The sequence below is a fragment of the Podarcis liolepis genome (assembly GCF_965112155.1).
Source record: "Podarcis liolepis genome assembly, chromosome: 1".
Lineage (NCBI taxonomy): Eukaryota > Metazoa > Chordata > Lepidosauria > Squamata > Lacertidae > Podarcis > Podarcis liolepis.
In genome coordinates, this window is record NC_139554.1 from 133,782,706 (window position 1) to 133,854,794 (window position 72,089).

A 72,089-nucleotide genomic window follows, 5' to 3' on the forward strand; every position below is an offset into this window, starting at 1 on the left:
CAACTCCAGGCACGCCTGGAAGAAGCGGATCATTTGGATCCCTTCCAGTCGGGATTCAGGCCTCATCATGGGACTGAAACTGCCTTGGTCTCACTGGTTGATGATCTCCGGCGGGCTAGGGATAAAGGTGAGAGCTGTTTCCTAGTTCTGCTGAATCTCTCAGCGGTGTTTGATACCATCGACCATAACATCCTTTTGGACCGTCTTGAGGGGCTGGGAGCTGGGGGCACTGTTATACAGTGGTTCCGCTCCTTCCTCCTGGGCCGGGTTCAGAAAGTGGTGGGGGGGGATGAGTGTTCAGACCCCTGGGCTCTCACTTGTGGGGTGCCTCAGAGTTCTGTCCTCTCCCCCATGCTTTTCAACATCTACATGCAGCCGCTGGGAGAGATCATCAGGGGGTTTGGGTTGGGTGTTCATCAATATGCGGATGATACCCAGCTCTACCTCTCTTTTAAATCAGAACCAGTGAAGACAGTGAAGGTCCTGTGTGAGTGTCTGGAGGCGGTTGGAGGATGGATGGCGGCTAACAGATTGAGGTTGAATCCTGACAAGACAGAAGTACTGTTTTTGGGGGACAGGAGGCGGGCAGGTGTGGAGGATTCCCTGGTCCTGAATGGGGTAACTGTGCCCCTGAAGGACCAGGTGTGCAGCCTGTGAGTCATTTTGGACTCACAGCTGTCCATGGAGGCACAGGTCAAATCTGTGTCCAGGGCAGCTGTTTACCAGCTCCATCTGGTACGTAGGCTGAGACCCTATCTGCCTGCGGACTGTCTCACCAGAGTGGTGCATGCTCTGGTTATCTCCCGCTTGGACTACTGCAATGCACTCTACGTGGGGCTACCTTTGAAGGTGACTCGGAAACTACAACTAATCCAGAATGCGGCAGCTAGACTGGTGACTGGGAGCGGCCACCGAGACCACATAACACTGGTCTACATTGGCTCCCAGTATGTTTCCAAGCACAATTCAAAGTGTTGGTGCTGACCTTTAAAGCCCTAAACGGCCTCGGTCCAGTATACCTGAAGGAGCATCTCCACCCCCATTGTTATGCCTGGACGCTGAGGTCCAGCGCCGAGGGCCTTCTGGCGGTTCCCTCATTGCGAGAAGCAAAGCTACAGGGAACCAGGCAGAGGGCCTTCTCGGTAGTGGCGCCCGCCCTGGGGAACAGAAGACATCTTAAGGCAGCCCTGTTCAGGGAAGTTTTTAACGTGTGATATTTTACTGTATTTTTGGTTTCTATGGAAGCCGCCCAGAGTGGCTGGGGAGGCCCAGCCAGATGGGCGGGGTATAAATAATAAATTATTATTATTATTATTAAATAGAAATCATTGCAAATGATTGCCAGGTACTTGAAGTTATACATTATCATCATTATTTAGCATTACCTGACATTTTCAGAAGGGAAAATTAAAATGCTTCGGTTTTCCAAAAGCAGTTTATATGCTTCTTCATCAAACGTAGACATACCAAGCTAAATGTTGTTCAGTCACAAAAACAATAGCAAATTTGAATTCCTCACCTCCAAAAATCACATTTTAAAGACCACTCGCTAAAGAAATGTGCAAAAACCAAGTTTCACTCCTTAAAATTGCATGCCCGGCCACCTGTTCATCTTTATACCTTTCCTGCCTATAGTGTCTCTTAGAATCAAGAGCTGTTTTGATGTAGTTACAGATAGGTAGCCGTGTTGGTCTGCCATAGTCAAAACAAAAAAATTCCTTCCAGTAGCACCTTAAAGACCAACTAAGTTAGTTCTTGGTATGAGCTTTCGTGTGCAAGCACACTTCTTCAGAAGTGTATCAGAAGTGCACACTTCTTCAGAAGTGTATCTGAAGAAGTGTGCTTGCACACGAAAGCTCATACCAAGAACTAACTTAGTTGGTCTTTAAGGTGCTACTGGAAGGATTTTTTTTGTTTTGTTTTGATGTAGTTACTAGACACTTCTGCTACTGAGAACTTAATTAGTGTTCAGTGTTCCTATGTAAATAAATGGAGGAAGGGACAAGAGAACCCCCATAGTATCCGACTGTCGTAACTAGAAATTACCATGAAATTTACCACAGCTTCTTAAGATCTCTCCATTTTTAACCATCATTATTTCAACAAACCCCAAATCATTATTAAGAGTGTAGCAGTCAGTTGCATCACACTCTATTCCCACTCCTACCAGCAGTGCACTGTTAAATCATAACAAACTTTTTCCATATTCTTGTGAAAATACATCTTCCTGTTGCATAAAATATTGTTAAATAGCTCTGGGCACAAGCCAGAAAATGCTTGCCAAGACTGAGTTTATGTGAAAGCAATGGAATGGAACGTATTTGTGACTAAGATTGCAGTGCAACCCTATCACAGGTACCTAGGAGAAAGTTACACTGAACTCAGTAGGACTAACTTTTGGGTAAACAGTATAAAATTGCAGTGCATCTTCTTTCATTGCAACTTATTAGTGACTAATTTTTGGTTTGTGTCTAAAGTGATTGGTATTTAAACAGCCAGTTGTTGTTTTTTATATATCCAAATAAATTATCAGGGACTGGGCAGAGGAGGAATGGGGGAGACCACCTCCCCAGCCTGACCCTTCCAGAGAAGAGGTAGACAGTTCAGAATTACAACAGGGGTTTGAGGGAGGTCACAGGTCAGAGGCAGAGGAGAGGAAGCTGGGAAATAATGGGAGAGGAGGAGGAGGAAGCACCGGGGGGGGTGTGACAGCTGACGGACTCAGTGTCTTTAGAAAGCATTCCAGACCCCCCTCCCAGAACCTGGCGGGCCTTGAAAGTAGGAGAGCAAAGAGCTCAAAGGCAGAGGGCACATTTCACTTCTTCACTTCACCCGTAGTGATGACTCATGAAGAAGTGGGAGAGATTCACTAGGGACAATGTCATTATTCTGAAAGGCTGCATTCCCAAGCCTCTTTCTGTGAATACTGAATAAAAGCAGATGGTAAGGATTTTTCCTTGTCTTGTCTGTTTCTGGCAACCTGCCATGGGGGTTGGCTCCTCTGCCGCCTGACAGAAATCTACTGTTCTGCTCCAGATGAAAAACATATTCTTTATTGCACAACTCTAGTTTCAGCATTGAGTACAGTGAGCCCACAACTCACGCAGGGCTTATGATCCAAAGTGTGCCTAAAGCCAAAATCGTGTATAGTCAAAGCACACTGGATTCAATGGCGGATGGGATTGCCAAAGTCCCTTTTTCAGAAACCCTCCACCCTGATTTACACCCCCTTTTTCCTTTCTTTTTTTGCCACACACATAAAGCTGAATATGCACAAGTTAAATGTGTGTAAGTTGAAGGCTTACTGTATCACATTAATTGCTTGCAGAATTGAAGCATTAGATGACAAAACTCCAGAGCTATTCAGATTTGAAATTGTTTCCCAGTTATGACACCACTTTGAATGTTGCCATATTTGTTAAGCTTTTTGAAGCACTAGCCAGTTCAGGTTAGGAAAGGGCACTATTCTCTCTCTCTCCCCCCCTCCCCACGTACATGCATTGTTGTTGTTTAGTCGTTTAGTCGTGTCCGACTCTTCGTGACCCCCTGGACCAGAGCACGCCAGGCACTCCTGTCTTCCCCTGCCTCCTGCAGTTTAGTCAAACTCATGCTGGTAGCTTCGAGAACACTATCCAACCATCTCATCCTCTGTCATCTCCTTCTCCTTGTGCCCTCCATCTTTCCCAGCATCAGGGTCTTTTCCAGGGAGTCTTCTCTTCTCATGAGAAGGCCAAAGTATTGGAGCCTCAGCTTCAGGATCTGTCCTTCCAGTGAGCACTCAGGGCTGATTTCCTTAAGAATGGAGAGGTTTGATCTTCCTGCAGTCCATGGGACTCTCAAGAGTCTCCTCCAGCACCATAATTCAAAAGCATCCATTCGTCGGCGATCAGCCTTATGCTCCAGCTTTCACTTCCATACATCACTACTGGGAAAACCATAGCTTTTACTATATGTACATGCATACATACACAATGTACTTAAAGGGAGAGGTTCATAGAAGAACCAATTATTAAATCTTGAAGTGCTGAGAATGGATTTCCAAGCAAATGAAAAAGGAATGCTATGGAAACCCCACTTTTATGATTCTTGTTTAGTTTTATAATTGAAAACACATGGCTGGCCATCTGGCTATCCAAGAATCAAAGGATTTGCACTTAACAGTAATTTACTTGCCCTGAGACTTGTATGATCCCTACATGTGTTTTCTCCTCATCTTTAATATGTGTGGTCTTCACATGCAAAATGCAACAACTGAAACACTATCCAGACAGTTTACGGTGGCTGATTACAGAGCAGAACCAAGCGGCAATTTCCTCGTGAGGTATTTGGAAAATTCTCAGTGCCGGGTTTTATTTTCTGTTTGGATTTCTCATCCCCTCAGATAAATATTGGAACCGGCTTTGAGTAAATAATACCTTGGCACTGGTAATACAATTCACTACAGCCATTTAAGACCTGCTATTCTGTGATGACAACACTTCAGAGCAGAAAGTGGTAAATCAGGAAGTAACTTATTGAATCCTGCTCCCCCCCCCCAATATACAGTCATAAAAGAAGTCTTATAGCAATTAAAGGAAACATGAGGTCGTTCTCCCCTCATGTGATTACAATTGCAGGAGGAGAGAGTGGGGCTGCCCCCCACAAACTGGCGCAGGGCAGAAAGATCCGAAGCAGGGAGTCTCAGGAGCCCTGCCGGTTGGAGGGGATTGGCTACAGGGCTGAGAATGCTGCACAACTAGAGCTCTGCAATGCTGTCAGGATCCTACCTGTGCAAGAGGCCGCCCATTTCTGCCTTTCCACGTCAACACGTGGATGAGGGTGACAGGCCAGCGAAGACACAAACGTTGGGTGAGACCACTGAGCCCGGCCCCTTTCCTCCCTCTTGGGGTAACAGTCACGTTTCACTCTTCTGTTGTAAGGACATGGCTTCTCTCATAAATCGGTTAACTGCCATAACCATTTAGGCTGTGTTTGGCTAGATGGGTTAGAAGCTGTGGAAGCCTGTCCTACTGTTCTTTTGTAATACTTTTTGGTAAAGGATCACTGTTTTCTCCAGATAAATGGTGCATTGATAATGCACTTTAAATTGGATGACCGGCATGTAAGCACATTCAGGTAACATTGACCTGGCCATCATTGTACAGGCTTTGTTCTTGAGGATTCTGTACTCCACTTGCCATCCATCAGGAAGACTCAGCCTTCTGGAGTCTGTCTTAGTGGTAGTGCCCACACCACTGAACTGACTGGTCCTTTTTAATTTTATGATAGGTTAAAACATTTTATTTTTTATTTCAACAGTCTCAGACTTCTTGTCTGATCGTTCTGGGTTTGCAGCACATGACACATTGCATTGTATGTGCTCTTTTGTGGATTTCTTTGGGGGAGATTGGCTTTAATTCTTTTTTTGAAGCTGCTTTTTGCCATCATTTTACAACAATAAATTTGGGGAACAAATGGAATAAATAAACACAAGCTTTCAAAAACTGCCACCCCCCTGCTGGGCTACTCATATTTAATGCCCTCTTTTATCCCATGAACATAACATTGCTAACACTTTACAACTTAATAATAGTAATATCATTCTTATGAGTGCAGATGAGGAATACGAGAAGAATTATTCTTAAATGCCCCCAAGGCATGTCTTTGAGAAGGCCATATATTTGTACAAACAAGAGTGAACAAATAAAACTGCTTCACTCAGTTCTTTGGGGAAACATTTGGTTCCTGCAAGTTTCATTTTATTACTGGCACTTCTTATTCTTTCACTTTATCAAAGGACAGAAATGTATTTTTGCTCACCAGGGCCATTGGGAGCGCTCCTTGATACATCCTTTGAGTTATTTACTTACCATCGTGGAGAACTTCATGAAATGCACTAGTTCATTTCCTCAAGGTCCCTCAGGGGATGGATGCTACATGTTCAGTCCGTAATGTAAACAGGTATTTAATTACACATTTTATACAATAAAATCTCTACATCTCAAATTCACAGGTCAAGACACAAGTAGGACATTCAATCCAAAAACTTCACAGTGGAGGAGGGCAGATAGCAGGCTTATACAAACAAAGGCTGCAATCTTGCATGTGTATCTAAGTGCAGGAATCCAGCAAAAAATTACACTCCTATACAGATTTACATAAAAGTAAATCCCTCTGAAATCAGTGAGACGTTTGGAGAGAAGCGTGAGATTATCAGAGCAAGCCCATGCATATTTATTCAGAAGTGCCACAGTGTTGAATGGGACTTACTCCCTAGTAAATTCCTTTGGGATTGCAGCCTAAAGTGATTATTTGAACAAGAAATACATTCAGATGATAACCCATAGAGCTCTTAAGTTGTAGGAGTTGCTCAAAAACAAAATCTGCTGTGAAAATTTAATTTTCAAAACATATGTCACAATTTGTCAATCATTTTACGTTTCAGTGGGGTGGGTGCAGAGAGGACTTCATTACAGGAGGCAAGTTTCAATGCAAGAGGCAGCTCATTTGGGGAACACATTCTGTTATTACTTTTCCTAAATCCTAAGATACTAGATGAGGTCTGAAACTTGGGGTGGTTGGCAACCCTCCCTTCAAGAAGAAGAAGAAGAAGAAGAGGAGGAGGAGTTTGGATTTGATATCCCGCCTTTCACTCCCCTTCAGGAGTCTCAAAGCGGCTTACAGTCTCCTTTCCCTTCCTGCCCCACAACAAACACTCTGTGAGGTGAGTGGGGCTGAGAGACTTCAAAGAAGTGTGACTAGCCCAAGGTCACCCAGCAGCTGCATGTGGAGGAGCGGAGACGCGAACCCGGTTCACCAGATTACGAGTCTACCGATCTTAACCACTACACCACACTGGCTCTCCTACCACACTGGCTGCCTACCACACTGGTGACATTACCTTTTCTAGCAAAACATAAAATATATATTGCTCTGAATTCCACAAATCAGTTATCCTTCATTGTGAAGGACCATGCCCTGGGAGTGTAAGAGTGGCCTCAGAAGGCACTGCTGACCCCCCAGAGTTTTGCTGGCTAGGTGCCTGAGCCCCCTACCCATTTGGGTAAACCACAGCAGGCCTAAGACATTTTGGCACCAGAGGCAAACCACAAAATGGTGTCACCCTCTCCGCAAGGGGAGAAGAGGAGAGTGATGATCTACAACAATAACAAGGGGGAAATAAAAATCTACATCGGGACCCGCTGCCCTGTGGATCCTGCTGCCCGAGGCAGTTGCCTCACTATGCCTCATGGGTGGGCTGGCCCTAGACTGAACAAAAGGAAGGGGCTCCCTGTGGGATGTAAACACAGGAGCAGTCAATGACAACATTCCTAGAGTGTACATGTTAGAACATGGGGAGGGATGTCTGTCCAGCAAGCAGGTAAACTTCCTGGGGACGGACTTCCTCCGCATGTGACCAGAGGTGGGTGTGGCCTCACCTGTGCAGGTAAATGACAAAAGCACAGGGCAGGCAGCCATCTCTCTCTCTCTGCCATTTTCCTTCGATGAGGAAGCATGTAAAGATGCCCTCTTGGCTCTCAGCCAAGAGAGGAGATAAGGTCTACCTTGCTACAAGATAGATTCTGAATGTATGTAACCTTTTAAAGCCTGTCTGCCTTCTGGGATCATGTTGTGAACAGAACGTGAGTAAACTCTTTTATACTTTTATAAAGACTGTGTTGTGTCTTGTATTTTAAGAGGGAACAAAGGGGAAATTACCAGAGTAATTATTATAGAGGTTCTAGCGAACCTGTGCACACGTTACCGTTGCGAACTAAAAGGGGAATGTCTATAAACTCTGCTGATATTTTGGGAACTTGTTAGCACAAGTTGGATAAGGATATAATTAGTCAATATATCCTCTCCTGCACCCCAGAACATTCCCACACTCCCTGACCTACAACATGTGTTTCCAGAGTTTCCAGTGCTGAGGTCTCTTAGATCCAAAGTGTATGTAGGGAGGAGATTCTTGTAACTGGCCCACTGGCTTGAAGTGGGAGCCCAATGGCAGTCTAACCTCCTTACATGAGGAAGGGTGCCTTCTGTTTCTGTTTTTGAGCTGCTTTCCTTGCTTTCTCATTCTCTCCTTTCTGTTGTCTGCTGCACACTCTGTCCCTTATCCGTCCAGGCCTGGTTTCTCCCCTCCCTACTTCTCCATGAGAAGGACCTCAAGATCCTCTTTGGTGGGGGCTTGGGAGGTTATATAGTGGCACTGAGGCACTTCTGGCCAGCCAGTCATAGCCTCCTAGCCATAGGAAGGGCAACAGCTCCTCTGTGATAGTCTTCTTTCTGCCTTTTATGTTTTATTTCTTCTGCTTAAGGTGGCCGTAGCGAACGCAGTTGGCGCTGTGGGTTAAACCACAGAGCCTAGGACTTGCCGATCAGAAAGTTGGTGGTTCGAGTCCCTGCAACGGGGTGAGCTCCTGTTGCTTGGTCCCTGCTCCTGCCAACCTAGCAGTTAGAAAGCACGTCAAAGTGCAAGTAGATAAATAGGTACCGCTCCAGCGGGAAGGTAAACGGCGTTTCCGTGTGCTGCTCTGGTTCGCCAGAAGCGGCTAGTCATGCTGGCCACATGACCCAGAAGCTGTACGTCGGCTCCCTCGGCCAATAAAGCGAGATGAGTGCCACAACCCCAGAGTTGGCCACGACTGGACCTAATGTTCAGGGGTCCCTTTACCTTTAAGGTGGCCGTATGTCCTACTTTATAGAGGACAATCCTCTGTTTGAAGGAGTCTGCTCCAAGTCTGGTTTAAAGATAAAGAACAACTGGAAGGGAGAGCAGAGGCTGCCTATCAACACATAAATCTGCATGCAAATTTTACACACATCTAAGTTTTCCAGAGCAGCAACAAAGTAATTAAATTGATGGGAGGGAAGGATGGGACAAAGGATTTGGCAGCATATGATGGAAAGAGAGGGAGGAAAGGAGAAGGGATTTGATTTCTTCTTTGGCTTGGATTAAAATCTGAGATGAGAAAGAACTTTTGGGATTCTGATACTATAATATTTGTCACAAGCAACAGGAGCCACCAAGATTCATATTTACAGGCTAGGAAATATGAAACTTGAGGACATCATTTAGAAAACTCCTGTTTCTCCCCGTCATCTTCGCCACTTCGAGGTATTCAATCATAAGAGCCTGCCACTCTATGATGACAGGGAAAGTAAGAGGGCTCTCAAACCAGAAAGTATACAAAAAATGGAAAATATTCAAAGATTACCTAAAAACATATTGTTCAAATAACAATCTCCTTGCAGAACTAAACTGATCTTTGTAAAATACAATGTGTAAATGTTAATTTAATAGAGTACATGAAAACAAATCAGGGTAATAGGAGGCTGTGCGTTAAACGTAAATAACAATAAAAGTACAATAAGAAGAACTGGAAGTCTTTCATTTAGAAATTCAATGCATGATTGTATAATAATGCAAATTCTTTTTGTGTGTGTGTTTTCTTTCTTTCTTTTTCTTTTTTTGTCTTAATCTTTTCTTTTTTATCTCAAGGTATGTATATATATTTGTATTTTAATTCAATAAAGATGTTTAAAAAAGAAAAGAAAAACTCCCGTTTCTCAAAATCTGTTTTTGTCCAGCAAAATCTTTAAAAAAATTGTATTATGTTACAAATTTTGTGTTCTTACATTGTAACCCACTCTGTGATTCTTGGATGAAGGGCGATATATACAGTAAATCAAATGAATGAATGAATGAATGAATGAATAACCTAAATTCTGATTTCTACATTTCGGTGTCACACAGAACAGCTCATTCTGTCAGTTTCCGCATTAAAGAAAAGAAAGTCGGATCTACAAATGCTTGCAGACAAGAGCTCAGATCCCTTCTAAGGGTCATAATCTCCAAGGCTGCGTGACATATGAAATTTGGCAGGTGATAGTATCACAAGTACCATATATTTGCTGAGAAAAGCCTCCAGTGGTGAAACACTGCATGCAGGGAAAGAGGCGTTTGCCTGAGCAGGAGGAATGCGTAGGGAGAAGGAATCTGTGGAATGCGAACCTCTGTTGCTGCAACTCGTTTTTCTTGACTTAAGTGAAGAAGTGAAAGGTAGATAAGCAAAGCAGTGTGAAACTAAGGCTGTAATCCAGTGATGCTTACATTATTTTGCTACCCCTCTGGAAATGGTTGCTTCAAAGTAAGCCCCATTGAGCAAAGGGGGCTTCTGAGCAAGGAAGCATGCATGGGAATAGACTCTTCACTGTCTTTTGGGTCGTTCTTGAACTATATATCCTTCTGGACTGGACTGTGAGGTGGAAGAAGAATTACCTGTTGATGACTTCTAAACTGAATTTATACACGTTTCCTCAGAAGAAGGTCCACTTTGGTTTCCTTACTTTCAGGTCAGTGTGCACAGAATTGCAGCTTTAGGGCTGGGCTGGTTTTTAGGGGCCCAGTTTTCTAGCTTTGTGTGCAACACTACATCCATTCAAACATGCTGCTTCTCAGATTGTATACGCCAACTACCGTATTTTTTACTCCATAAGACTCACTTTTTCCCTCCTAAAAAGTAAGGGGAAATGTGTGTGCGTCTTATGGAGCGAATGCAGGCTGCGCAGCTATCCCAGAAGCCAGGACAGCAACAGGGATTGCTGCTTTCACTGCACAGCGATCCCTCTTGCTGTTCTGGCTTCTGCGATTCAGAATATTTTTTTTCTTGTTTTCCTCCTCCAAAAACTAGGTGCGTCTTGTGGTCTGGTGCGTCTTATAGAGTGAAAAAGACGGTATATATTTGAGAAAATGTATTTGACTGTGCCAGCCTTTGCCAGCCTAATGCCCTGCAGATGTTTTGGAGGACAACTTGGCTGGGTCTGGCGGGGTTGTCATCTAAAACACCTGGAAGCACCAGATTGGCCAGGCTGGCTTATTCCTTTTCTCTAACCCATTGATTATTTCCATATGCATATTGGAGGCAAGGGAAAGGACCTCCAGCCCATCTAGCTATCATAAACGTGCATACTTACAGCAGGCTTTCTCCTTTCGCAAAAGTGATATTTACACAGTGTGGGGAAGAACTAGACGTGGCCATCCATTTTCTCTCCCCAAAGGGAGCATTCAGCTGAGCTAGCAGCTCTTTGTCACAAATCATGGCGCCCCTTGGGATGGGAAATAATGCTTTTATTGCATTCAAAACTTGAAGATCAGCTTGTAAACTCTCAGCACCCCCCCCCCAGCATATTCTGGGCATGCCCTAAAGCTGCAATTCTATGCACGTTTACCTGAGAATAAGTGCACAGGGTCAATTTGCACACCTGTTTAACTCCATTATAGACGACTTTCATTTTCATGTCTTTGATTTGCATTTCTATAAGGCTGATTCCAGATGAAAGGCCCTGTCTGCTGCGACAAATCTGCTTTCCTCTATTGTGCTACAGGCATTGTTGTAATACACTCATTTTTATATTATAAGAATGCATTCAACCACTGCCATACCCTCTAACATTCCTTAGATGAAAATAGGAACATTTCTCACTCCCCTACAACTGACCCTCCTCGACCCCCATTTTGCTGTCCCCCTCCCCTCCCCCTGAGCATTTCCTATCAGAAGAAGAGCGAGTGGGACACAGCATCCTGAGAAAACCCCTTAATCCTGATCTTATTTTACAAAACCAAAAAACCCCACACCAATAAATAAATTTGAGAAAGGTCAAGATTAGACACGGACACACATAGCATTCTTTTTTAAAAAAACACGCTCCACTCTGCTGTGCCGTTCTTCCCACCCAGGGTGGCCCTGCCCTCTGCCTGCCCCTCAGAGACCACCGTCTCGTGTCACGTGGGGCCCGGCCCCGGTGGCCACAGCCTCTCCTCATCCTCCTCCTCCCCCTCTCTCCAGTAGTCTCCAGTGGTTGCTACAAGCTGCCCAAGGGAGGAGGCTGGCAGCGGTGGCCCTGGAGAGGCAACGGGATGTTCCCTCACAGCTGAAGCCACCGTCACTTGGGACAAGTGCTTGCTCATCCTCCTCCCCGAGCTTGGTGGCAGTGGCACTGACAAGGGAAATTGGGGCATTCTGGGATCAAATTGGAAACCTGGATGGCTTTCATAATTCCAGGGCTGGGGCTGGAAAATTGGGGCACTTGGAGGGTAAGGCTCTATTTCCCTGTAACATCTAAATCAGGAGAGGCCTGGGCTTGGTGGTGGGCTGGAGGAACTCCAGTAAACTGCCTCTGAATCCTGACAAGATGGAGGCACTGTGCCTAGGTGGTTCCCAAGTCCAGATGGGTCTGTTGCCTTTTGGGATAGGGTGATACGTCCCCTAAAGGAGCAGGTTAACAGTCTGCGGTTACTCCTGGGCCCATCATCTGAGGTGACCTCTGGTGGCCAGAAGGCCTTTGTAACAGCTTTGGCTGGTTATAGAGTTACAGCATTTCTGGGTCAGGATAGGCTGGTCACTATCACCCATGAGCTGGTACAGCTTGCATACCTGTATGAGCCCTTGAGGCTGCCCTAGAAGTGGCAGCTAGTGCAGAATGTGGGAGCTGGACTGCTCAGTGGGGCAGAAGGTCACCATCATATTTTCCTGCTACTGAAAGAATTGCATTGGTTGCCAATCAACGAGCTGCATTTGGTATACACAGCTTGAGACCAGGATACTTAAAATATCATCTCCTTCCCTACATACCCAACTGATGACCACGGTGTTCTGCAGGAGGGAACATCCTGCAGATACTCCTCTATCAGCAGGTCCCTTCTGCAGGAATGGGACTTCCGTGTGTTGGAATCAGGCCTTTAGGACGGAGGAACCTACCCTTGGGAAGTCCCTCCCGTTGCTTACCAGACAGGCACCTTCTTTTCAGTGCGTGCTAAAGATGTTCCTCTTTTAACAAGACTTCTAAAATCTTTATCTCAGTTGGTATCTGTCTTGGAGTGGAATTGATTTTATATATGTGCTGTTGTTGTTTTCAAGTGTTTTTTAGGTGTGTGTGTAATTTTGCTTTTATATATGCAATTGTTTTAGCTGTTTTTATATACTGTAAATAACCGCTGTGTATGTAAACTGCTTCATATCTTCCATTGCTTTGGGAAACAATGCCTGCATGAACAAAAGAATAAATAACTTCAAATTAAAAAATATATCGGCGAGTCATTCAAAATGGCAAGGGAGAAAAATACGATGCCTTATATTGATGTCAATAGATCATCCAATAAGTGCCTGTGATATGACTTCTGATATGGGGAAGGGGAGGTATGTCACACTCACCATTCCTAGGAGCAAGAATTGCTGCTTTTTAGGAACTTTTGTTGAGCACATGGAAGCTGCTTTCTGCTGAGGTCTTTCCCAGCTTTGCTAACTGGAGATGCAAAGTCCTCAGTTTGAACTTGGAGAAAGCATGCGCTTCCACAGTGACCTGGGATCCCTCCCTGGTTTTGTTACACATCAATGATGAATCCCCTACTCTGGAAACACATTCTGGGGCCATGTTACCTGACTGGTTCAGCCACAGATCAACAGTTATTCTGTCTCAAATGCAGTATCTGGTTAAGGCATAAATAACATTTCCTGAACTTTCCTTGCACACTTTTGTCTCTTATGCTTAGTGTCATGACCCAGGTAACTCACATGCAAGAGGGTCTGATATCAATTCACATGTGTATCCCAGGCCAGTGCTTGGAAACAATGCCTGTATTAGAATTAGTTTACCTGCCAACAAAATCTGATTACATGCTGTTCCTGTTTCTTGCCTTCCTTTCATCAAGCTGCTAAATCACAACGATGGAAATAGATTCATCACTGTCCTGGTATTAATTTTCCACATGAGCAACCGCTGCAGTTGTCACAGAGCTGCTACTGATCACCAATTGCAGGGGAGGTGTCCGAGTGACAACCTATCAACACTTCGGCCACCACACAGAAAGATTTGCATGATGCCCACAAGGAGTCAAGGCCACCTATTTAGATGCTTCCAGGTTCGTCTAAATTAAATCCCTTCTTTATAAACAATTTATTTATGCTTCTGGGACTTGATTAAATCTTTCATACTTTGACTTACATCTTTGCCTGAAAGGTTCTATTTATCTTTCCATTTTCTTTTGTAGTTACCTTCCAATTAAAAGAAAAGAAAACCAAACCAACCACTGGGAAATCCAGGCTCTCTTACTCCAATACCACTGTTTATGATTTCCAGTCATCAAACTTCTTCTATTACTGAAGTCTCACCCCCCACCCCCACCCCGTAAAGAGGAAAGCTTTGATATTTGCAGAAAATACGAACTTTACTTTAAAAATGCATGTGTTGAATTTTTCTGTGCGCTGTACAATTGCACATTGAAAAATCAATTCAGTTATTGCAATTTTAGATGTAGAAGGAAGCTGTAACTCTGGCACAGAATATAGAAAAGAGCAAACAGTGTGTCTGTTCTGTTCTATTCTATTCTTCACACATGCACACACACACACACAAACAAACAGAATAATAATAATAAATAATAAAGTTGTGCAAAACTCTAGGAGTCCTCACCCCGCAACACACACAGCTTAATTCCATGCTAGCTTTTTAAAGGGGGACATTTATTTCATTTTTGGACAATGCTTTGGTATGATGCTGGCTCCAAGGGTAAAGAATTCTGTGGGCCAGGGGTGAAGACTGCCACATTATGAATGAATCCATACAACCCTCCCTTGCCTCCACGAATTGTTTCAAAAGACACTCAAAATCCTGTTTGCTGAAAGCCTAGTGGCATCATGACGCCCTGAAAGCAGTTTTCATGCGGATCTGTGACAGTGGCAATAAAAACCACTTTCTAATTGAGGGAAATGTTTATCCACCTATCATATTCTGACTGCTCTGTTCTTGTCCTCAGGTGAGGTAGTGAGGAAGCTGCCCAGGTCTCTGCTTTGAAGATAATCAGAGCACATAAAGGATACAGCAGTCTCTTAGATAAAAGGAGTCAAAGCCATTTTGGTAGCTAGCCTCTTTTTTATTACTACAGCTAGAATAAGGGTTTAAATATTCTCAGTGACAAGACCAAAGAATGAAACTTGGCACAAGCATTTGTTTAGGCGTTTAAAGTAATATTAGAAGGGGCCTTCAGGGCCTCAAAGGCTTAACGCAGATTTTCAATCAAATGTAGTGAGAGAATTACAATAAAGATGGATAATACCAGGATCTTTGCCAATACCACAGTCAGACACAGAAGGAAATTGAAGAATGCTGATAACACGGCTGTGGAATGAGCCTCGAGCTGTTGTGTTCATGGATAAAGGATTGTGGTTGTTGCTCGCTAGAGATTCTTCTGGGACGAGGCTGCCCTGCCTGTCATGTTCAGGCACCGGCAACCGGCGTATACAGGGCTCCAGTAGCTCCAAGATATACACACTCTGTGTTGATGATGAAACGGAGGATAATCAGTGCAGGATTGCAGGCCTCCCCCCCACTGCATGCAACCTCCACACATTGGTTGGCATTTCTGCACAAAGCAAAGAAATGTGCAAAGTCCATGTGCAAAAGTCTTTCTGCAACGATCGGCTGCTGTGTGTGTGTGTTTCTGCAGGGGGCAGATTGCACATTCAGCTCATACATGCCTAAACTTTAGCAGAAGAACCAAGTGGCAAGTGGATGTTATGAGCAAGTCAGTGATCCTATTTCTCTCCCTCCATGACTTTTTTTAATCCTCATAAACATGGAGGAATTGAGTGACAAATTCAAACTTCTGGGAACCCTGGGAGGAAGTGATCGTGTCCTCGTAGGTTTCCTGACACAAGGGCAAGGGAGCACTGAGTGTAGTTGAATGTACGGTCTTTGGATGCTTCAGTTGAGATTCCTGCATTCCTGAAGGGCCTCTTCCAACTATGGTTCTATGATCCTTTGGTATGTCGTCTGTATAGGTCTAAAGCCTGCAAGGATGACAGTTTGCAAAGAGACTTGCTGGTTCATTGAGCATGAACTCACAGCTAACTGTTATTTTTAAAGGTGCATCTTAAAGAAGAATAAATCACTCGATGGGGAATTAAACTTTTTCCAAATCCACTTTTGATGCTGTTAAAATCCGTTGCTTGTCTCCAGTGCCCACTAACTGGAACTGAATCCCTGGTCTTTGCCAATTCAGTATTGCCATTTAATAAATTACCCGTTATAATGTAGCAATTTCCTTTAATTACTGGTTACAGTAATTTCTTAATTAGATATCTGATAGTAGCTTATGATTAATTCAGAATTGGCTATCAGGACTAGCATTCGATTTCTGCAGTGGGGGAAACAAATCAGGAGAGGTGGAGATTAATCACATCTATTAAATTTGAGGTTTGAAAACTGCCACCCGCACATTAGATGCTGTCTTTAAAGCAGAAGAAATACAATTTCCTCCAGGTGAGCACAAAACAGTATCTCTTTAAAACACGAAGACACCTGTCTGGGTCTCCTCTTCTCTGGCTCTGGGGTTGCCTGTCCTGGTCAAAAGCCACAGGCTGTGTGTTTTCATAGGCACCCCGATAGTGCATCTTCTGCAAGGCCTTGCAGCTGGACTGTGTGTCTCTACTGTGCAGGTGTGGTGGTGGGTGTTGGGATACTGCCAGGGAGATATAGTCCATCATGGCCCCCAAGCCGGCTGGAGGACGATCCATCGATCCCTGTAGTCACGCAGCTTCTAGCGACACGAGTTTCCTGGAAATACCTTGCCACATTCCAGGGCTCATGCACACTCTTTATCAGCAGATAAAGCACACAGCAGAAGATGCACAGCAGGAGAGCATATTTACAGACTTTATTCAGCGTTGATCAGAACAAAGAAAAACATGACTGTCTGTGTCAGTCTTCTCCGACCGAGAGAGAGAAATCGAAAGCAACAGCAAAACATAAACATCCTGTGAACAGGACATGCGCAGACTCTGTGACTCACAAAGCCTGCTCCCTTTTAAGGTGGAACGGAAATATCCTAACATCGGGTACCCTGTTGGACTTTAACTGGGGAGGAAGTGCCATGTTAGTACAGGCTTGAAACTGCCAAGCCCAATATGCCAATACGGTGGTGCATCAAGCGATCTCTATCTCTGCCAATGCAGCAATGATGGAATTGCTCACATAATGGCAGAGAAGAGCTCCTGCTCCTCTCGCCATCTGCATGGGCAGCGGTGCCCACACTGTGCCAAGCTCCTTCCAGCCTTGTTCCCTCCCCTCTCAGTAAATAGGAGGCAGGAGAACAAAGCAGCCTCACCTGCTAGGCCTGCTGGCCCCTCCCACTGCCTGCTATGGACAGGGCCATTACGAAAGACGTCCTGGGTGTCCTCACGCCACCCAACCTCAAGGACCCATTTCCTGTTGCTCCTGGCAACGCACACGGAGCTCCGAGGCATCGCCACGCAGCCACCTCCTTGCTTTTCCCTGGGAAAAGGTTTTCCTTTTCTTGTGAAAATAGCAAAAGGATATAGGAAACATGCATTTAAACGTGATAGCTCTCAAATGGTCTTATCTTAATGTGAAGCATTTCCAACACGTTACCTCATCTCAATATGAAGTGCATGTAACTTGCCATACGTAAATGTTGTTTCTCACATTCCTGACATTGCAAGAGAGAGGCTCTCTGCTTCCTCACTCTGCACCCTAAAGCCACTAATATGCAAGTTATTTCTTCTCTTCTTACTCTCCGCAACCACCAATCTCACATCATTATCCTCTCGCTTTACATGAGACACTTGTGCAGCTCACTCCAATTCACCATTACGTGATCTGGCAATGGCCCCAGTGGGGGCAATGGGGACAAGGAGCACTGCAGGGGAGAAGAGGCATGAAGGATCACTTCATGTAGTTGTGCCACCCACTGCCCCCACCCCCAGGGAAGCCTGAAAAGGTAGATTTATCCATCAGAGTCATTATCCGCAGTGCAGATAATCCCACAATGCCTAGATAAAATAATACTTGCCCACACTGGGCAAATATCCCAGAGGCGGTGGAATCTGTGGAAGCTCAACAAGCTCAGTTAATTGCAAGAGACGGAAGAACTTCCAGGCTGCAGCTGATTTGGGAAATGGAAGGGGCCAAATACCCCAGCAAAGGCCACACATTTCTCCCCCAACATAAGGAACTTCAGATGTGCATATCAAATTAAAGATGCTTATCTGTGCTTATCCAAATACATGGACCTTATTTGATAATCTTGATCGTTCTGCATAGCAGAGATATTTTCATTTATATTTCATTTATATTTTTGACTAGCAGGAAGTGCCAGTACCAAAGAAATACTGTATGGACCATGCAATTTGTGAGTTTATTAGGGCACGTACGCAACACACACACACACACAGACCAACCCAGGGCTCTCTCCTGACCCAGGGAACACCTGACCCAGCCCCAAAGGATTGTGGGGGGAGGTAACCTCCCCAAGTCTGACTCCCCCCCCCCCGACAAAGGCTAGTGCCATTGTAGCTCTGCCCTTTCATATACCAAGAAACAAGGGCTTCCCAAATGCTGCCTGCAGAACAGTAATTTGATTATTTAATTTCTATGCTGCTTAATATATTTAAAGTACAGTGGTGCCTCGCAAGACGAAATTAATCCATTCCGTGAGTCTCTTCGTCTAGCGGTTTTTTCGTCTTGCGAAGCAACCCTATTAGCGGCTTAGCGGATTAGCGCTATTAGCGGTTTAGCGGCTATTAAAGGCTTAGCGGATTAGCGGCTAAAAGGCTATTAACGGCTATTAAAGGCTTAGCGGATTAGCGGCTAAAAGGCTATCAGCGGTTTAGCGGCTTAGAAAAATGGGGGGGGGGGAGCGAAAAAAAATCGGAACACTTGCAAGACGTTTTCATCTTGCAAAGCAAGCCCATAGGGAAAATCGTCTTGCGAAGCAGCTCAAAAACAGAAAACCCTTTCGTCTAGTGGGTTTTCCGTCTTGCAAGGCATTCGTCTTGCGGGGCACCACTGTATGGAAAACGGAAGCAACAATGGAGAACTAAAACAAAAACATTACAGAAATGCACAGTAACATATAAAAATGTTACAATAATAAGAGGTAAGAAATAAATAAAGGTAAAGGACCCCTGGAAGGTTACGTCCAGTCAAAGGTGACTATGGGGTTGCAGCACTCATCTCGCTTCAGGCCGAGGGATGAGTGTGTTCGTCTACAGACAGCTTTCTGGGTCCTGTGGCCAGCATGACAAAACTGCTTTTGGTGCAAGGGAACACTGTGACCGATTCCAGAGCGCACAGAAAGTATTGGTAAAAAATATGACAGAATATAAATATGAGCTACAACTAGCAACACAACTGACAATTGAAAAAAGGTTAAATACTTGGGGCTTTGGTTGACAGCTAAGAGTATAAATATCTTTAAGGATAATTATGTAAGAACCTGGAAAGAAATAAAGAAAAATATGGATGTTTGGGGAAGGATGAATTTATCACTATGGGGAAGAATTCAGGTAATGAATGCCAAGAATGCTATTTTTATTTCAAACAATACCATAGCCAGAGGAGCGGGACACATCAAACAATGGCAAAAAGATGTTTCTAGATTTATCTGGCAGGGGGGAAACCCAAGGATTAAGTATAAATTATTAACAGGTGTTAAAGAAAGAGGCTGATTTTCACTGCCGGATTTGAAATTACAGTGCTACCTCAGAAGTCGAACGGAATCAGTTATGGAAGTCTGTTCAACTTCCAAAACATTCAGAAACCAAGGCCAATCGGAAGCCAACTGGAAGCCATGGAGGCCGCATTGGATGTTCAGGTTCCAAAGAACGTTTGCAAACCAGAACACTCACTTCCGGGTTTGCAACATTCAGGAGCCAAAACGTTCGACTTGCAAGGAGTTTGGGATCCAAGGTACGACTGTATATTATGAAGCGTCCTGCCTCTGCTGGCTGCGGGGATGGATAACTTTTTAAAAATACAGATATTCTAGACCTTGAGGGTTACGATAACAAGTTTGGATGTCATGCATATTTTTGGTTTGAGAAGACCAAAGTGCACAAATGGTTTTTAAATCATTTGGTGAGAAAATCAATTTATGGTGTATGGGGAAATATAAAAACCTGTTAGAACAGAAGTCACTATGGTGGCTTTCCCCATCGGAAGCGATATCCTTGAAAAAGATCATGGCCACTGCGCCCATCACCTCCTGGTAAATAGAAGGGGGAGAAATGGAGGCAGTGAGAGATTTTACTTTCTTGGGCTCCATGATCACTGCAGATGGTGACAGGAGTCACGAAATTGAAAGATGCCTGCTTCTTGGGAGAAAAGCAATGAGAAACCTAGACAGCATCTTAAAAAGACCCCGATGTTGGGAAAGATGGAGGGCACAAGGAGAAGGGGACGACAGAGGACGAGATGGTTGGACAGTGTTCGCGAAGCTACCAGCATGAGTTTGACCAAACTGCGGGAGGCAGTGGAAGACAGGAGTGCCTGGCGTGCTCTGGTCCAGGGGGTCACAAAGAGTCGGACACAACTAAACGACTAAACTACAACAAAAAAAGTGAATGGGCAACCTATAAAGAGTTATTATTGGAAGTGGAACAGCAATTAAAGTTGAAAAGATTTGAGGATAGATGACATTTAGTAACAAATTGGTTGAAATATCACCAATTAAATGATGTGTTTAAAATTGATAAGAAAAATAGATTTGGTAAGGAAATTTCAAGGTTTGAAAAAGATTTATTGGAAAATAATGTGAACTTGCTTTCTAAAATGTATAAGTTGTTGCTAGAGTGGCACACTAAGGATGAAGAAGTTAAATCAGTAATGATACAATAGGCACAAGATATTGGGCATAATATTCAATTTTCATCTTGGGAAAGGTTGTGGAAGGAGAACCTAAAATTTACAGCATGCTGTGCGCTGAAGGAGAATTATATGAAAATAACCATAAAAGGGTGGAGGGAATCCTAAATGATTATGATGATGTTTATTGTTTGAATTTCAATTTGCAATGTAAAACTCAATTTAAAAGATTTATTAAAAACACACACACAGAAATTACCCTTCATTATGGGGGGGGGGGGGAGAGGTCCCCCACTTTTACATCATGACCTTCCAGACTCTGCCTCTGGTGTTTCCTGGGCTTTGAGGTCCTTTCCTTGAGCTGTCCACCCATCTCCTGCATCCTGATTCCACAAAGGTGAAGGTAAAAGTTATCTTATGAATAAAAAAGAAAAAGTCCAGTTGAAGAGGATGTTGAAATATAATTTTGTAAAGAAACCAGAAGCCTTCCTTTTAGGAATGACAAGAAATGAAATAAACAGAAAGGATTTTAAACTCTTTCAGTATGCAACTACTGCAGCGAGAATATTAATGGCCCAAAAATGGAAGCAGGAAGAACTACCGACTCTGGAAGAATGGAGAATGAAGTTAATGGACTATGCAGAACTGGACAAACTAACTGGAAAAATAAGATATCAACAGGATCACAAGTTCATTGAGGACTGGGGAAAATTCTCTGAGTATTTGAAAAGTGTATGTGATGAGCAAACAACGCTAGTGGGTTTTAAAGAAGCTTTGTGAAAGAACAAGGAATATTGCAAGAATGCAAATATGTTCGTAAAGGTAATTTAAAAGGCGATACTAATTTTGGGAATGCCTAGATAATAAATTTAAATACGGATGATTGTCAGAGAAGCTGAGGGAAGTCCAAAAGAGAAAAATATGTTAATTGAGAATTGTTAATTGGAGATATTTGTGTAAAACTTAATAAAAAATTATTCAAAAAAAGAAAAGAAAAGGTGATAATAGATGCAAAATTGTACATGATAAACCAATTATCAGCTGGAAAAAAAGTCCTTCTAAAAGGAAAAAAAGGAAAAAGGGAAATGCGGTTCTGTTGAATGGCCTGGGTTATTGGAATGTTAAATGTGCAGTATATATCTGAATGAAAGGGAAAATGGTGGCAGGCAGGAAACATGGATTATTTAATTTTCAGAGTAAAGGCAGGTGTGAGCTATTGACGTGATAAATTCAGGAAAGAGAAAGCAATACTCCAAATCCAGTGGCAATAAGCGAATCTCTAAAAATACAAGGGACTGATCAATTTATTTAAGCTGAGTTAGAGCTTTCTTTTGGAAAGAGAACTGACCAGATGTCTCTTTATTGCCACATACAATGCGCCACTCACAGTGCAACAATCCATCAGGGGCCTTGAACTGGCACTACAAAACCGTCTCTGGCACGTTTTTACAGAAAGACCCATATTCTCACAACTTTTGTGCATCTTTGCACTTGACAAATAGCTGTTTGACTCCGGTTTTGTTCTGATTCACTATTCTGTCAAGCACAGGGCCCCTATTCAAGTGGCCAGCAATGGCGGCCTACAACTTGCTGTTTTCTTTTCTTTTCTTTTCTTTTCTTTTCTTTTCTTTTCTTTTCTTTTCTTTTCTTTTCTTTTCTTTTCTTTTCTTTTCTTTCTTTGTTTCCCCCTTGACAGACACTTGTGTACTTCTTCTATCATGTAGCTGGGCATCTGGAAAAAAAAAAACCGTTTTCAATGATTTTACAACAAAAAAAAATCACACAGCATGTTAAAAAGAGGTCTGAGTGACTCTGGTAGGATGTGAGAAGAAACTGTTCATGTCACGAAGTTCTCAGGCTCTATCCCTCCCCTTTCCTCATATACTTAATGTTGACAGTTAAAACTGGGATTAAATAATCAATATGATTGCGTTTGTTTATGTGTTTAAGTTATACTGAATATTTTAGTACTAAAATTTGGATGCAAATCTTTTCATTGTTTGCATACTTTGATTTTACTTCAGAATTATTGCAAATGAATTTACTTTTCTTGGTTCCTACAAGAATCACACACTAAAAACTGTTTCCCAAACTGACACTTGGTACTGGGTTTTGTGGAGAACTTGTTTCCCCCACTGAAATGCGAAAACCAAATTTTGGTAACCTGAATATTCATTTTACTTTGGATTTTCAGACTCATTCTTTGAAGCCTGAAAATGTTCTTAAAATGAAGATTTTTGAGAATCTCCAAAATAAAATTGACTGAAACTTTTGAAGCAATTAAGTGTTCAGTATTACTGCTTTACCTGATAAAGCAAAAAGTAGTGGCGCTGAAATTATGGCTGGCTGGCTGTCCTATGACATCCTGGGGTTTCCACGGTGATATGCTTAAGTCACTCCTTCCATCAATGAGATTCCTTGATTTTCCATTACCTTATTATATCAGGTCAAGTTTTCGGAATGGTTTTATGTGGAAGCCAAAGGAGTAGTGGTGAACCAAACAGTAGAAAAAACAAAGTTATTATTTTCCAACTCTTTATTTACCCCTTATGCTGCAATTCTTATGTTTGCCTATTACTACTGCTATTGTTATTTCAGCAAAATAATTGTATGAGTGGAATGACTTTTGTTTGCGCAACAGAACTTCCCCTCCTCTCTGCCCCCCTGCACCCTAAATCTTGGGTGCAGGTTCCCTCAACCCTTTGGAGCGGATTTGGGGACAGGGCAGGACCTGTGGGGCAGCGGGTGGGGCAGGGGGAGTCCTGTTGTGGAAGTGGAAGTTGTTCTGTCCGCACAGTTATTTAGCTGAATATTGCCTTTTGTCTTAAATCAATTCTATGTTAATTTCATTGAATAACCCCTAATTCTATTATCACAGTACATAACAAAATAAGAAATTTGATTCACATTTACAACTTTTAATCTACCTGTGATTCAAGCAGACTTTTACTACCAGTAGGCCCAGAACTCCAGTCAAATATACAAAAACCTACCACAAATAATTCCTGCTACTAAAACACCCTAACCTAAAATATATGAAGGCCAGAGAATAATGAGGTTGATAACCCACGGGAGGAGAAACCAGGGCAAGCCCAATATATTTCAGTGCCTGAGGTAAACCACAAAATGGTGGCTCCTTCCTCGCCAGGAAAGAAGGAGGTAATGAAGACCTACATTAGGAACAATGAGGAAATATGTGTAAATCATTTACAAATATAAGCTGCAAGAGAGATAAACCATAGATATTAAGAAGCCTGAAAGCAGGAGGGATGGAGGTCAGTAGGGAGATGAAAAGAGGGGAAAATTGTCAAGGATATAAAGAAACATAGGTGTAGATAAATAATTGAAACGGAAATCGTTTATTTTGTTTTTAATCTTTTGTTTATTTCTTTTTTGTTTGCAATGGTTGACTTGATGTGGGTTTTTCTTATTTGTATGTTTTTTTTGGTTATGTATATGAAACACAATAAAAAGAATATTTTTTTTAAAAAAGGAACAATGAGGAAATAAAGATCTTCACTGGGATTTGATGTCCTGTGGCTCCTGCCACCTGAGGCGGGTGCCTCACCTTGCCTCATGGGTACACTGGCCCTGTGAGACCAAAACTCCCATGTGACCAGGGTTCAAATTCCCTCTCAGCCATGAAACTCACTGGGTGACATTGGGCCAGTCACTGCATCTGAGCCTAACCCAGCTCATATGGCTTTTGTGAGGATGAAATAGAGAGGGGGAGAACCAGTTATGCCACCTTCAGCTCCTTGGAGGAAGGCTGGAATATAAATGTAATCATAATGATGTTATTTGTTGTTGTTTAGTCGTCTTAGTCATGTTCGACTCTCCGTGACCCCATGAATCAGAGCATGCCTTGGGAACTCTCATTTTCTTCTCAAAGCTTCTCCTTTTTTTATGTCCATGGAGTTTTCTTAGCAAAATACTGGAGTGGATTGCCAGTTCCTTCTCCAGATGGATCACATTTAGTCTAAACTCCTGGCTATGACCTGTCCGTCTTGGGTGGCCCTGCATGGCATCATAGCTCATAGCTTCTCTGAGGGTTGCCATATTTCAAAAAGTAAAAACCAGGACACCCCAAAAGTTGTTGAGCTATTTTTTTTTTAACAAAAATGCCCCCCAAATGTGATTTTTCTGGTGCATGATGGTGGTCACAAGGTCTCAAAGAATTCCTATGAGCACTGCCCTTTATTCTCCCACAGTAGATTATGTTCATGAAGTATTGAAACACCTCAAAGCTACTTGGTTAGGGACAGCCCTATAATATTTATTCAGAAGGAATGTCAGCTGAATTCACTGGGACCCATTTCCAAGATATTTGTGCACAGTATTTAAGTTTAAGATATTGAAGTGCCTTCGGAAGGCATGAAATACTGAAGGAAAACATTTCCCGCCCTGGCGCCCTCTCCAGAATTATAGCCTACACCAGCCTTTCTCAATTTTGTGGCCCCCGATGTTGTTAGACTACAACTCCCATCATCTCCACTCCATAAAACACTGTGTCCATCGGGATCAAGCTGCCTGCTGGCCCACCCAGAATTCAGTTGACCCAGCCATTGCCATTGGATATAGTGGGCAGATGTGCCACAAGAGTGGGGAGTAAAAGACTCTCAGCATTTCACACCGTGTGTTGCAATCTGGCCTAGTTTGACCCAGGCAGAAGCAGAACAGGGCTGAATGTGAAAGCAAGTCGCAACTAAAAACCTACCAGCAAAACCCTTCCTAGGCTATTATTAATCTTTTGAGTCATGCCATTCCTTTTTGATGTTTGAAAAATGTGACTTGACCTCTAATGCTCTGTTAAAGCAAGGTGCTTGTTATTAGCTCTCTGAAATATGAATCTCTGCATGGTATTTCTCTTGCAACCCATCCTGCACAGAAGTCAGAGGCTGAAACGTATTTGTGGCAGGTTAATTTTTGCCTCTTAAATCTGGCAATATATTATGATTTATCTTTCCTTCAGTAATTTTTTTCTGTTCTATCACTATTCTGCTATTCATGCATCATCAGTATGGAGATTTTGGTTTCTTCGTATGCACCTATAATCTTTCCAGCCGGTGGTTTATATGCCTTCATCCAAGCATCAAAACCATCTCATAGCTCATTGCAAAAATGTCTAGTATTATGAGAGCCTGGGGCTCTTCTGACAGCTGACAGAAACTACCTGAATGATCATTTTTTAAACTGGATCCATGATTAATCTTTGAGAAATAGGCTAGTTCATATCATCTAAGTGAATTTTGTCTAGTGATCATTATTAATTCCAACAGTAAAAGTGTGCCCTTTTCAGAAAGCTACAGGTTTGAGAAAGAAAACTTAAGACGTTTCCCCCCCTGCTATGAGATTATTTGCATCCCTTTCTGGTTTGGAGGGAGGGATTACTTCAGAGCATCACCCTAACCATGTCTACTGAGAAATAAATCCAGTTTAATTCAATAGGGCATACGCCCAGTAAAATGAAGTTACAATTGCAAACTTAGTCTCCCAAAGAAGTAGTTCCATGAAGGTTTATGAAGCAGTGAGTATGCAAACTGTTCTTGAGCTCCAGTTCTGTATTTGTCTGTATAGTGACAAGGTTAAGTATGCATTAGAATACTGGGGACATCTTCTTGACGAACGTTTAAGTGCACCATTGGGAAGGGCTGCAACATCCCTGCTGGTGACATTCCTGTTCATTATCCCAGTCTTGGGATCAGTGATGCAGTGGAGCAGGAATGCATGGGAAGGGAGCGAGCAGTTTAGGGTCCCCTGCCCCAGACCAGGAGCAATGATGTCATCAGCTGGAGCAACAGGCTACTGAATCAACCCTCCTTGCCTTGGTAAGGGTCCTCCTTGCACTGGGAAAATCCGAATGCAAAAGGGGGCTTTTAAGCTCTCTGCCTTGCTTGGGGAGCAAGGCCCCCTTGAAGCAATGGCTCCAGAAGGCATGGGATGCTCTTGTCAGATCTTGTGGGAACTTGACCTCCTCCAGCCTCGCTGCCCCCCTGCATCTCCAAAGCTTTCATTTCACCTTCCTATGCCCATTTCTGAAGCCGCTTGTCTCTTTTATTCAACAGCCCTTCTTTTCACCCGTTTTCACCTTCACCTCCTGTCCATGCCTCCCCCTTCTTTTGTGTAGCCTCCCTGGCACACAGGCCAAAGCCATGGTCAGATCCCGCACATTGCAATTGCGAAGTGCCCCTTTTCACCTTCCACCAATTTATGAAACCACCATTTCTATTCTGAAACCTCTTCTGTGCTTCCACTTTCGTCTTAACCTCAGTTCCACTTCCTCCTGCTCTTGTTCTTGCAACCCCTCCAAGTTCACCTTCATCCCTTTCCCCCTCCCTCTTCCTCTTTCCTTTTCTCTTCTCTCCCTTCATTTATCCCCCTAAATCCTACCACCTGAAGCAGCTTGCTGCATATTCAGGCATGAATGAATGAATGAATGAATGAATGAATGAATGAATGAATTTATTACGGTCATAGACCAGAAGAAAAGAAAAAAAAAAAAAACATAAAAGGCAGCAATAATTTACAAGGGAATGATGGTGTCAATTAAAAGTTGTAAAATTATACATAAGAACAATACACATATACACCCACACCCACACATATACATACTCATGTATGCACTACAGTATATGTATGGGCTTAAAAAAAGGGGGGGGGCTTATCCAGGGGTCAGATCCTTTACTTTTTTACAGCTAATGCCCTCCGCTTGATCGCGGCCGCAGAAAACTTGGCCACTTTCAGTGTTACTTCTGGGTTTTTATCTCCTAGTAGGATTTTCAGCCGCTGAGATTCAGATCGACCTGGAAATTTCTGAACGATAGGGGAGATAAACAGTAACCTGATATCCCCGTAAAGGTCGCAGTGTAACAGCACATGTGAAGCCGTTTCCACCTCCTTCAGACCACATGGGCAAACTCGTTCAGCATAGGGTGTGCCCTCGTATCTGCCCTTTAGTAAGGCAGATGGCAATACATCAAATCTGGTAAGGGTAAACGCCCGCCTATATTTTGCTATTTGTAGGTCCAGCAAATATGGGGTTAGATTGAACCCTTTTCCATAATCTTGGATAGCTGGATATTTATCTATCTTGCTCATATGGTCCTGAAGCTCTACATCTCCTATTCGCTGGCTCACCATCATTTTAGCCTTTTCAAAGCCTGAGGCTATGAGTTCTTGTGGGGAAAGCCCCAGGCCCCTCAATTTTTCATAAAGCGACAATCTCCATTTAGACTGGAACGGGTCTAGTAGAGTCAATGGAGCCACTCCCACTGGGAAAAATATGAGTTTTAGCCAGAAGTGAATCTTCAGGATCCATATCCTGGCATTAATAGGGAGTTGGCCTACCTCCAGCCTAATGGCAGTGTTAGAGACACAGGTAGGTAACCCTAGTAGGGAACGATAAAATTTAGTTTGTACAGATTCCAGGGACTTGAGTTTTTGACAATTAAATATCTGTGTGCCATACATCAATTGTGGAAGTATTTTTGCAACAAAGACCTGGGAGGCAGCAGGAACATATTGACCTCCTTTTCTGTAAAAGAATCTTATGATAGCTCTGGAAGATCTTTGCGCATTTACAATGGAATTCTTAATCTGATGGCACCAAGATCCCTTCTCATCAAAAATTATTCCAAGATATCTAAAGGATGTTACTTGCTCAATAGGTTGGTTATTAATTTTCCATTTATGTCGGAGTTTTCTCTTGGAGAACACCATAATTTTTGATTTAGTGTAATTTATTATTAGGTGTTCAGCTTCGCAATACTCTGTAAGAGCTCGTAAAAGTTTTCTTAGACCCACACAAGAGAAGGAAATAAGTGCCGCATCATCTGCGTACAAAAGGACCGGGATTGGTGTATTATTTAGATTGGGGGAATGAGTACTTGCTTCCTCCATCTTTCCGACTAAGGAGTTTATATAGAAGTTAAAAAGAATAGGGGCAAGAACACAGCCTTGCTTGACACCATGGGAACTTTGGATTTCCTTTGATAGGTTCCCATAACGGTCGCATCTAACACGGATCCGAGTATTTTCATGAAGTCTACGGATAAGGAGCAAAAGACGTCTATCGATGTTTGTGGCATTTAGTTTTTCCCAAAGTCTATGCCGGGGTATCGAGTCGAAGGCTGATTTGAAATCTATAAAGGCTACATAGAGAGAGCCTCCTTTCTTTGAGGTGTATTTCTCCACTAGATGTTGCAATACCAATCCTTGGTCTAGAGTTGATCTATGTGCCCTGAAACCAGCCTGAGCTTCCTTTAGGATGTGCTCCTGTTCCAGCCAGTCCGCAAACTTTTCACGTAAGTGAGTTGCATAAAGTTTGCTGATGATGCTTAAGAGACTGATTGGTCTGTAATTGGCTGGATCAGATTTACAGCCTTTCTTGAATATGGGAACGATGATTGCCAATCCCCAGTCCTCTGGTATTATTGCTGTTTGATCTATGCTGGTGAAAAGGGTGGCAAGGACTGGGGCCCACCAGTCAATATTGGCTTTGAGAAGTTCAGGAGAGATGTTATCTGCTCCCGGGGCTTTTCTATGTTTGAGTGCCTGAATAAGCCTCCTAATCTCCGCGACCGACACCGGAGGCCACTCATCACCTGCCGCACACTGTATTAGTGGCTGTGTCAAAGGCAGAGCTGAATATGAAGATTGGAAAAATGCCTCCCAAGTCCCTGCAGGTATAGTATACTCCACTTCTGAGGAAGTAGATCGCACTCCATTTGCTACCAGTCTCCAGAAGGTGGCCGAATCTCTCTCTCTGGATGCATCTATTAGGCATTTCCATTCTCTTTTCTGTGCCAGGAGTTTTTTGTTTTTGATCAAAATTTTATAATTTCGTTTATCTTCAAACCAGCCCGTGGGGAGTTGGGGTAAATTGGCAGATCTATAATTCTTGTATTTTTTCAGTAGATTTAGCTTCATATCCTGACATTCTTGATCGAACCAGGGTTTGGAGTTTTTATATACTGAGGATTGCCTACTTGGCCTGTTCCTTTTTTCCTTCAGGGAATCTTGAAGGAGTAAAATTAACTCCTGAAATAAATTTATCTTTAATTCATGGCTTGAGGAAGTTATAAGGTTTTCTCTCTTAGTGAGGAATTCCTTTGAGCATAGCCTACTTGAAATTTCCTTATGCAGTTCATCTGTCCATCTAATGCGCGAATATCTGAGCTCCAAAGCTGTAGGGCTCGAATGCTCGATTTTTTCAGCGCAGGATAAATCCTTTCCCGCAGCTACGAGTGCACTTAATGGCAGATGGTCACTGTCTAAGCGCTCCTCCACTTTGCATTCCAGAACTTTGTTTTGAAGATCATACGACACGATTATATAATCAATTGTGGAGGCGCCATTGTTAGATATAAATGTGAATTCTCCGACCTTCTCCCCCTCTGTACGGCCATTTAGTATAACCAAGTCCAACTTATTGACCAAGTGTAGTAGGCATAAGCCGGCATAATTGCAGCCTTTATCCTTTGAGATTCTAGCTGGTATTGGGTGGGTTTCCTCTAAAATGGGGACTGTTTCGTGGAAATGGGCACACAAAGCCTCATCAGATTGTCCAGTTCTGGCATTTAGGTCGCCTGCCACCACTACAGAGGCATCAGGAAATTGATTTAGTAGTTTGTCAAGATACTGTTCTAACTGAGCCCAAGTATTTCTTATCAATCTTTTCTCTCTTTGTGGGGGTAGGTATACATTAATCAGCAGCCAGCTGTGGGTTCTCCACTGTACTTGCACAGCTGTGGCCAGATGGTCTAGTGGGTCTAGTTTTTTAAATGTGGCCCTTAGCCTTGTTGAGATTAAAGTAACTAACCCACCTTTAACTCGCCCCCCTCTAGTACTTAAAAGACCTGGGAGGGAGAACGCAGAAAAACCATTTAACTCCACTTCACTTGTGCTCCAGGTCTCCTGGAGAAACGCAATGTCATGTCTCTGGATATATTTAGTAAAGGATTGGTCAGAAACCCTCTTTTGCCAACCTGCAATATTCCAAGTTAGCAAGGCAAGGTTGCACGTTGTCTTGCCAAAAATTGATCTTAGTCAATTTGCCTTTGAAAGATTTTTTGGGCCTATCTTTTTATCTGTTGGTTGGATTTCATTCATTTTGGCAATGTCCATAGATGTATTATCGCCCAGGTACTCAATGGAATCAGTTGAAGGGTGCAGCGTGCTAACATTAGTGATCAGTACTCCTTTTTTTGGCGAATCTACCTTGAGGTGTTCTATTTGACTGATACCAAGTTCATCCTCATCCAGGTATCTCATGCTGGTCCAAGAGCGCGTTGTGGTTGTCATAGGGATGGTTTCCTTCTTAGATGGTAGATTGTTGCTGTCCCTTACGCACTGTGTTAGATCTGTTGCTGTCAGGTTTATCTCTGCAGCTGCAGAGGTATTATAAGGGTAGTCTTTCGTGGTTGCCATAGGGATGGTTTCCTTCTTAGATGGTAGATTGTTGCTGTCCCTTACGCACTGTGTTAGATCTGTTGTTAACAGGTTTATCTCCGCAATTGTAGAGGTATTATAAGAGTAATCTTTCATGGGGTCTGTCTTGGCTTTTTCAGAGAGGTTCTCTTTCTTCAATTGATCCGTTGCCGGTTCTTTCTCTCTTACTTTTTCCTGAGCATTCATCTCTGTTAACTTATTTCTAAGGGTCTCCAATCTTCTCAAGATCTCAGATTGGGCAAAGAAGGGCAACAATCCAAACTGATTTATTAATGCCTTTTCTTCTGGACAGAAGTTATCCATCCCCTCATTAGGCAATCTCATCTCCTGTCTTGGTTTCAAGGGCCCTTGCTCAGTATGTTCCAGTTTGTCTTTTGAGTGTCCTCTCTCCTCCTTTGGTTTATAAGTAAATCTTATCTCAGCTGTCGTAAACTCATCAGGGAACAATTTCAAACATGTGCTGTTTTCGAAAAATCTTGTTACCGTTATCCTTTTCTTTGACAGCAGATGTCTTGATCTATATATATATTTAGCCAAGTTTTGATCTTTGAAGGAGGCAATCACTCGCAGAGAATATCCATTGTAGAATATGAAATCTACTGAGGTAATGTCATTTAATTTTATTTTCCCTGGCAGCATATCATCTAAAATATTCACAAAATGCACCGAGCGTTCTTCCTGTGCAAGGAAGCCCTTTGGCTTCGGGTAGTTAAGAAAAGCTAACTTCCTATCTGCCAGCATCAGTTTCCATCCTTTATCCTGGGGCAAGTATTGCCCTGCTACTGGCTCATCTTGAAATCTGCCATAATCAATAGTATGGGGTGAGTCTTCTTTAATATTTATGGATCCTTGGGGTTTCAGCATAGAGCACCCGGGTAGTGATTCCGTTTCCTCACTCGTTTTATTAGGCAGCAATGATGTTTCTTTCAAAGACTTCAGCTGGATCTTTTTTCCTGGATCCACACTGTTGTTCTCTCTGCTGCCATGTATAGCAGGTTTGTTAGAGTTTGTTTTTGATTTTGTTGGAATCAGCTTATATAGTCTTTTCCAGCATACTTTGCATGCACGTCGGTTTGTAACAGATTTCCTTGCAGTTTTTATGTTCTTACTTTTCTTTTTAGTTTCAGCTTTCTTCTTATGGGATCTCTTACTAATGCCTCGCTTCTTTTGATTTACTTCGATAGGAAATTCAGTTTTAGGGACAGATACATACAGCCCTATGTCCTTTCCTTGGTGTAAATGATTTTCCGCTGCTGATCCTTGTGTGCACTTGCTGGTTGCTGGTTGCTTTATATATTCTGGCTCTTGAGGGGTGGTTTGTGGATCAACACCAAGAGGTTCTGAGCCTTTAGCTTGGAGGGGATAATTTTCCACTAATGTCAGGAGCAGCCCATTTGTTATTGTTAAGTATTTTTTCATAGCTGCCAGATCCAGATTTATAGAGAGCAGCCAGTCCTGAGGATAGCAGTCATTGTTTTCCGTCTGGGAGCCCATAGATGAAGTCTGGGGTTTCTGGGAGTTTCGGGTTTCTTCCTGTAACTCTGAAGATAATATCTCAGCCAAGACTATTTCATGGGCCAGGCTCATTGTATTTCTATTTTGGTTGTTATTCTCCGTGTCCTGTATTCCTCTAGAGAAGGTTGAGTGATCTTGAGCAGCAGAGGGAAAAAGAAGAGCCTCATCCTGCTTCAACTCAACCATCTCAGCCATCTTTTGCTCATTTCCATTTCCATTTCCATTCTCGTTGTCCCTTGTGTGTAAAAAGTATTGCGTGATTTTACTCTGTTTCTCATAACACTCCTGGAACAATGGACTTGTCACTATCCCCAGGTCCCTACGTTTCTTTCTAGTAAGTACCATTTGTAAATCTTTGTCCGCCCAGCTATGGGCTAAAGTCCAAAATGAGGCAAGATTTGGGATAGCTGTTTGTAATTTGTAATTTGATAGCTTATAGTTCAGAGCGTAACACGGAGTTGGCAATAAATCAGCTGTCGCCCGTTTTCCTTATTGTCGGTCAGACTTGAGGGACGCGGCATCGCGGGGAGCAAAACCCTCCGGACATCAAGATAACAAGGTAACAAGATAGCAAAGGAGCTCTTTTTTTCTAGAAGCAACAAGCTAAAAAGACTATTAAACTACTTAAAAAACTCTGGAGGAGTTAAAATATATTATAAAGGGAGTTTCAAAGGTTGGCTCGGTGCCGAGCCTGTTTAAAAAGCAGATTTAGAACTTGCCTCAGATAACCTCCAGAACTCTGCAGCTAGTTCGGCGGCCATCTTTTCCCCCCCACAGAAGAAAACACTGAAAGAGGATAGAGGATAGAGGATAGAGGCAATCCTGCTCAAAACTGACTTTAGCATTTGCCCATGATCACCTCATCTTTGGGAAGCCACATGGGTGACTAATGCGCAGAGAGTTCTGGCTTGCGGTTAAAATTCTGTTTACTGGCACACTCTTCTGGTGCATGTCTTGGAGACGATGCCTGTTCTTACTTGGCTGTTAAGCAATGACTCTCACCGAAAAATATGGGAAAGAGGAATGAAGACAGCATGTTGTAATCTCAAATTGCTTTAAAGACAGATGGTTCCCCTAGGCAGCCCTCACCGTGACCTTCTGAAATAACTTGGTTGCAGGATGCATTCTGACTTCAGAGCCTCTTCAAAATGAAAAGGAAGACTCCCAAGAGTGTCACATACAAAGCCCAAAGAGAGTCGCACATTTTCTGTCCAATAAAGGTAATATTTTATTTTAGATTAGATAAGATTTTAATTTCTTTCCCATGTGCCTTTTGTCCTCACAGAAGGAATTGTGTTCAAAGCCGCACACAATATATGAAACAAAACAAAACAAATACAAAAAACTCAAATATCAAGGATCATGATAGCACAGTACTATCATTTCAAGAAATGCCAATATTCCAGTAATATTCCAGACAAAGATTAATTTCAAAACAAATCAACAATTTTCTAGGCCTGTCCAGTTGGAAGGAATTGTATATGTCACAATCCATCCCCCGGAAGGTGCCTCCAACTCCTCCATCCACATTTTGGATGCAAGTGAAATGTTTAGCTGTGGAAGGAGGTGGATGTGAGTGAGAGCTGGGGAAAGCTAGCTAACAAGGAGCCATGAGGAGAGGAAGAGCACACGTTGTTTGCGAAGAGATGAGTTTGTGAGCCAGGACTGAAAAGACAAGACAAGATGCTTCTAGACATGCAGAGAAAGCTGTGGAAAGGCTGCCTTGTGCCCAAGTCACAGGTGTATGGGAGGGGGCTGGGACTTCACTGTTACAGGCAGGGTGGGGGAAGTGAATAAGGGCAACCACCCTGCGCTCTGTGTTTTGGGGTGACCTGTGCCCAGCACTGGCAGCTGTGGCCAGCAGCGCTATCACCCACCCCCTGCCCCGCAAGGATCTCCACCAGCTCCCTAACCAGAGCCGTGCAGAGAGGGAGGAGGCAGAGGACCTGGGCAGTTCTCTCCCTACCACCCCTGGGATGGCTGTGGTTGCAGGTAATGCATCCTCACATGTCAGGCTCTCTTCATTACACATCTCAGGCTACTCCTGATCCCAAATACTTGGCTCTGTTTCATAACTACATATTCTGAATTGTACACCAAAGACTTCTGGCGCCATTCGTATTGTGGACTAACTATGAAAACATCATCGTTTTAGAAAGCTGGATGCTTATAATAGACATTTATTCTGAGCAGGACAGCAGATGTGGTGAGAACATTCAAGGCCCACCTGCAGTCAGAAGTGGAGTAGACCTGAACCAGCTCCACCTGCTCCTCTGCTGCTTGTGAGAACTCGGCTTCTCCATTAGATTGTGGCCCAACACTCTGAATTAATTCACCCATAGAAAGTAATAAGCAGGGGCAACTTCAGAAAAACTACTGTTTTGGACCAACCAGTGACTTCTTTGCCATTTAGCCAAACTATTAGCTAGAACAGATAGAACTTGTAGCTGTCATTGATTAGTCTTGTATAAATGTTTCTACAGATGAAATTCCAGCTTTATTCCATGCTATTTTTAAAAGACTTGCATACTTACTTCTCTGCATGACAGCACATGTGTTTCCAAACGACGTCTTTTAAGAAGCAGATTTTTAAAAAATCACTTTCAGATGGTTTCCTAGCAGATAAAAGAAAGGCTTGAAAGTTCTTGAAGTCCTGCCCAGAGCTAAGTCCTAGAGCTGCAGGAGAGGCGTGTGGCTGATTCTCCTCCTGCTCCCCGAAGCTTTGACTTAAGGAGAAGCTGGCTGAAGAAATAGCAGCGGGAATAACTGGATTGCCTAATTCTGTGTCTTGCCAGGGATGCTGGAGAATTCATATGAAAATGAAAACAGGAGTTGGAATTGGCAATGTTTACTTATTTATCTCATATCTGGAACAACAATCTGCCCAATTAATGTCAATTGGTATTTGCGCCTGTTATTGCTTTTGGTATGCAAAAACACACACACGTAATTGATGACATCTTTCCATTTAAATTGTGTTTCCTTTGCACTGAAATGAATGGTGTGGAAATGATTATGCCATTAATTACATTAAATCTGTAACTTACATGGATAATTATGTAAATTATGTTAAATAGCAAAAAGCATGAAGAATAACCTAGGGTTGTTTTCAGTGTGCTGCTAAGGTGAGTGTTTCATCAGCTTGAGGATTTCTCCTTGTGCAACAAAATATTATAAGCCTCCCAAGCAGATTTGGGGAGGGCAATGGTTTCATGGAGGGTAAGGAAAGGGGTGGGGAAGTTAGTTGAATACGGCTGATTCGAAATCGAACTGTAGGAAAAGGGGGACAATGCTGATTGCAACAAACAGAAATCAGAGTGGAAGCAGCTGTTTTCTTACATGACTAACCTTGCACCACCCCTTCTCTGGTGCTACTCAAATCCATCCAATTTACCTCTTGCTGTCCTCTATGAAACTCTATAACTTAGAGTGCTAATTGCACTCTGTAGAACTCTATAGCATCCAGAGGAGTGCAACCTCCCTGTATTAAAATACGGATCCCCTGAAAACTCTGCAGCTCTGAGACCTTTGCACCTTCGTTTGTGCAAGTCAGTCTTGAAGAAGGTGGCTTGGTCCACCACATTCTTATTCAAATGTGCAAAGTTCCAAGAAGTTCTGATTAAAACTTTGAACTGGCTGTAGTAAATTCACATTTGTTCCTCGCCTCCCTGCCAAAATAAATCCTTTATTTGAGAAAGATTACAGGTGGCTGAGTGCATCACTTAATGCCTTGGTCAGACCACACCTGGAGTCCTATGTCCAGTTCTGGGCACCACAATTTAAGAAGGATGTTGACAAGCTGGAACATCTGCAGAGGAGGGCAACCAGGAGGATCAAGGGTCTGGAGACCAGGCTTTATGAGGAATAGTTGAAAGAGCTGGGTATATTTAGCCTGGAAAAGAGAAAACCGAGAGGAGATATTATAGCCATCTTCTAATATCTTAAGGGCTGTTCCATGGAGGAAGGAACAAGCTTGTTTTCTTCTCTGGAGGGGAGGACTCAAACCCATGGCTTCAAGTTACAAGAAAGGAGATCCTGACTAAACAGCAGGAAGAACTTTCTGTCAGAAAGACCCTTTCAGGAGTGAGGTGGTGGACTCTCCTTCTTTGTTTTTAAGCAGAGGTTGGATGGCCATCTGCTATAGATGTTTCATTTAAGACCCCCAGGATCCTTTCTACAATGCTATTATTCTAATCCTTTGAATACAGGATACAGGGGTGGGGGCCCTTTTTCAGCCGAAGGGCACGTTCCTTTCTAGGCAAACTTCCAGGGGCCACATGCCAATGGTTGGTGGGCCAGAGGCAAAGGTTGGTGGAGCAGCAAATGTAACATTTATATTTGTTTGGCAGGCTAATGTCTACCCACAATCAGATGCACACCTCTCGATCATCCATCCATCAGGGCAAGGAAGAGGCATTATCACAGGTCAAGGGCGCATTGCAGCCAGCTGAACATGCTCATGGGGAGTGCAAAAAGGGGCTAGTGAAGGATATGATCTGGGGAGAGGAATGTGGCTAGGAATTAGATGTGGCCTGGGGGGGGGAATCTCCAGGGCCACTTAGAGGAGACGGGGGGCTGCATTTGGCCCCTAGGAAGGCCTGAGGTTCCCCGTCATTGTTTCAAGAGGTGACTCCAAGGCTTTTAAGTCCAGCTGGCAATTATGAGTGAACTAAAGGAGTGTCCATCCCTGCTTACCTTTGCAGTGGACCTGAATTGGAATTAGGGAATGACTGAGCCTGGGGGCAGCGACTCCTGTACAACTAATAAGCAGGGCAGCTCTCAGCATCTCTCTGTGAGGGACGGCTTGGGGATGGGGGGGGGCGAGTATGTGCCTCATCCATCACAACGATATAATCACTAGCTAGGTATGTTCAAAGACTTAAAGAAGAAACATGTCCTTCCCTCCTTCTCTGTATCTTCTGGGCTTTGGGGAAATCAACCTAAAGCTTCTCTCCCCATCCCCACCCTGCCCAGAGCTGGGCTAGCAGGAGGTGTCTTTGTCAGCAGGGTTTAAAATCCCCCCCAAACAGCCCGGCAGCTGTTCATCAGGAGGTGAAGCCTGGCCGCTGGCAGCCTACAAGGATTCCTTTCAGAGGAATGTTTACGAAAGCTGGGATGCTTCAGGACAGAATGGCTTCCACCCATGATCCTGAAGTCCTCCAAACCTTGGAGCTGGCACCAGGGGTAGGTGCTCAATATATCGAGACCAACAGGAAGAATTTGCCAGTTTGTCACAGACAGAGGTAATGGTTTCTCTCTGGCCTGTAGGGAAGTGTGGCAGAGTGAAGAACGTTTCCATTTGAAACCTCAGACGAATTGGGCAGGAACACCAGGATGGTTCTCACACAAATAATGCCTCCGCATTTGTGTCAAACATTTTTTTAAAGAAATCTCTCACACTTCTTGACGCACGGCTGCTTTCTTTCTCCTCAGCAGGATTGGGCATGTGGCCATAACGGAATGGAAAAGATTGATCTTTGGCCAACTCTGCCTCTCTCTGTAGATCTTCATTAAGACGATCTAGCCGCCTTTTCACCACTTCCATAACAAAGGAATCAGGAGCAGAATGAGTGAGAAAGCAGTATGATTTCATTAAACGTTTTCCTTGTCTTTGAGATTATTGACCCAAGAAGTCTCTAAAATAAATTTTGAAACACCACTTATCTCCATCTATTCTCTGTTGGATAAAATGTTGCATTATAATCACAATTGCTATTTCTTATATCCTGCCATATATATGTGTGTCCCATGAGGAGTCTGGCGGGTGGCTAAGACATGCATAAACCAGGACAGTACAATTGTTACAAACAATATATAATATTATACATCATTTCATAGCAGTTTCCATTTCTGAAAACAAATTACAGAGAATATTTCATTTATGCTCAAAAGAAACCTTTGAGGTGGGTTCCTAAATGTTCCACATTTTCAGATGGGGAACTAAGGCTGAAACTTGCCTGTGACCTCCCAGCATATTCAAAGGTCTCAGGAATTTAGACATGTCTTTTCACAGTTTACCCCTAGGCTAGACATTCAGTTTTTGCCTGACCAAGTGACAAACCTCTTCCTTGACTGTGCCACTTCAGGCTGCAAGTGGGGATACTGCATTTATGAATAGTCCCCCAAGTGGGAACAGTAAGTTATACAAAGAAAAGTGGCATGTTGAATAAAAGATTAGACTAGAAGGCATCATAGAAACATAGAACTGTAGGGCTGGAAGGTATCCCAAGGGTTACCTAGACAGGGAGGAGGGTTATTGTTTTGTTTTGTTCTTGTTGTTAATATGTATTTTGTGTTTTTATCTTGTGAATTGCCCTGAGATCTATGGTAGAATAACAGTATAACAAACAAACAAGCAAACACCCACACACCCACACCCACCCACCCACCCACCCACACACACACACACACTGACTCTCAACTAAAGGATCCATGAAAGATGCCTATCCAACCTCTGCTTAAACACCTCCAATGAAGAGTCCAAGAGAGTCTGTTCCATTATTGACCAACTCCTACTGTCAGAAAGTTCTTCCTGATGTTTAGTTGAAAACTCTTTTCTTGCAACTTGAAGCCGTTGGTTCAAGTCCTGCCCTCTGAAGCCGGACAAAACAAGCTTGCTCCATCCTCCACGTGACAGCCCTTGGGCTATTTGAAGATGGCTATTCTTGGCACTGTGGGTTAAACCACACAGCCTAGGACTTGCCAATCAGAAGGTCGGCGGTTCGAATCCCCGCGACGGGGTGAGCTCCCGTTGCTTGGTCCCTGCTCCTGCCAACCTAGCAGTTCGAAAGCACGTCAAAGTGCAAGTAGATAAATAGGTACCGCTCCGGCGTGAAGGTAAACGGCGTTTCCGTGCGCTGCTCTGGTTCGCCAGAAGTGGCTTAGTTCTGCTGGCCACATGACCCGGAAGCTGTACACCGGCTCCCTCAGCCAATAAAGTGAGATGAGCACCGCAACCCCAGAGTTGGTCACGACTGGACCTAATGATCAGGGGTCCCTTTACTTTTACCTTATTCTATCTCCTCTCAGCATCTTAGTATCTCAGGAACCAACTCTCTCAACCCTTCCTCATAAAGCTTGGTTTCCAGACTCTTGAGCATCTTGGTCACCTTCTTTTGCACACATTCCAGCTTATCAACATCCTTCTTGTTGGTTATATGAGGTTGGATATATCCTAGAAGCAGAACAGAGTGGTACTATTAGTTCCCTTACTATAAAAGGTAGCTGAGTAGTTAGGTGAGTGAGTGGGATAGAACCTGTGTAGTAATGCAGCAGACACTACTAACAGTTCAATTTGCATGGATTTATTAAGACTTGATACACAGAGAGAACCAAAATGAGAGGCTGCCCTTTTAAAAAGGTTTACCACAAAATTTATTGACTAGTGCTTACTTAACAGAAATCCTAAAGTACATAGCAGACCATGCTGGCTTACAGGCTAATCCTGCAGTTCCATCAGTGGATGACAGAATTCCCCTGGGCCATTGCAGATGGAGACAAGCTGTCCCCCAAATCATGCTATGTTTCTGCTGTGTGCCAAAAAGGGGCTTAGAGTTGAGGGAGAGTAGCTGAATTCAATCAACAGGTGAAGTAAACCCGGCTTGGAGCAACACCTGCAACCTGTCACATACCTGTCAGTAACTGTGCCCCTGAAGGGCCAGGTGTGCAGCCTGGGAGTCATTTTGGACTCACAGCTGTCCATGGAGGCACAGGTCAATTCTGTGTCCAGGGCAGCTGTCTACCAGCTCCATCTGGTACGCAGGATGAGACCCGCCCTGCCTGCACACTGTCTCACCAGGGTGGTGCATACCCTGGCTTTCTCCCACTTGGACTACTGCAATTTGCTCTCCGTGGGGCTACCTTTGAAGGTGACTCGGAGACCGCAATTAATCCAGAATGCAGCAACTAGACTGGTGACTGGGAGTGGCCACCGGGACCATATAACAGCGGTCCTGAGAGATCTGCATTGGCTCCCAGTACGTTTCCGAGCACAATTCAAAGTGTTGGTGCTGACCTTTAAAGCCCTAAACGGCCTCAGCCCAGTATACCTGAAGGAGCATCTCCACCCCTCTTGTTCAGCCTGGGCACTGAGATCCACCTCCAAGGGTCTTCTGGCGGTTCCCTCACTGCGAGAAGTGAAGTTACAGGGAACCAGGCAGTGGGCCTTCTTGGTGGCTGCACCTGCCCTGCGGAACACCGTCCCTTCAGATGTCAAGGAGATGAGTAATTATATAACATTAGGAAACATCTGAAGGCAGCCCTGTATAGGGAAGTTTTTGATGTTTTTAGTGTTTTACTGTGGTTTTATAAATCGTTGGCAGTGACTCACAGTGGCTTGGGAAACCTGGTCAGAATAATAATAATAGTAATTATTATTATTTGAACAGACTTGTCCTGTTGAAATGCCTTTATTCTAACAGGAACAGGTCTTACAAATTGCTTGCACAGAATTACTGCACTGAAAGTATGAAAAATGCATGAAAAGCAAACAGATTTATGCATTTGCCCATGTGAGGAAAGCTGAAAATTCAGGATGAATCGTTTCCATTAAAAAGATGGCTTTTGTGACTTGGAAATGCTCTGGATTCATGCGAACCATTTACTGTGGGTATGTGGGTATGCAGAAATGGTTGTTTGTTTGTGCTTTAACACTCTTTCAGAAGGCATCTGCTCATTATTATTTTTGGCTGTGATTACAATTGTGCAGAGCTCAAAAAGAACAACCCTTTTGTTTGCATATAAATTTAAAATGAGGGCTAAATGTACTCTGCAAATACAACTTCTCAACTGAGCCACCTTCAGTAAGAGCTTATATCAATGTAGTTTCATGAAAAGAGTTCTCTTATTAATACAACATTAAACCACCCTGGAAATTGTAGCTCTGTGAAGGGAATAACAACTCTCAGGACCCTTAAAAAACCACTGTTCCCAGTACTCTTGGGGAAAACCATGACTGCTTAAGTGGTATGATTCTGCAGGGATGGCCCAAGAGGGTCAGTTCTAAAAACTATAAATGGAAGAAACCATTTATGGGAGGTTTTAGGCATAGGATGCAGTGTCCACATCAACAATAGAAGCATGAAATGTGCTTCCTTTGTTGTTGATTGATTTAATGTGTCCTGCTGCAGGAGAAAAGGTCCTTGCCCAGAGGCGCTTACCTTCTACAATTCAAAAGAAAGTGAAACAAGGATAGATAAACGGAGGGAAGTGGTAGCACGGGGAAAACAGGGGAAGAAAGTGCAATTATTTCTCTTAAAAACACACTTAGGACTAGTTTCTGTTTGAATGTTTTGTGGCAGTCAGGCAAAGCAGATTGCAGAGACAGTGACAGTTTGTTTCAATACAGTGGAACCTTCTTCTAGAACTTAATCTGTTCCAGGAGTCCGATCGACTCCCGAAACAGTTTGACAACCAAAGCACGGCTTCCAATTGGGTGCAGGAACTTCTTGCACTCAATTGGAAGCTGCAGACGCCACGCCGGGTGTTCGGTTTCCAAAAAACGTTCGCAAACCGGAACACTTCTGGGTTTTCAGCGTTAGGGAGCTGATTTGTTCGTCAACTAAGTCATTCAAGAACCAAGGTTTACTGTATGCCTTTTTTATTATTATTCTCTTTTCACTTATTTCAATCATTAAATATACCTGTTATGCCAGTAAAGAAGCTGTCCTTTGCTAGTAATATTCATTCTCATATCAGCTCGGGGGTTGGATAGTACACATTTCATACAACTTAGAGCTCACACTAATGCCCACAATAATTCATAATTTGATCATTTCCCCGATAATTCCACTCCAAATTCAAATTCAAATTTGCAATATCCAATTGAGATTTTGAATGTGATTTTTTATTTTTAAACTAATCTTCAGTCTGCATCTGTATAAGAGCTTTCTTTTGCATGCAGGTACATTGCAGATTCCACTCTGAAATAAGCACACATATTCAGTCTATTGAAATCTATGTGTGGCAAGTCTACACTTGGGTTGCAGTGAAGGAAAATTATAGAGCTGAACACAGAAGTGCAATACGTTTGTAGCTAGGATTATGCATGGTATGTACAGCAGAAATATAATTTTTTTGCCCACACTTCTTAAGATATACATAGACTACATGTTTTCACATAGGAGTGGAGGCATGGAATTTGGAATCTTTCCACAATATGCAATAATAACTAGGGAATTAGCTGTTACGTGTATTTGCCAGATGCTTTTGTAATTCACATTAATTTCAATCGCACCAGTGTGTATATATGGGATGCATCTGTCCTTGGCACTTCGCTTTTTCCAGGTGGAAACCCCTAACTAATCCAGAGGCATAAGCAAAATGGGAGAGACATTTGATTTAATTAAAAGCAGGATGTTTTATTTGGCATTCTTTAAATATTTGTGCAAGAGTGGTGCCCATTTTTGGAAGTGCTTGGTTTTAGCTTTTATCTTTGCGATCTAAAACAGGTTTCAAATTATATACACTTTGTTTCCCTCTCCATTTACTTCATTCTTTGCTAATTTATTCTTTCTCCTATATATCCTATAACAATTCCACTCCAAACCTCAAAACTCCATTGTGGTTACAGAACTAGTAATAGAAGATGCATGATTACTTTGGAGCAGTTTGACTCGGTTGTATAGGAAACACAATAGCAAAGTTGCCGCGGCACTCAGCTGCATTCCTGGAGACTGTGGGGTCCAATCTTATTTTGTCTGACATTTATTCCACCTCACAGAAAATGTTCTCCAGATCAATTAACATGGAAAGGTTAAAGACAGGGGAACATGAGATTTGTCATATGACACCATGGCAACATAGTAGTTGCTTTAGCCTGAGTAATGGGTGAGAGAATAAGGGACATTTTGGAGATTACTTTCTGATGGTAAAAGCTGAATGACAGCTGAGTGGACTCCCTCAGGAGGTGATGGACTCTCCTTCCATGGAGGTTTCTAAGCAGAAGTTGGATGGTCATCTTTCATGGATGGTTTAGTTGAGATTCCTGCACTGCAGGAGGCTGGACTAGATGACATTGGGTCCCTTCCAACTCCTTAATTCTACGATTCCAGTTTTAAGTCAGGCTCCCTAGCACAGTGGGTACACTTACAGAATGTTTCAGAAACCAGTAATATACCACCCGTCTTCATGTGCAGTTCTTCAGTCCTTTCCTCTGATCAGAAATTGTTAATATTTGATCGATCATAAATATAAGTTGCTTTTAACTGCCTTTATCACCATTAACACTACTGAGCAAGGCATACTTTGCAGACTTCAGTATACCTCCTGCAAAAGTTAGCATTGGCAACTTGTTCTGGTCACAATTCAATATGGTTCTGATTATTATTTCATTTTATTACCCTCCCTCCACCATAAGGTTGTTGTTGTTATTATTAACCAAATATTAAAAACACAGTAAAACATAAATTATTTAAGACTTCCCTATACAGGGCTGCATTCAGAAGTCTTCTAACAATTGTATAGTTATTTATCTCCCTGACATCTGATGGGAGGATGTTCCACAGGGTGGGCACCACCACTGAGAAGGCCCTCTGACTGGATACCTGGGCTGAATGATGGAGGTGGAGATGCTCCTTCAGGTATGCAGGGCAATACAACAAATTAAAAAGCAGCATTAAAATAAGTTACGTTCATAGAATAGGACGGGTCCTTAAGGCCCATTGGCTTGAGTCTTAAGTTGCCCTTCTTTTTTGGTTGTGCCTTTGTTCCAGCAGAGGCTCCCATTGGTGGAAGGCAGAAGACAATATTCAACCATCCCAAATCATTCTCCCTGCACCCTTCCCACTTTAGTGCTAACTATGCTTCAGACCATTACCTGTCCTTCCTGAGCAGATGTTTAGTGGCCCTGAGGGGCTGTAGGAAGAAGGGGGATTGGGGGAAATGACCTTCCCTCACTTCCTTCACTGAGTGCTTGGCGAATCTCAGGAACCAAGCCATGGATTACAGGGGTTTAAATGCTGCTTACTATTTGTTGGACTGTGGATGTTAACAAAGATCTATCAACTTAAACCATCACATGGGCCATTCCTAGACAACACTGGTCTTACCCGCTTTCCTGCTCACTGCGGGTGGCACTGTAGTCTAAACCACTGAGCCTCTTGGGCTTGCCCATCAGAAGGTCAGCAGTATGAATCTCCGCGACGGGGTGAGCTCCCGTTGCTCAGTCCCAGCTCCTGCCAACCTAGCAGTTCAAAAGCACACCAGTGCAAGTAGATAAATGGAGAGAAGATAAACGGCGTTTCTGTGAGCTCTGGCACACGTCCGGGTGTCCTGTTGCGTGAGAAACAGTTTAGTTATGCTGGCCACATGACCCGGAAAGCTGTCTGTGGACAAATGCCGGCTCCCTCAGCCTGAAAGCGAGATGAACGCCGCAACCCAATGGTCACCTTTGACTGGACTTAACCCTCCAGGGGTCCTTTACCTTTACTTTTTACCTTGCTCATTAAGTGAGACCAGAAGCCATCCTATCTCATCCAGCTTTGCCTATCATGAAAAATGTACAAGATCTAATGAGTAGTCCTTTTCTGCATAATATTTTAGATTGTATCATGGCTTATCACATTCATTTGAAAATGCTAGAGTTTCTTGTTGATAGCTCTGGAAATAATCTTATTACATTATTTCCTTTAGGAATCCTTATCTGATTGGTGCAGCATGAAAATTCCAGAGGGGAAACGAAGTGGTTTTGTGGTGTAGGTTTTGACCCTCCTCTCCTGCAAATTCAACAAGATAACTATCACACATGAAATGTGCTCTGAAAGTAAGATATGTTAATCTCTCAACATCTTTGTCATTCCGACCTACAGTTTTAAACCAATAATGGACATAAAACTTCACAAGACATACACTGCTTGAGATTGCCAAACCGGATCATTATAAAGGAATGAACTATTATGCGGCTCCATATTCTCAAGGAGCTGAACTATACATCATTTGGAAACAAATCCTGTGGTTTTCAACAGACCCTGCATTCAAATGAATGTACAGTACCTTTACTTTCCCCCCTCCATGCAGTAAGGGACAATGCCGGGGTATGGTGAGTGAAAAAGACAGGGAGCAGGCAATGGGAACATTCACTTTGAAGGCTAGCCACTCCTGTGGGACTTACTTTCTGGAAAAGTGTATGTTCTTTTGAAAATACCTTCAGCTAGAATAAGGAAAAGTTTTCTGACCTTGGGACAACTCTTGGTTTATTGTAAATCCACTTACTATCTTCCTCTTCATGACAGGATTTTTTTTCTTGCACCTACAGGAATAAATCAGACTACATGCTAAGAGGCATATTTATTGTCTCAGAAAGAGTGCATTCTGTTTGCTTCTCAATAGCAATCTATAACTCTTTAAAGAATGACAAGACGGTTTCATTTTATTACAGTGTGTCATCTTATGTCTTACTAAATAAATACAGGTGCACTCACAGTTGTATTCAGAAGATGCAGCAACAGGCTTAAGCTCAAGGCAGTTTAAGTATATTGTTACCGGTAAGTGCTTCTCAGAAATAGTGAGAAGTCCAAGGGCAGAGCTTCATTTTCAAATATATAGCAGGAGCAGCTGGGACTAAGAACCATCTCTCCTGCTGAGATCCAGTTCCCTTTGTGGTAAGCCATTAATAAGTACTATTAAAGCTGATGATTAGAGCTGAAAAACACGTTCAGAAACACTACATGTACCTTCTGCAGTTCCCACGCTTCTGCCAATCAGACACTTGCTGAAGACTTTGTGGTTTAAGAGAAAGGTAGACTGATTTCAGTCTCTCATCTATCAATGAGAGACAAACCCATCTTATTATTTAATCATATTATTTTTGAAATAATAATTAAAAAGCGTGGCTGTGTGTGTGCACTCTTGCTAAGGAACATTGCCATTCTGAATTAGAGGAAGGTCCAACTAGTTCATTGTTATTTGCAAGAATTCCAGCGAACAGCACGTGTTAGGTGGTCCACCAGAAGGTGGTTAGTGATTCACCAATGGACCATCACCTGCATTTTGCCATCCTCTAGTATAGTAAAAGCCATGGTTTTCCCAGTAGTGATGTATGGAAGTGAGAGCTGGACCATAAAGAAGGCTGATCGCCGAAGAATTGATGCTTTTGAATTATGGTGCTGGAGGAGACTCTTGAGAGTCCCATGGACTGCAAGAAGATCAAACCTCTCCATTCTGAAGGAAATCAGCCCTGAGTGCTCACTGGAAGGACAGATCGTGAAGCTGAGGCTCCAATACTTTGGCCACCTCATGAGAAGAGAAGACTCCCTGGAAAAGACCCTGATGTTGGGAAAGATGGAGGGCACAAGGAGAAGGGGACGACAGAGAATGAGATGGTTGGATGGTGTTCTTGAAGCTACTAGCATGAGCTTGATCAAACTGCGGGAGGCAGTGGAGGACAGAAGTGCCTGGCGGGCTCTGGTCCATGGGGTCACGAAGAGTTGGACACGACTAAACGACTAAACAACAACAAGTTTAGGAAAGAAAGAAAAGGTTGCTGAGGCTGAGCAACAAATGGAGAGTGTATTAAAGGGGTACATTCTGTAGATGTCTAGAGTTTGAGTATAGATCTAAGGTCATTTTGAATCCCAATTCTATATTCTGCAGCATTAGCTACCCCTTCCAGTTTGGTGTCATTTGCAAATTTGATTAGCATCACCTCAATTCCTTCATCCAAGTTGTTTATAAAGACGTTGAATCACAACGGGCCAAGGACGGAACCCTGCAACACACCACTTGTCACTTTCCCCCAGGATGACAAGGAACCATTAGTGAGTCCTCTTGGGGTTCAGTCAATCAATCACCTAACAGTTACCTCATCCAGCCCACATTTTACCAGCATCATTGCAAGAATATCAAAAGTCTTACTGGAATATACTATGTTGCATACAGATTTTGGCCAAAAATGATGAGCAATATAAAATTCCTAAATAAACAAATATAAGGCAGCAGCCAGAGCTGATTTAATCACGCTCCAGAGAGCTTTCTTGTCCAGCTCCCGCTGTAACTTTATTTATCTATTTTATTTATTTAATAAAATTTATACACTGCTTGATAGTAAAAAAAAAAACAACAACCCTCAAAGTGGTTAAAAAACAACAGCCATAAAATCAGGAAAAAAATTACAACAGATTAAAATCACCTCAACTTTCTACGCATCTCGGTAGGCTGGACTGAACAGATGACAGAAAGAATACCGTGAGGGCGCCAGCTTGATCGCAATCAGCAGGGAGTTCCAAGGTGTAGGTGCTGGTGTAGGTATCACTAAAGGCGCAGCTCAGCTGAAAGTGAGGTTTGCAGGTAGCCCCACATGGCACCACTTGCAGAGCACTGCGCCTTTACAAGAGTCACCTGATTCTTGGTGATGTGCCGATGAGCAGCTGCCCATGGGCCTTTGCAAAGGCACAGTTCTCTCCCTGCCCTGTTTGATTTCAAAGGAGAACAGATCACCCAATATCACTCAGGTTGGCCCACAGGAGTCGGGGGAATTAAGGATCCAGTCTGCCAATCAGATTCAGTTTTCCACCCTTCACTTAATGAGACATTTGAGGGAGGGAATTGGTTTTTCCTAGATGCTTCAGTATGACAATAATTTTATCTGAACACTGAGACAAAATGGTTTAAAAAATAAATAAATCAACAGGCAGTTTGTTCCCTGGAAGTCCCCTGCATTGAAGAAAGCAAAACTCTGCATGTTCACACCAAGCAAGATACACTGTGCAAATGATATAGTGCTCTTCAATGGGCAATTGATCTGCAGAGTGCATGTAGTCCATGTCAGAATGCACCACTAAATCTTGGCTCATGGGCTATTTCTTTTCACTGTGAGCTTATGAGCTGAGGAATGATGGTGGGCAATAGGGGTATAAAACCTCTAGGTAGCAATAGATTCCGCGCCAAAAGCTGTATTCTGAAATGCACAATATCCAGCAGAATTTTAGCCTCTGAGACCTAAATGGGAAAAAGTGGAATAAAGCTGTCTTAGAGAAGCAAGTTTTTGCACATCCATTTCCCATGAAAACCTGTTATTTTCTCAGTTTATGAGAAGTTTATGGCATACCAGAAGAAGAAAAGAAACCTCAGTAAATGTAGAAGAGAGGGAGAGTTGTATTGGTATGGAAGAGGTTAAGCTCACTGTAATGCCCCCCAGTGTGTTAATTTTCAAGAATAATTAGAAATAGATTAAAGCTCTGAAGAAAAGGGTGAAATCTTTCAGGACATATTCACATTCCTCAGGCAGCGTATTAAGAGCAGTGCTGACAAGGTATTCTTTTCATGTGGTGTTATAATGCAGCTAAAAATCGTTTGTCATTTTGTGGCATGTGGCTTTATAATTAGTGAATATAACTGGAGGTTGAGCGTTTAGACTGGTTCTGGCCTCCATTTTAATTAAGGCACTTAAAGGCATTTTTATATAACCTCTGCTGCAGGTCATCTGATAAAACTAATCTGGACATAATGCCCCAACCCTTCCTAACCTTCAATTGTTACTTGTATGGTTTAATGCTAGTTTTAAAGAGACATTACCCCATAAATTAGATCTCCAAGTACTAAGGAAGAGCCAGAACTGCTGCAAATTAAAATACTTTAAAGCTCTAATTGGACAGGCCCTTCAGACAGGCTCCCAAAAGACTTTCCTGGCAGCCCTTCATAAAAGATCACATTGTTTTGCAATTCTTCTTTCTAAAGTTGCCCGTAAGCTTAATCCACCCTTCGGCCTTTAGATAAAATCTTACCACATTTGATTTAAGTCATGATATGGGTTATAGAGGGGATGGTGTCTGCTTATGAACAGTCCGTTTGCGGTTAATTAGGAGCCAGCATGGAGCTACAAGGAACCTTCAGGTCAGGTTTCAAACCCCATCCCATGTCAGGCTCTCTCTTTCGCTGATCCTTTGTAAATTAGGACATGCATGCTTCCACATCCTCTGTTTAGGCATAATGCCACAACAGGGTGAAGGAGGCAACCCACTACAGTGGGCTGGATGCAGATTTAGTCAGCAGAACCTCCCATTCAAGTCAATGGAATTTAAAAGTTATGAATAACTTGTCCCATTGATTTCAATGGCACCTAAACTCATCTAATGGGTCCGTCTGGCTGCAACCCAACAGACTAAATTGTTTACCATTTGTCAGATAGCAGCAGCAGAGCTGTACTTTGAAAATTATGAAAATAAGATAGCTTAAAAGTTTAGCAATGGTGTAAATATTTTTCCAGGAAAAATAACCTCGGTTTGTTGTTGTTTTAAGGGATGAGTGACAGCTTCCAGGTCTGCATTCTCACCAGAGAGAAAGGGTTGTAGCAGTCATTGGAGGTTTGTAAACAGAAGTTGGATGGCCATCTGTCAGGGAATCTTTAGCTGTGACGCCTGCACTGTTGAGGGCTGCCACCAACTCTGCAATTCTATACCCACATTCCAGCAATGCAATGCTATGTGCGTATACACAGAATAAAGTCCATTGATTTCAGTGGGGCTTACTCTCAAGTATGTGCATGGCAGGACTGTAGCCTAAGCCGTTTCAGGCCCATTTGGTATCTATGTGCTTAAGTTTGTCTGTGTTGGTTGTGACTGATCTCTTCACCAGCTATAAATTGATCTGAGTCAGCACAACTGGTATCGCCCTATTATGCAGCTTTGCTGCAAATAGTTCTCGCATTCGCACTTGTAAAAAGAGGCTGAAAGTTCAAAGGCAGACCTCTCAGAAATGCTTTTAAAATAATCTAATTTGAAATGGGAGCTGATGCAGTGTGGCTTAAGAGAGTGCGCTCAGCCAAAATGTCCCTTGTTCAATCAAACGTTGCCTCTTCCATGAACCCACTTGGCGGCCTTAGGCCAGCTCCTCTCTCAGCCTCTGCTCCCACAGACTTGCCTGCCTTGCAGAGTGTAAGAAATAAAACATGTTCCTCTCCCTGCAGCAAACTCAACACTCAGAAGTGACAGCGATGCTTCTTTAATCTACGAGCCACTACACACTACACATTGTTTTGCAATTCTTCTTTCTAAAGTTGCCCATAAGCTTAATCCACCCTTCGGCCTTTAGATGAAAAAGAAATCTTACCACATATGATTTAAGTCATGATATGGGTTATAGAGGGGATGATGTCTGCTTATGAACAGTCCGTTTGCGGTTAATTAGGAGCCAGCATGGAGCTACAAGGAACCTTCAGGTCAGGTTTCAAACCCCATCTCATGTCAGGCTCTCTCTTTCGCTGATCCTTTGTAAATTAGGACATGCATGCTTCCACATCCTCTGTTTAGGCATAATGCCACAACAGGGTGAAGGAAGCAACCCACTACAGTGGGTTAGATGCAGATTAATCAGCCGAACCTCCCATTCAACTCAATGGGAGTTAACAACTTCTGTGAGATGGAGTAAAAATCTTTAAATGAAAAGAATTAAATTATATTCATTAAGATTATGAAGAGAAGATGCAATTCTTTCTTCCGTAGAATCAGTGTTAACTTTTGATCATGGTTAAATATTTTAAACATCTTTCTGCTTTGGCTGCAAATTATTGGATCGGGGCCAAATCATTAGTTTAGTTTTGTGGAATGTTACAAGGAAATCACATCAGAGTCACTCCCAGAATATAGGAAAGAAGTTTTACCCTTCTTTCTGTATCCCAGCTGGGACTAAACACAGAGATGTGAGTGGATATAAGTCACTGTGTGCAGATGATGTCATCCCCAAGGCCAACTTATTTGCACAAATTTCATTCAAAGAAGGGAAGGGGCTGATTAGCACCAGGCACCCAGACTTCTGCCTGAAGGGGAGGCAGCTTTGGCATGGCACCACTTTCACTTGAGCGGTATTAGGAGTCAACTGGCAGGGGGGAAATTGCCCTAGCCATTGTGCCGGAATGACTTAAGTTGCCCCATGTAATTTGCCACCATGAAAAAGCAAATAGGAAGCTGTAACGTATAAACCGAGTAATGTTGTGGAAGCAAGTTATCATGTTTTGGGGGTAGTGATAAGTTCTGTTCATTTGCATATGCTCATTTTAATGTACCCAAATTAAAAAAAAAATCTCCTTTCTGCAATATTAAGAAAGAAACACGTTTCTAATGAAGTTGGAAAAGAAACAAGCTTAGGGGGGAGGGATCGTCCAAAATTTAAACCTGTTCCTATAATTTTGAGAGGCCTTTAAAAATAAAATGCATTTGCGGCTTAAACCTCTGTTAAACCTGCTACAATTCTAAAATGAATGTATATTATCTGAAGTAGTCATCCAATGTATTATGTATTTTGTAGGTGATAGCCCATAAGCCTCAAACCAGCAACTTCAAGTTCTTTTGTCTCAGACCTGTACAGGCTGCTACTTTTATCATGGCACAAAACTGAGGTGTTTTTTTCAGCACTCAATGGGGATAGTTGGCACAAGGCCTCCGAGATGACTTCATCAGGCTGCTGTCTGGCTCCCCTGCTGTGGCAAAGGCTCTGCGCCACAGTGCCATCTGGCTCCTTCTCTGGGGGTTTGTGCAACCAGTATCGCAAGCGCTTCAGGAAAATCACACTAAATGAAGCCCCCAGTGGAACTATAAGGCATTTCTCAATCCTCTACAACCCCACCGCCAAGCAGTAAGCACAAAGCCCTCTCACCCTGTTCCCTTTAGACATTTTGATTTCATAACTATTCATAAGCACCAGTTCATTCAGAAGACTTGCTTGAATTTGCGTTCTTCACTCCTTCTCCACGTTTATTTTCCTTTTCACCTGCATCCTATCTGGATTAACACCTGTGGGGGGGGGGTTTCAGCTGGACAACAAACCCTCAAGATATAGCTTTTCTCTTGTTATGTGAGCTGAGATGGTAAATAAGTTCAACAGAAAATAAAAAGCACATGCATTTATAAACCTCCATCCGCTCCACCCCGACTCAAAGCCAGCCTAAACTGGTAAAATGGGTGGTGCTCATACTGGGAGAGAAAGAAGAAGGTTGATGAACCTGGCAAGGAAGGAGAGGGGTGAATGGCCCAAACAAATGCATAGGTGCCTCCCAGGTCCAACTGCAACAGAGTACATATGGCACTCGGTTTCTCTTACTCCATACCTCCCCACGTTGTCCCCCCTTGGTGAGAAGAGCTGGCTAGTCTAGAATGAAGCCTCCTCCAGAAAATAATGACATGCTAGAATAGGAAAAATTGTTGTTGTTGTTGTTTAGTCGTGTCCGACTCTTCGTGACCCCCTGGACCAGAGCACGCCAGGCACTCCTGTCTTCCACTGCCTCCCGCAGTTTGCTCAGACTCATGCTGGTAGCTTCAAGAACACTGTCCAACCATCTCCTCCTCTGTCGTCTCCTTCTCCTTGTGCCTTCCATCTTCCCCAACATCAGGGTCTTTTCCAGGGAGTCTTCTCTTCTCATGAGGTGGCCAAAGTCTTGGAGCCTCAGCTTCAGGATCTGTCCTCCCAGTGAGCACTCAGGGCTGATTTCCTTCAGAAGGAATAGGTTTGATCTTCTTGAAGTCCATGGGACTCTCAAGAGTCTCCTCCAGCAAGATTTAAATGGAGAATTCCTTAAGCTCAATGCAACTCAATTGCACTTGTCTCAGTAATCATAGAATCAAAGAATTGCAGAGTTGGAAGGGACCCTGAGGGTCATCTAGTCCAACTCCCTGCAATGCAGGAATCTCAACTAAAGCATTCATGCCAGATGGCCATCCAACCGCTGCTTAAAAACTTCCAAAGAAGGAGAGGCCACTACTGAATGAGGAAGTCCATTCCACTGTCAAACAGCTCTTACACTCAGAAAGTTCTTCCTGATGTTTGGTTGTAATTTCCTTTCTTGTAACTTGAAGCCATCGGTTTGGGTCCATCTGGGCCCATTGCTCCATATGACAGCCCTTAAGATATTTCAAGATGGCTATTCTATCTCCTCTCAGTGTCTTAGTATCTCAGCAACCACTATAACAATGTACTTACCTGGACTTTCCCCCATCAAATAAGGCGACTGCTAGCGAGAAGCCGTTTTCAGAAGGGGTGCCCCACTTATGGAATGCCCTCCCCAGAGATGTTATCCTGGCACCTATATTTGTGTCATTTTGGTGCTCGTGAAAACCCATCCTGCACCTGCCCTTTACTCTGTTTGAGATATGCTGCTTTTCTGGGCTTTTTGTATTTTCTTTGTACTCTTATTGCTACCAAACTTTAAATTTGGTTTCACTTTGAGAGCTTTGTTACAGGACAGCCTACACATACTTGGCACAAATAGATAAGGCAGGCCAGTATTAAAATCTTTATATTGCAGGGTGTGGGGGGCTTGGCTAAAGTCCCTCGGTGAGGTTATGGCTGAGGTGAACCTTGAACCAGGAGCTTCTTTTAAGCACTAGGCTGCATAGGACTTGTACGGCCCTCCATCATACACTGTGGGGCTCAAATCAGGAGCCATGCAGATCAGACAATGGCTCCTTGCTACCTGTGGCAGCTGAGCTGGAGGCAGGCAATTCTATAACCACCCATAACCTTCCTGGTTGGAAGTTAGGAGATAGAGGAAGACCAGCCTGGTGATAATGGCAAGTTCAAAGACTTGGAGACCTGCTGACTTTCTCAGGCTGGGCATTGTGTCCTCTCACCTGTGTCCCAGAGGTTCCACCTCCTCACACCTTTGGCCACTCAGCCTCGAGTGGCCTGCCTGAGCCTGAGCAATGGACTTCCCATGGCATTGATGGCAAATCGTGCAAACAAACAGCCATTCTCAATGCACCCCGATGGCGCACACGCAGCGAGCTGTGCTTTGTACTGTCAAGACAATAGCCTTAATTCCCTATCAAACCTGAACCTAGATGGATAGTGGCAGTATTGCACTTCTTAACATGATGCAAGTCACTACCGTGACTCCCATGAAATATGATTGTGTTATGACTTGTTATGCCGTGTCAGCTCTCCCTGCGTAATTAATAAGAGATGATCTGATGCGGCACCAGTGGTTTTGGAATTGAAATTAAAAGTTGTCCGCGCACCACAGAACACATCTGCTTCATGGCATTATTCAAATTAACTTCAGGGGATTGACTCCATTTTAGTGTCTGAGTCAGGGACATCAAATATAAAGGAGCACAGGAAACCCTGGAAGGTTCTGTGGATTCTTGTTAGGCAGATCGCTTTAAGTAGCTGCTTTCCCTGCTAAATGACTGACGCAAACAATTTTATTTAATATGTTGTAGCACACCAAGTGTAATTCTATTAACAGGAACTTAATACTCCAATACCCAAATTGGTTTCTGCTCTAACGTGGCCCAGGGTACCAACTTTGTGCTTGTTCAGCACTAGAGAGAAGGCTTGAAGGAGGCGGCCGTGACTTCCGCTGCATTTCTGAACTTTGCCCAGCCTTCTTCCGCAAGCAAAAGTCAAATCCCAAAGGAGACAAAAGTGGGTTCCACATATGTGGGAATGCAGAGTTAAACCATAGCTGGATGCTGGCTGCAGAATTCATAGTAGGAATGACATTGCTACAGGTGAGTTCAGAGCAGTAAGACAGAAAGTGCAGGGTGAATAAAAAAGAAAAACCAGGAAGAATGAGAAAATACCATTACCTACGAGGATTTTTTTCTTTATGATGGGGAAAGCCAAAGAGCAGGAGGTCAGACATCAGTAGAAACATTTTGTCATTTGTAATTGCACCTCCAAGGACCTCAAGGTGCTGTGCAGGGTTCTTCCTCTCCCTGTTGTATCATCACAGGCAGGGGCGAACGGAGGTGTTGTGACACCTGGGGCGGCAAACCACTATGTACGGCGCATGTGCGGCATTGCTACATACAGCAAATGTGCCGTACGGAGTGATGCTGCACATGCACCGTACATAGCAGTTTGCCGGTGCCGCCACTCTAGCGCTGTACGGACAGTGCCAGGATCCTCTGCTCATGGCTGCAGCTGCGAACGGAGGACCCTCCATTCGCAGCTGTAACGACGACAGAGGGATCTCACTGCTGGCGCTCAAGCACCGCTATGTACAGTGCATGTGCAGCGTTGGCTGTACATAGCAGTTTGCAGCCGGCACCGGGATTCTCTGCTTGTGGCTGCATGACATGCGGCTGTGGTGGCGCAATGGCTGCTTGTGCCGCCGCGAGCCCCCGCGGGGTGCTTTCTTGTCACCCCCTCAGACATGGCACCCGGGGGGCACCCCCCTCCCCGTTGCGACACCACTGATCACAGGTTAGGCTGAGAGACTGTGATGGGCCCAGGGAGCCTCATGGCTGAGTGGGGATTTAAGCCCCAGTTTCCCAGGCCCTGGTCCAGCCCTGCAGCCATCACACCACACAGACTCCTTTGGGCCGTAAGAAGAGTTGGGCAATGCAACCACTGACCAAGAGGGCTGGTGGGCTCTCCCTTGCTGGAAGTCTTCAAGCAGAGGCTGGGGAGCTGTGTCTTGAAGGTGGTCTGGCTTTGGGTTTCCTGTGTGTTGAGCAGGGTTTGCACCTAGATGGCTTCCCAGGCCCCCTTCCAGGCTATGTTTCAATTCTCTATTCTGTTCCTTCTGGAGCAGCTGTAAGCGATGGCCCAGCTGGAGGCAACGAGGTCATCCCCACATCTGGAGCCAGGGCAGGCTCAGGCCCCTGACTCCGCCCAGCTGGTGTTTGTTGCAGGGGAACCTGTGCAGACTGTGGCTCTTCAGGATCAGGCCCCAGACTAGGTTCAGCTGCCACCTGAGGCAAAGGATCCAGTGCGGACTGAGACTCCTCTGGCTCCGAGTCCGAGCCCGAGTCCCAGGTCATCACACACTATCTCAGCCGCACCTACGTCACAGGGTTCTTGTGAAGATAAAATGGGGAAGCAGGAGAAAAGTGCACGCCACCTTGAGCTGCTTGGAGGAATGGTGGGATGCAAATATTGCTATTATTACTCTATATAATTCTTCTTCTTAAAAGAACAGAATCATACAAAATGTAACAAGCCTCTGTAGGACCATACTCCAAAAATAATTCTTCTATGGACCAAAAGCTTGGCCAATGTAATATGCCTGTAGCCTTTTCTTAAAGATTTTCCCAGGGGTGGGGTGGGGGTACTGCAGCAAGTGGGAGGGATCATAGAATCATAGAATCATAGAGTTGGAATAGACCACAAGGGCCATCGAGTCCAACCCCCTGCCAAGCAGGAAACACCATCAGAGCACTCCTGACATATGGTTGTCAAGCCTCTGCTTAAAGACCTCCAAAGGAGGAGACTCCACCACACTCCTTGGCAGCAAATTCCACTGTCGAACAGCTCTTACTGTCATGAAGTTCTTCCTAATGTTTAGGTGGAATCTTCTTTCTTGTAGTTTGGATCCATTGCTCCGTGTCCGCTTCTCTGGATCAGTATTTCTTCTTTATCCACTTCTGTTCCAACTGAGGTCTTGCAGCTCTTAGCTGTGGTGAAATTTGGGTCTTCCAGAGAAAATGCCTTGAATGGTCACTTCAGTGACATTGCCCTCATGAAGGTGGTCCAATCAGACATGGCAAATAGATCCATGATCAGGACACCTGGGAGCAGGATTGTAATCCTTTCGCCGCAGCCAAATCAAACCCTGCCCTCCACAGATGCTATTAGTCGGGAAAGGACAGGTCCAACCTAATTTCCCTCCGTTGTGTGTTCATGGGGTGGAACTAGGGGAAAGAGCGGGGGTCAAGGACTGAAGGAATGAACCCAGGGAGGGTTCTATGTGCCAAAGAGTCAGAAAGAGCAAAGAAGTAGCAACAAAGACAAATTGTTTATTTGTTGGCAGTGCTCGTTCTTGTCCTCCAGAAGCAAACAAATCAGAGGGAAAGAAGCCGAGCCACATGGCCCCACAGCTTGAAATTCTCTTCCATGCTGGGGGAAGCAATAGGCTTGCCAAAAGGAAGCGAGCAGCTCCTTGATTTCCCACAGTGAAATCAACCGCAGCAGACCTTTTTCTTGCAGTGGCTTTTTGTGGCAACTTTTCTTTACTTATCCGTCAAAATTCCATTTCAGTTGTCTTGGACTCTGTTCTGTCCAATACGCAAAAAGGTAAAGGTAAAGGTACCCCTGCCCGTATGGGCCAGTCGTGACCGGCTCTAGGGTTGCGCGCTCATCTTGCTCAAGAGGCCGGGAGCCGGCGCCGTCCGAAGACACTTCCGGGTCACGTGGCCAGCGTGACGAAGCTGCACTGGCGAGCCAGCACCAGTGCCGCACATGGAAACGCCGTTTACCTTCCCGCTTGAGCGGTACCTATTTATCTACTTGCACTTAGGGGTGCTTTCGAACTGCTAGGTGGGCAGGAGCTGGGACCGAGCAACGGGAGCTCACCCCATCACGCGGATTCGAACCCCCAACCTTCTGATCGGCAAGTCCTAGGCTCTGTGGTTTAACCCACAGTGCCACCTGTGGTACCACCAAACGCTGCACCAGCTGAAGTTTCTGAAGTGTCTGTAGAGGCAGTCCTATGCATAGCATGTTACAGTCCTCTATCCTAAAGGTTACCAAAGAATAGATGACAGAAGTTAAGCTGTCCCTGTCCAGACAGGGGTACAGCTGGGCCACCAGCTGAAGCTGATAGAAGGCACTCTGTGCCACTGAGGCGACCTGAGCCTCAAGTAACCGCAAGGGATCCAGGAGTACCTGCAAGGTGTGCATGCTCCTTCAGAGGGAGTGGAACCCCATCAAGAGCAGGCCACCTCCCAGCCATCCGGTCTAGAGAACCGCCCTCTAACAGTACCTCAGTCTTATCTGGATTGAGCTTCTGTTTGTTGGCTCTCATGCAGGCCACTACCGAGGCAAGACATTGGTCCAGCACTTCCACTGCCTCACCTGCAGATGTAAAGGAGAAGTAGAGCTGTGTGTCATCAGCATATTGCTGGCAATGTACTCCAAACCTCTGGATAAGGCCACCCAGCGGTTTCATGTAGATGTTAAACAATGTGGGGGATAGGACTGAGCCCTGTGGAACCCCACATTCAGGGTTCCCAGGGCTGAAAAACATTCCCCAAGTAACACTGTCTGGGAACGACCATCCAAGTAAGACTGGAACCACCACAAAGCAGTGCCACTGACCCCTGACATGGACAGCCACTCCAGAAGGATATCATGGCTGATGGTATCCAAAGCGGCTGAGAGGTTTGGGGGTGTCAAAGCAAATTTCGTTGGAGGAAATAGCCAGACCCAAGTTTGGATTAGGGCGTAGTAATGGTTTTGGTGGACCCACTGATATGTCTTGTTATTAGCACATGCAAAAGCTACTTTTTGGGTGCTGCTGTGGTGAGACTCTCCATAAGCAGGCTCAGGTTTGTATATATGTGGAAATGAATCCATATATACTGCAATCTCTGCTGTGCCTAATTAATGAAGAAAGCACAAACCCTGGTTAAATGCCAAGTCCCCTGGAATTCTGTGCATAGAAAAATAGAATTGTAGAATTGTAGAGTTGGAAGGGGGCATGAGGGTCATCAAGTCCAAACCCCTGCAATGCAGGAATGTTTTGCCCAACAGAGGAGACTGGGGTGGAATGGATACAGCGGTGCCTCGCAAGACGAATGCCTCGCAAGACGAAAAACCCGCTAGATGAAAGGGTTTTCTGTTTTTCGATGCGCTTCGCAAGACGAATTTCCCATGGGCTTGCTTCGCAAGACGAAAACGTCTTGCAAGTCTTGCGATTTTTTCCGCTCCCCCCCTTTTCTAAGCCGCTAAGCCGCTAAGAGCCTTTTAGCCGCTAAGCCGCTAAGCCTTTAATAGCCACTAAACCGCTAATAGCGCTCATCTGCTAAGCCGCTAATAGGGTTGCTTCGCAAGACGAAAAAACCGCTAGACGAAGAGACTCGCGGAACGGATTATTTTCGTCTTGCGAGGCACCACTGTATGTGCATTTTGTGCTGATGCTTTGGTGGGAGAACAGGATTACAAAGTAGATGGAAGTATGAATTTTGAAGGGTAGCTGTCTCTGTCTGCAGTTCCTAAAGTCCAAAGTTGGACCAAATAACCTTTTTTTTTGTATGCCCGGACAAAAGTAGTTGTCTACGGAGTGTGTTAAATTGATCACTTTCCAGAATCTCATCCTCCCCAGATGGGATTTCAAAAAGGCTATTGCCAGAACAAAACTCAGAAGAGAAAAGGAATGTTTGAACTGATATTTACCTGTTTAGGAGTAATGGCATTCTGGGTGATGCAAAGGAGGAGAATGGCTCTCTCACCTGTAATCGTAATGTAGAAGAAGGAATTCCACAAAACAGGCGCAGATTTTTCACACCTTGTACATCCAGCAGCACCTGCTAAGATTCCTTCCTCTATATTGTATCTTTAATAAAGTTACAGGGCCCCTGAACTCCTGTCACTCTAATTACACTGTATGTGGAAGAAGAAGAAGAGTTTGGATTTGATATCCCGCCTTTCACTCCCTTTAAGGAGTCTCAAAGCGGCTCACATTCTCCTTTCCCTTCCTCCCCCACAACAAACACTCTGTGAGGTGAGTGGGGCTGAGAGACATCAGAGAAGTGTGACTGGCCCAAGGTCACCCAGCAGCTGAATGCGGAGGAGCGGAGACGCGAACCCGGTTCCCCAGATTACGAGACTACCGCTCTTAACCACTACACCACACTGGCTTCTCATGTGCAAAATTAAACTGAAGCCATCACCGCATAATTTATTCATTATTTAATTAATTCATTAGACATCTGCTTGTGTCGAGGTGGCTTATGGTATAAATATATAAATGGAATTTACGCATGGACTTATGCAGGCAGAAGATGTAAACACAAACTGATCTAACAGCCCATAGAACAACCTGTCCCCTCGAGTGTATACCCCTCTGGGTACGCTTGAGTCTGTTTCTCTCCTCTTGCCAGATCTGAGCATTCATTGCTGCCCATGCTGGAATCATTAGGTGCTCTGGCCTTCTCTCTTTCCCTGCTGGTTTCCTTTTGTGAAACAAACTCTCATCTTTTTGGCCAAGGAATGCCATCTGTTCTGTCTCTACAATCCAGCTGTTTCGCCTCCTTTAATCCCACCCTATTCCCCTGGTGTCTGGGGAAATGCTACTGTATTCCAGTTTGTTTTGATCTTGAAATTAAAACCTCTTTACACCCATGCACCCCGTTCCACAGCTGCTCATTAGCCTTTGGATAAAAGTAAGGATTACTTGGGCCATTTTGAAAGGATGGGGTGGATGGCCCAAGCAGAGGCTCCCCATTGTAATGTTAACACTTGATATCAAGGTGCCTCTCTAATGAGCCACTCTGGGGAACTGTAATTAAACTTAAAAAATCAGGAGTCATTTTCTGATTTAATTATTTCTTTACACTAAATCCAGGCTACAGGTTTGTGGAGATGGGGCAGGAGAAAGTAAATAGTTCCTTTTTAATTTACTTTTTTTAAAATAGAAAGCTGAAGTTTGGTTTAGGGTTTATTATTTCAGCAAGTTAGAGTCTCCAAATTCTCAGGTAAAGGTGTGGGAAGAAAGAATATTTTCATCCACTGACTGCCTCCAATCTCTCTCAGTTCTGAAGTAGTATGTCAGCGTTTGCCCCTTGATTTGCTGTCAGCTTCCTGCTATATTTCTGTGGCCCAAGCAGTGAATGCAATTCACACAGTTTCTGAGGAACATGGCTTTTGAACACCTGTTGTATGTGGAAATTTATGGATACAAAAAAGTTGCTAACACTTTTTGTCCAGAGGGGTGTGTGGGATAGAGAGGCAAGGCTATGGGGTGAAACTCTTTGTTTGTATTGTTTTTGATATATAAAAAAACCAATGACAATAGTTTTGGGAGGGAGGGAAGAGAGTGAATGCAATGGTGCCCTCACTTGCAAGATAACCGAAAATAAATCAAGACATGGAACCGGGGTGCATCTCAAGCAACTCCCATCTTCAGAACCATCTTTGCTGCCTAGACTACACCCTGAAAATCCAGACATAAAAGTTGTTGAGCTTTTTAAAATTTTACCCAAAAGTTTCAATAATAATAATAATAATAATGAAATTGACCAAAAACTACACTTCTGACATGGGCTGACATACGTCCAGATGTTCCAGGACATGCAGCATTTTTTGGCCGGAATGCTGCTTACTAGGGGCGAATACTGGCGATGTCTGGGAAATTCCAGACATGGCAACCCTATTAACTACAGCCCTTAAAAAGTGCAGTACTATGAGTACTAAAAAGGTAAAGGGTAAAGGGACCCCGACCATTAGGTCGAGTCGTGACCGACTCTGGGGTTGCGGCGCTCATCTCGCTTTATTGGCCGAGGGAGCCGGCGTACAGCTTCTGGGTCATGTGGCCAGCAGGACTAAGCCGCTTCTGGCGAACCAGGGCAGCGCACAGAAACGCCGTTTACCTTCCCGTCGGATCTACTTGCACTTTGACGTGCTTTCGAATTGCTAGGTTGGCAGGAGCAGGGACCGAGCAACGGGAGCTCACCCCGTCGTGGGGATTCGAACTGCCAACCTTCTGATCGGTAAGTCCTAGGCTCTGTGGGTTAACCCACAGTGCCACCCGCGCCCCTACTATGAGTACTACTTGGCTGCTAAAAGGGAAGGGATATATTACATGAATGACTCAATATTGCTAAACATTTGTTTATGCAGATATTCATGCACTGAGTATAACATATTGTGCTACATAGATAGCACATGTAGGAGCCAATATTATCAACATTCAGTTAGATGTTTTCAAGGCCTGCACAATATAAGACTGAATGCAGCCCTGACTCAGACAATTGCCTGTGAAGACATTGCAAGTACTTCTGTTTCCGGCTTTTGCAGTGTTTCTTGGACTGAGAGGCATGGGATGGTGTGAGTTTTTCCAACCAAGGGCCCTTCATGGCCACCTGCACCTGAGATTCCTTCAGGGTGTGGTTTCTAGGAGAGAGGAAGCTTTGTGCTTTGTTGTGAGAAGGACTTGAGAGAGAGCAGAAGCAAAGCAAAAAAAGGAAGAGAAGAAAGGAAGAGAAGAAGAGGGCTGCAGAGATACCTGTGTGTTGGGATACTGCCGGGGAGACAAAGTCCATCATCGGCCCACGTCGCCTCCGGACGTCCATCCATCTCCCGTAGACACGCAGTATCAGCAATTAGCGACACGAGCTCCAGAAATAGCTTGCCACATTCCAGAGCTGATGCACGCTCTTATCAGCAGATAATGCCCAGCGAAAGATGCACGCAGGAGAGCATTTTTCATAAGTTTATTCTGTGTTAGTCAGAACATAGAGAAACATGACTGCCTGCTTCATTGTTTCAGGCACCGAGAGAGAAACGAAAGCAATAGAAAACATAAACTTCCTGTGCACAGGAAATACGCAGACTCTGTGACTCACAAAAGCCTGCTCCCTTTTAAGGTGGAACGGAAATATCCTAACACTGTGGTGGTGCAAAAAGATAAAGCAGAGAGAAAAGGAAGGGGCAGTAACAGAGATAGAGTTGTAGAAAGAAGTAGAGGGGGGTGGGGAGAGAAAGCCGTGATGCAGAGACACCAGAGCATGTGGATTGGACCGGAGGGAGAAAAGGAGTGCAAGATAATGGAGAAGTGGCGGCAAGAGTCTTAATAGCACAAGGGTGGAAGAATGAGGAAATCCCGACAAAAGAACTGTGGCAAGAAAACCTGATGGACTATGCGGAATTGGCAAAACTGACACACAAACTACGTGAGAAGGATAACGGTGATTTCAAAGATGAATGGGAACCTTTTATGGGATATTTGAAGAAGCAACAAAATGAACTGGAGTCTTTGGCAGGTTTTGAATAAACATTTACAAACTTTTTATTGTAATATATAGATATTTCAGGATCTTTACAATTTTATAACATGCAGACAGAAAGAGGTGTTGAGAAAACAGAAAGGAGCTGAGGGAAGTTTGGGGGTGAGGTGGGAGGTTGGCTTTTCTGTTTGGGGGGGAATGGAGGGGGAAACAGTGTGGATGATGCACTCTTGTTAAAATTATTGTGTTGAAATTTCTAAGAAAAAAATAATATATATATATATATATAAAAGATAATGGAGAAGCTCAGAGGGAAATCGGAGGTGATGCAGAGAAAAAAGCAAGGAAGCCAGCATGCTCTGCAGTCCAGAGAGATAAAGGAAATTAAACAGAGAATGGGTAAAAAACAAAAAAACCACTGAGCCCTTGGGCTGCCTCATAAAAAGAAATGAAGGCAGGAGCACAACATGCTTGCAAAAGTTCATAGGCGCATCAACTCATTTGCATGTCTATGTTCTGATCTGATCATGATGTGGTGGATACAGTGGTGCCTCGCAAGACGAAAAGAATCCATTCTGTGATTCTCTTCGTCTAGCGGTTTTTTCGTCTTGCGAAGCAAGCCCATTGACGGATTAGCGGATTAGCGCTATTAGCGGCTTTTAGAGGCTTATCGGATCAGCTGATAAGCGGCTTAGCGGCTTAGAAAAAGGGGGGGGAGGAAAAAACACCCGCAGGAACTCGCAAGACCCATAGGAGACTCGTTTTGCGAAGCACCTCCAAAACGGAAAACTCTTGCGTCTAGCGAGTTTTCCATCTTGTGAGGCATTCGTCTTGCGGGGCACCACTGTATTGACTGGGGAGATTTGCTCCAAACTGGGGAGGTCACCAAAGCCTCTCTAGCCGGACCCTCGACTTGAGAATGGGATGGCGGGCCTTCAGATGACAGGACATACTGCCTCGGCCCATCAGGTGCATTCCTGTGACAGATAAATAGGCCTCGTGTGAATGTACTTTTTCTGGTACTTTTTTTTGCTTTTACTGTTTGGATTTTTTGTTCTGTTGCTGCTGGGTTGTGTGATTGATTTACTCTTTTAATGTTGTTTTCTGTTTCAATATTTGTTTGTGAGTTGCCCTGGAGAACCTATAGAGGATAGAAGATGAAAGATCCAAATAATTTTGTATGTAAATCATTTTTTTAAAATCCCGCTTGTCTGTCTGCTCAGATCATTGCCTTTTTCAATAATAATTTTTATTAGTTTTCAATTACAGTAGAGTCCAATAACAGCCTCATTATAACAACACCAATTTATAATACAATTATTAATACCAATCATTCAAATACCAAATTATATAATTACCGTATATAATTTAGATAAAGTGGGCCCCCATCTGCTAGATTTGATGATTTTCTTTATTTCTGTTTTCCAAAATCTTATTAATTTCAATTATATTCCGGTCATAATAATTATTATTCTTACAACAACTGCAATATTAATAACTTCTATTCGACATATTAAATGATTTGTAAAACTACAAGTGAGGAACTCAAACTATATCTTTGTTCTTCCTGTGTGTGGCAATTATTCTATTCATGGTGTTTCTTCCAATTCTTGTAAGATGTTGTGTCTTTCTTTCCCCCGGTTGTTGCTGTTATCCATCATGCCTTGGGTGGAGCAGTTATCCCATTGTTGTTCCAGAAATTTCTCCGTTGCAATGGCCCCCACCTGAGAGGGGCCGGAACTGAGTTCCAGTGAGTTCTGGCTGGAAAAGAAGCCCTGCTCATAGTGATTTGGACTGTACTCCCCTTATATCCATTTTAATTTGCCCCAGTTATAAATACCAACAGGGAGATCTCTTCCATCTGATCGGAACATTTCAGGTAAGCACTGGCAAACTTCAAGGACCAGTTCCAGGAGATCCTGCCCTGCCCTGATATATGAGCCCTGCCTTGTGTTGTTTAGTAAAGTAAAGGTAAAGGTACCCCTGCCCGTGCGGGCCAGTCTTGACAGACTCTAGGGTTGTGCGCTCATCTCACTTAAGAGGCCGGGAGGCGGCACCGTCCGCAGACACTTCCGGGTCACGTGGCCAATGTGACATCGCTGCTCTGGCGAGCCTGCACCAGAGCAACACACGGAACGCCGTTTACCTTCCCGCTATAAAGCGGTACCTATTTATCTACTTGCACTTTAAGGGTGCTTTCGAACTGCTAGGTGGGCAGGAGCTGGGACCAAAAGACGGGAGCTCACCCCGCCGTGGGGATTCGAACCGCCGACCATACGATCGGCAAGTCCTAGGCACTGTGGTTTTACCCACAGCGCCACCCGCGTCCCTTTGTGTTGTTTAGGTAGGTTTTAAAATATTTTTTGTTCAGGATTGCGAGAGGGGTCAATAGGAGTAGTCACTGTTCTTAGTCTCATATTGATGTCTTTGGATGTGATATTTTGGATAAGTTCATTATAAAGAAGTATTCAACATATTTTACTGCTGTTACTATGATTGTGATTATGCTATTTCATACGTTACATGGTTTCAAGTTGTTTTGACTTTTGTAAGGTGTCATGGATACTCTATTTTGTATAATTGCTCCAAATGTAAATAAATAAATAGAGAAAATAATTGTAATAATACTAAATTCTATTACATTCTGGATATATATAAGTAATTACTGGAATATGAAAAAATCCATTTAAATTATCATTATTGATCAGAAGCGAAGCCTCCACCAACAACTTTGGCTCATCAATTTAAACTTTCTTTGTGTGCTAAACATTGCTTGTGTGTGTGTGTGTGTGTGTGTGTGTGTGTGTGTTTGGTATTTAGTAGCCTCTGTGAAACGGATGAGTTGTAACTCGAATAAACAATCCAAACTGGAATTTAAGAAAGGGCATGCCAGAAGTATATCCTGAAAATGGAATGACCCGAAAGTGCTTGATAAAGGCCAGATGTGCTCATTAGGGAAAGGAACCCCCTGAGTTGGAGCACAGTTTTGTCTGTGTGAGCGAAGCTAACAGAAGGCCTATTGTAACCATGTAAGTGGTGCGAAGGCATAGGGTGGAATTTCAATGATCCTGAGGCGAGGGACCACTTACGAGATCTGCAAAACTGGCAGCCCTCTCTCCAAACCTCACTGAAAAGGCCATGCTTAGACAAAATGTTATGTTAAAGCAGATTTGTTTTTAATGCAAACATGGTAACCGTAAACTTATTTTAAAGGTGCTTTCAAGAATCATTTCTTCTCCATCCACACTGGAAGCAAATCTCTACAGCCTGAAATATCCTTTAAAGATACAGTCAGCTAACTGGAGACAGGGGGTAGTTATTATTCCAGTGTTCCTGGGGCCCCAGACACGCTAGCAAGCTGAGATTTATCTACCAGAAAGAGCAGTGGCAGAGCCCTCATGTTGTTCTGCTACCCTTGTGACATTCGGGCCATGCCAATGTTGCTTTATATAAGAAGCCGTTGTTGAAATGGAGCTTAATTCATAAAAAGCGCACTTCCATGGTGAAATGTAGCATATAAGCTCCCAATCAAATAGCAGTTGGCTACTCTTTCCTCTTTTTTACAGTTACAGATAGGTAGCCGTGTTGGTCTGCCATGGTCAAAATAAAAACGTTCCTTCCAGTAGCACCTTAAAGACCAACTAAGTTAGTTCTTGGTATGAGCTTTCGTGTGCATGCACACTTCTTCAGATACACTGAAACAGAAGCTGCCAGATCCTTCTATATAGTGAGAAGGTGGGGAGGGGTATTACTCAGAAGGGTGGTGGGAATGGGTGATTGGCAGATAGCTGAGATGAGCCTGTTGACGACTCTTAACGACTGCAATAGGTCTTGCAGGAAAAGGCAAGGGGTGAGAAGGTGAAAAATGGTTTAGTCATGTATAATGAGATAAGAATCCAATGTCTTTGTTCAGACCAGGTCTCTCCATGGTTTTAAGTTTGGTAATGAGTTGCTAGTTCTGTTGATCACTTGCCCTCAATATTACAGCTGATAACAATTCTGTGGGGGGGGGGGAACATGAAGGGAGAGAAGCTTCCTTGCTTGAGGCCAATTCAGAACTGTAACAAGAGTTTTACACTTTTTCACTTTTTACCCTTTTACCCTTTTTAAAAAGCATTTAATCATTACATATTTTATATGTAATTATGTGCTCTGCCCATGTAACACCAATCTTAAAAGATCTGTGCTGGATCCCAGTGTGTCTCTAGGTGTCCTCTAAAGCCTTGAGTGGCTTGGGACTGGTCTTCTCCCAAGAGTTTAAGACCAGCTTCAGAGGACCTTCTGCAGGTGTCCACAGCAGGTGAAATTAGCATGGTGGCAACTAGAGTTAGCCTTTTCTGCGGACAGCCCTCCTCTAGGAAGGGAAGCCCCAAGCCTTCTGTCATTCAGCCTCAGGGTCTTAGCAATGCCCTTGCTACAGGAGGGCACGGCTGTGAACTGCTGTGCCATATCTAAAATGAGTTAAATCCCAGGGTAAGGAGACCAAAATGGTGGTGGTGGGAAGTTCCTTCACATGGTCCCTATGCTCCAGTCTTTTCCCATTCTGAAATTTGAACCACCCCCCTTTTCTTCCAGTATCAATCTATTTCTCTTTCTGTGGGAGATAGTGATAGAGAGGCTGCCAATAAAGACATGGAATACACATTGGAAACCCACAGTAAAGAGGCTACGAACTCAAGAAGAATTTGATGGGGCATATTGAAGCCTTAGAGGAAATAAATGGCCACATTCCACCAGCCGCTGCTTCCTGCTCGGAGGGACCCCACCTCTGAGCTCCCAGGCTCTGCTCCAAAATCTCTGGAAACCTGGCAACCTGGCTGGTGAGTAGCAGTAGCAGAAGAGGAAGGGACAGGATAGGGGGCTTCAGGACATTATGTAGGGGAAAGCACAGTAAGAACCAGAACCCTCTCCAGTGAGTGCAGGCTCATGCTGCCCTTCGGCTGCATTTAGTTCAAATAGCAGGCACCTGCCCCACTCCTCACATTATGCCTGAAGCATGCTGTGCTGCTTTGCTCTTCCACGAGATCCTCTGTCAATGGCCTCTTGTAATGGTTTAGAAGTGGGCGGGCAATCGCTCCCTGGTACAACATAGAGAATCCCAGATAAATTTTGTGAATGTCCAAGAACTTAACAAGATACAGTGGGAAATGAGAACAGACTCCAGGATTTGACTGTCAGCATTTATCTATGTATTTCCAGAAAGTTAAAATATGTATTTCTCCTTACAGGCATTCACAGAATTCATCTGGGATTATGATCATTCGCATGTGTTGACATTTTGGTCATTTATGTGAAGGTTTCCAGGATGGTTACAGAGAAGCCCCCATGCAACTTCCAGAGTGAGAATTGGTGAGGCCTGAAACATAGCCCTGCCCAAGCTTCATTGTCTTGCTGAAAAGAACTGCTCTCGGGTATCCTCCTGTCTCTACACTGTAGATTATTTGTTTTGTTCCTATAGTGCCATCTGTGTGCCTGATGCTTTAAAAAAGTGCAAGAGACCTATAACCTAACATTTGGCACAGGAGACAACAGAGAAAGGGGGAGGAAATAGGAGGTGCAAGTAACTATGTCAGCTTCAGACTATGTTACTGACATCTCCTGCTCATACCACTTTCAGCATTCCTGAGCCATCCTCCCACCATTGCCAGAGAACCAGAAGGGTGGTGGGAGGGTGGATTAGGGATCACATTGAGTCTTAGGCTCAGAGATCAATGGCCGTACAGACAACCATGGCAAACAGCTGCCCTACCTTGCAACATGCTGAAAGCAGACACACCCAATCACTCATCCATAGGCTACTCTAATGTCTATTTGGACTTTCTTACCTGGGATGACAGTGTCTCATACATTTCCTGCACTGCTGTCTATTATCTTGTCTGTCAAGAAAAGCATTCTCTGTGAAATCTTCTCTCTCTCTCTCTCTCTCTCTCTCTCTCTCTCTCTCTCACACACACACACACACACACACATTATTGAGTGCCACAGGCCAAAGCACCTTTATCAACGCCTTTAAACCATGGCACTGAATCAATTAAGAAATGCCTATCTTTGAAAAACAAAAAACCAGCCTTTCTGTAAGCAGGTAAGACTGCCAGCACATGTATGGGAAAATGTCCTTCTCTGCCAGGAGCAAAATACAGTGGTACCTCGGGTTACAGACACTTACAGATGCTTCAGGTTATAGACTCCGCTAACCCAGAAATAGTACCTCGGGTTAAGAACTTTGCTTCAGGATGAGAACAGAAATCACATGGCAGTGGCGCTGCGGCAGCAGGAGGCCCCATTAGCTAAAGTGGTACCTCAGGTTAAGAACAGTTTCAGGTTAAGAACAGACCTCCAGAACGAATTCAGTTCTTAACCCAAGGTACCACTGTATACCATGTCAGTACTTCATTAATTCAAATATAGTGCAGTTGTGAAGCTGAAACATTTCATAAGAAGCAAGCAAGGCAAAATAATTGCAAAAGTGCTGGATATTATTATTTTCTTATTCTGTTTTGCTAGCCAGTTGTGAGTAGCTTGCTTAACTACTGAAGAAGAGGCCCTACATCCCAGCAATATCTTCCTTTGTAAACAGAGTTGGGCATTTTTTTGCGAAAAGTTTCCTTACTTCATGGCTGTCCTTTTCCTCCTATGGGTTAGAGAAATATCCGATAAACCTACGTTGGCTCTTTTAAGGGCAGAATCATGAATGTGATCTTAACTGATTCTATAACAAATCCTAGCAATGTTCCATGGGAGAAATAAATTGCAAGAAAGGTTTGACTAAAACCTTTGGTACAGATCATTGCTGCTGTGTATTAGTTTCAGGGAAAAAGATTTCTCAAACCAAGTAATAACTGTAGACCCCTGTAATGGTCTATTATGGGGGTTGGGAATCCAAAAGCAACTGTGGTATAATGCTTTTATTAGGACCACCTAAAAAGTTATAAAGAAGTAAGCAAGCTTTTGAGTTCTTCATGAGAATCTCTGTTAAACTAAAAACAAACAAAAAAATTAAAAAGAGGGTGACAAGAGAGAAATAGGCATTGCTGAGAATGATGAAAAGCCCAGTTTGTAATAGTCTTGATATGGATAAGAAGTGGTATTATGCAGCCACAATTAGGTAAGACTATGCATGATACAAAAAGATTTCAAGCTGCACCAAAGGCTAGCAGTACAAAGAAGCATTTTCTTTGAAAATGTAAAAGCTAGAACAAATGGTATAAATTCTAGAGTGGCACTGACAGAAAATTAAAAAATACTTCCAGGAAATCCAAACCATGTAATTGAAATATCAAATACCTTTGAAGATTTCAAGCCATAAAAAAGAGGGAGGAAACCCCTTACTCTTCCTGGAAGTGTGCAATATTCATTGTGACTTTCTGTTCTTCTGCCTACAATTGCTGGCAAATTCCAGCCGCTTTGCAGAGTGCTCTGAATGAGAAGCCACAAGTGGCAGCACAGCAGTAAATTTGGTGTCTGCAAGGTCCCTGCAGAAAGCATGCGATTTAATTTCGAGCAACAGGTGCTCAAAAGTAAACATTGTATAGCACTGAACAACACAGACATTTCAAGCTATTTTTAAAATAATAAATATAGAAATTTGTATGACAACACATATAAAATACATATCAAAATCCTCATTTGCTATGGACTTCCTAGTCTCCTAAACCTATCAATACCTTACAATTGCACCAACCAATAATTAATTATGTATTTTCACAATAACAAATATTTTAACCCTGCTTCAAGATCATTATAACACAGATCTTCAATATTCCTCTATAATACTTAGTGTTTTAGATATGCAATTAATTTAAATAGCTCAATTTGCTCTCACAACATTTTTGTGTAATTTTTGGCACTGAAGAAAAATGCCCCCTTTTCTTCCCCTTTTTTGACACTTCTAATGAAAATAGTCACTGAATTCATTTACTTTCCCTCACTTTCACTTGTCCTCGGTAAAATCATCACACATCCAAATCTGATTGGCCCATGTGGCATTATGATGTACAGTGGTGCCTCGCAAGACGAAATTAATTCGTTCCACAAGTTTTTTCTTCTTGCGAGTTTTTCGTCTTGCGAAGCACGGTTTCCCATAGGAATGCATTGAAAATCAATTAATGCGTTCCTATGGAAACCGCTTGCCAGGCTGGCGGTGCGGAGAAGGGCTTTTCTCCCCACCGCAAGCCTTCAGGACAGGTACAGGAACAGAGGGGAAGGGGTGCAGCATTCTGAATGTTGGCGGTGGGAAGGAAAACCCTCCTCCCACCGCAAGTCTTCAGGACAGCCATCCGAAGGCTGGCGCGGGGAGAAGGGCTTTCTGCCCCACCGCCAGCCTTCGGAGGAGCCTTCCGAAGGCTGGCGCGGGGAGAAGGGCTTTTCTCCCCACTGCCAGCCTTTGGAGGAGCCTTCCGAAGGCTGGCGCGGGGAGAAGGGCTTTCCGCCCCACCGCCAGCCTTCGGAGGAGGTCCGAGGACAGTGGGGAAGACGCGCTGCGCTTCCCTGCTGTCCCAGAGATTTCCCTATGGGCTTTCGTCTTGCGAAGGAAGCCCATAGGGAAATTCGTTTTGCGAAGCGCCTCCAAAACGGAAAACCCTTTCGTCTAGCGGGTTTTCCGTCTTGCGAGGCGTTCGTCTTGCGGGGCACCACTGTAATCCCCTTCACTAAGTGCACTTTGTCTGAGTGTGCAATTAGCCACACAATTATTCCTGGGAAGTGGAGAAAGAAGGAGCAGTCAGGAATGTGCAAAGAAGAGCACTAAACCAACAGCCACCAGAGAAATGGAAAATAGCATTTATCTCGATGGGATAAAAGTGAATATTTGCACAAATTATTTTTTTTGCTGGGGGGGGCAGGGAGTAAGGTTCTACTCCACCAAATGTAGTAATTTCTGCTGAAAAA

General features: G+C 43.7%; 2 long non-coding RNA genes across 2 annotated transcripts; one reads left to right on the forward strand and one right to left on the reverse strand.

Moving 5' to 3' along the window:
* Positions 1-10,110: 10,110 nt before the first annotated feature.
* Positions 10,111-14,924, forward strand: LOC310693647. The gene is made up of 3 exons (XR_014519287.1): positions 10,111-10,338; positions 13,694-13,903; positions 14,798-14,924. It is a non-coding gene; the product is annotated as an uncharacterized lncRNA (long non-coding RNA).
* Positions 14,925-15,703: 779 nt separating this feature from the next.
* On the reverse strand, positions 15,704-35,316 carry LOC310693658. The gene is made up of 3 exons (XR_014519289.1): positions 35,142-35,316; positions 17,147-17,313; positions 15,704-15,830 (listed from the first exon to the last, which is right to left on the reverse strand). It is a non-coding gene; the product is annotated as an uncharacterized lncRNA (long non-coding RNA).
* Between the last annotated feature and the right edge of the window lie 36,773 nt (positions 35,317-72,089).